Source organism: Rhinopithecus roxellana, chromosome 10 (genome assembly GCF_007565055.1).
Source record: "Rhinopithecus roxellana isolate Shanxi Qingling chromosome 10, ASM756505v1, whole genome shotgun sequence".
NCBI lineage: Eukaryota > Metazoa > Chordata > Mammalia > Primates > Cercopithecidae > Rhinopithecus > Rhinopithecus roxellana.
In genome coordinates, this window is record NC_044558.1 from 61830222 (window position 1) to 61900285 (window position 70064).

General features: G+C 48.5%; 2 protein-coding genes and 1 long non-coding RNA gene across 3 annotated transcripts; 1 reads left to right on the forward strand and 2 right to left on the reverse strand.

Moving 5' to 3' along the window:
• Nucleotides 1–166: 166 nt before the first annotated feature.
• On the reverse strand, nucleotides 167–5129 carry PRPH (peripherin). Its single transcript, XM_010385405.2, has 9 exons — nucleotides 3089–5129; nucleotides 2617–2677; nucleotides 2330–2425; nucleotides 1803–1970; nucleotides 1585–1710; nucleotides 1281–1501; nucleotides 1132–1181; nucleotides 820–899; nucleotides 167–569 (listed from the first exon to the last, which is right to left on the reverse strand). The coding sequence occupies exons 1-9, from the start codon at nucleotides 3631–3633 to the stop codon at nucleotides 504–506; spliced, it is 1413 nt and encodes a 470-aa protein (XP_010383707.1). The 5' UTR covers nucleotides 3634–5129; the 3' UTR covers nucleotides 167–503.
• A 19066-nt stretch (nucleotides 5130–24195) lies between these two features.
• On the reverse strand, nucleotides 24196–32828 carry TUBA1C (tubulin alpha 1c). Its single transcript, XM_010385407.2, has 4 exons — nucleotides 32654–32828; nucleotides 27491–27713; nucleotides 27212–27360; nucleotides 24196–25277 (listed from the first exon to the last, which is right to left on the reverse strand). The coding sequence occupies exons 1-4, from the start codon at nucleotides 32654–32656 to the stop codon at nucleotides 24303–24305; spliced, it is 1350 nt and encodes a 449-aa protein (XP_010383709.2). The 5' UTR covers nucleotides 32657–32828; the 3' UTR covers nucleotides 24196–24302.
• A 119-nt stretch (nucleotides 32829–32947) lies between these two features.
• Nucleotides 32948–49728, forward strand: LOC115899987. The gene is made up of 3 exons (XR_004059634.1): nucleotides 32948–33116; nucleotides 40845–40955; nucleotides 49497–49728. It is a non-coding gene; the product is annotated as an uncharacterized LOC115899987 (long non-coding RNA).
• Nucleotides 49729–70064: the final 20336 nt, after the last annotated feature.

The following is a 70064-nucleotide window of genomic DNA, read 5'->3' on the forward strand; positions in this document are numbered from 1 at the left end:
AAAGCTGAGAAGGAATGGACAGAGATAGAAAACCTAGAAGGGTATATTGATGCCAAGAGAGTGACAGCCAGCAAAGAAATGACTCGAGGAAAAGGGAGAACACCGCTGAGGCTCCGCCCCTCAGGCACCCCACACACACTTCCACAGACACAAATGCACTGGAGAGTTTTCTCTTGACAGCATTTTATTTGGTTCAAATGTGAAACTCAGACCCTGGCTCACCCACTTCTCATCGTGGCTGGAGTAGATTTGTCCTGGGGGTGGGGGGATCATTGGCTTCTTATCGGGACATGAAAAGGGGAGCACATAGGTCACATCAAGTGTCAGGGCAGGGAGAGGCTCAGCGACTGCTGGCCGGGTAGGGCTTGGCCATAAGCCAGGAAAGGGATGCCTGGTACCACCTTTTAGACACATGCAGTGGAAGAGGAGACAATTCAGGAGTTGTGTTAGGGTTTGGGCTTAGAGCAGGCCTAGGGCAGAGTCAAGGCTCTGGACCAAGGGGTTCAGTAACTGTGGGCAGAAGACTTGTCCAGCTCACTGCGCTGCTCCTTCTGGGACTCTGTCACCACCTGCTGGGGACAGGGCACATGATGGGCACAAGCCATTCAGCGCCACCCTCCATCCTACTCCTTTGGATCATAGAGCCCCACTCCTTGGGGTAACCAGCAGAGACTCCTGTTTATCTATCCATGTTCTCTGTCTCCTCCTCTGTCTCTCCCCAATAATTACCCACCCTAAGTAAGATTAGCGATAGCCAGGCTGGGACTCAGAAACAATATGGGAAATGGTGGGGTCCTGGGATTAGGGGACCTGCCTCACCTCCCCATTCCGGGTCTCAATGGTCTTGATTAGAACAGTCTTCCGGCTGTGGCTGTCCTGGGGAGGCTCCACCTCAGGCACTGGAGAAAGTAGGATGAAGGATTCAAGGGGTAAGGCTTGGGAATATCTCCTCTTAGGCTCCCACTGCTATCCCTGAGGGCAGGGGAGGGGCGGGGTGTGAGGAGTAGGGGTGGGTATAGGCCAAGACCCAGAAGTTCCATGGGGAGAACAGATCCCTGAGGTGAGTCAGAGCAGGAGCCCGAGGAGCGCAGAAGTGGACAAGGAGAGGTACAGGCTGCAAGGCAGACTCACCAGTCGTCTTTATACTTAAGGAGGCAAAAGAATGGACGGGCACGGAGATCCTGGAGGCGAAGCAAGCTGTTAGAGCCCCTGCCCAGGCCCCGCCCCTCCCCGCCCAGTCCCGACCCCTCCCTGCCTCGCCCCAGCAGCCCCACCCTCACCGGCTCTCCTCGCCCTCCAGCAGCTTGCGGTAGGTGGCGATCTCGATGTCCAGGGCCATCTTGACGTTGAGGAGCTCCTGGTACTCCCGCAGGTGCCGCGCCATCTCCTCCTTTAGCTGTCGCAGCTCCTCCTCGAGCCGCGCGGCGCCCGCCTGGTAGCCCCCAGCCTCCAGGGCGAACTGCTCCTCCAGCTCTCTCAACTGCCTAAGCAGCGCCTCGTTCTGGGGTAGAGGAGTGGAAGGGGCCAGTTGCGGAACATTTCATCGTCCGCTCCCCGGGCCCGGGCGCGCAGCTTCGTACTCACCGTGCCGCGCAGCCCGTCCACCTCGCATGTCAGACTCTGGATCTGGCGTCGGGACTCGTTCATCTCCTGCTTGGCCTGGCGCAGGGCCTCGTGGTTCCGGTTGGCAGCGTCGGACAGGTCCGCGTACTGCGAAGTGGGGGTAACCCAGGCTTGAGTCGGCTGGGACGCGCTACACCACCCTAGCGCCCCCGCCTCGCAGGCCCTCCCGGCTCTCGCACCTTGGACTTGTACCACTCCTCCGCCTCCTGCAGATTCTTCGCGGCAATGCTCTCGTACTGCGCGCGGATGTCCCTCAGCGCTGCCGTCAGCTCCGGCTTCACCGTGGCTTCCACCTCCACCTGCTGCACCTGCTGGCTCTCCACACTCACCTGCAGGTCTCGCAGCTCCTACGGCCGGGAGCAGGCAGAGGATGGACAGTGGCGCAGATCCCGCGCGGGCCACGCAGTTCGTGCACAGAAAAGAAGAAACGCTTGAACGAACAGAAGGGGGCGCCAGGGAGGGCGGGGCGTACAGCCCTGCGCCCCCGCGGGAGCGAGACCAGAGGCCAGGTTTCGGAGGTACAGCCCCGCTGCCCGCCGCCAGGTGGCGCAAGGGTGGTAGTCTAACCACCTGTAGACTGGGGTGGAGGGGCTGCGTCTAGCCAGCATCGTCCTGATCCCCAGGGCTATGCCTCCGCTCCGCCCGCCAGCTCCAGCAAGACCACCCCACAACCTCAGAAGCCGCCCCTGATACTGGGCCCACTTACCTCCTCGTGCAGCTTCTTGAGGAACTCAATCTCATCCATCAGAGACTCAATCTTGCGCTCTAGTTCCAGGCGGGACAGAGTGGCGTCGTCCACGTCCTTCGAGGGGTGGCAGTGGAGGTTCAAGAGAAGTTAGGGGCTGCGCAGGCCGAGGAAGGACCAGATCTCCCTGTCTGCCTCGGGAGGCGTCTGGTTGCCCCCTTCTCCCCGCGCCCACCGATGCCACCTCTGGATACTGAGGTCGGGGGTTGGGGTGGGGAGGCTGAACTCGGAGAGGGGCTCGGACTCACCTTGCGGAAGAGCACCAGGTTGTGCTCCGCGTCCTCCCGCTTGCGGGTTTCCTCCTCCAACCTGACGGGAAGAGCGTGCAGAGGCTGAACTGCGGGATCGCCGCCCAGCTGGCACCCCAGACCGCGCGCCCCTCGGGATCTGGTTAGAGGCTGTTGCTGCTGCCCAGGACTCTAAATGGAGGACTGAGGCTGTCTGATAGACTTGCCCCGCTTTCTGTCTAACGGACTGGGAGCTGAAAAGGGGGTTCCCTCATTACTCAGGAGAGGCACAGATACCCACTTCTCCCACCTCCCCTGACACTCAGAGCAAAGTGGGAGGCGGGGGGGACTTGGAGTCCGTAGGCAAGGATGCTGCCTGCACACACCTGGGTTGGTAAGGGGAGCCACACCCTTGGGCTGCTGATGGAGAGGGGAAGCGAGGGGAGGGAAGAGCAGCCGCCTCGACGGCCGCGGTCCCGCCCTGCCCCCTGACCTCTGCTTGAGCGCCGCCAGGTCCTCCGCCAGCCCGTCGCGCTCCACCTGCACCCGGTCACGCTCGCGGCCCAACAGCTCCAGCTCTCGCCGCAGCTCGCGCAACTCCTGCTGGCACAGCTGGTCGGCGCGCGCCGGCTCCTGGCCCCGGGCTTGGCTCAGCTCCCCTCGCAGGGCCGCGTTCTGCTGCTCCAGAAAGCGCACCTTTTCGATGAAGTTGGCGAAGCGGTCGTTGAGCTCCTGCAGCTCCTGCTTTTCGTTGCTGCGCGTGGCCAGGAACTCCTGGTTTAGGGCCTCGGCCATGGAGAAGTCGAGGCGCTCTGAGGGCAGGCGCAGGAGGGCGCCCGCTCCCGCCCGGGGGCTACGGAAGCTGCCCAGGCGCACCGAGGAGCTCGGGGACGCGGAGCCCAGCAGGCGGCTGCTGGAGAAGCGGGAGCTAGACGAGTAGGAGAAGGCCCCGGGGGATAGTGAGGGCGGTGGCCCGAAGGTGCGGCGGTATGAGGTGGAGCTGAAGCCGGCCCGAAGGCCCGACGGGTGGTGGCTCATTGCGGCCGAGGATGGGCAGTCACCGTTGGCAGAGCTAGGCCGGGGGCTGGGAAGGAGCCGCAGACCGCTGCGAGGCGGCTTTATAGCCTTGCGGTCTCAGGGGGGGCACGGGCAGCTCCTCCTACTGGCCTGATGGCCCGCTGGAGGGGGGTTGTGTGGGGAGGGGGATGCCCCACCCCTGCGGAACAGCAGGAGCGCCTTCCCCTCCCTTCCCTGGTTGCAGGCCTCTGCCCACTTGATTGCCCCCTATTGCGGCTGGAGTGGGGGTCACTACCTCCCAACAAGCACCCAAAGCTAGAACCTAGGGTAGGAAGGCCTGACTTAAACTAGGGTCCCTGAAAATTGGGAGGTAGAAGGACCTGAAGTTAAAGGGCAGGCTTCTGGCACAGGAGTAGGGAGGAGGCCAGCTGGAGGGAGAGTTGACCTGGCTTAGGCCCCATAGCTGGTGCCTTGACTTGCCCCCTGAGGGCCAGGCTCTACTTTCACCTGCTGTCAGCTACCCCTCCTTCACCACACTTAGAGAGGAATAGGAGACAGGGGCGCAGAGGCAGATCGGGCTGGGGAAGAGCTACTCTCCCTAATCCCCAGGGCCCTGTGAAGGGCTGGTGCCTGGCGCCAGCTCTGCTGCTAATGGGCTGACCAGCCCTGCTTCCCCTCCCCCTCCCCTGAACACTGCCCAGCAGAGGTTGTCTGCTGATGTTTCAGCCTTAAAGACACAGCCCCCAAACCTAGACCTACCCCACAAGAAGCCCCAATGAGGTGGGTACATCATAGGGGGCTGAGGGTGGCTGGACTCAGCTCTGGATCCCACTCAGGAGGGTCTGCCCCATGCTATGGGCTGGGCTGAGTGGGCCTTTTGTATTCTGTCTGGGTTTACTGGATTCTCCCTTCCCCCAGCCCCACACCAATTGCTGCTCAGTCATGGGCTTTACGGGAACCAGAGTGATTCCTGAGGTAGGAAGGGGAGGGGGCTGAGGGGCAACAGCTGCTGCCAAGGCTGAGAGATGGATGGACTGGCAGGAGCTGGTTTCCAGTATTGATGAGTTGCAGGTACCAGGGATGGGTGAGGCTGGATGCGGAAGAGATGGGGAAAGAGAAGGTGCCCATCCCCAGCAGTCTGAAAGAGAGAAGGCCCCAAAACAGGTCCACAAACCTGCACACGCAAACGGATGCATACACACAGCCTTGTATATGTGCACACACATTACATACACACAAATACACACTCACACACCCCACCACACCTCCCCTACCCCAGAGTTAGCGGGAAGGCTGATATCTGGCCTTTGTATGTCAAACAGCTTCCAGAATGCAAGCACAACCTGCCCAGGAGTGGACAGAGGCAGCTCGGATCATCTGCAGGAGCTGGGTTGCTGAGGTCTGCTGGGTTTGCCAGGAACCATAGGGCTGGGGATACTGCTGCTGCCGGGGACTCCAGCACTCTCCTGTGAGACAGGTCTGCCTCAGATGGGACCTGAGGACAAGAGAGTGCACCTGGGGAAGCAGATTTGAGGCTCTTGCCTGGATATCTGGCTGGGGGTGAGGAGGGCGGCTCCCTGGCTGGCCAGCTTCTCAGTATTACAGGGCAGCGTCCCCCTCCCCCCTCTGTGTGTCCTCTGAGATGGGCCAGGGCCAACGCCCTGCTCACATCCCTACCGCCTTCGTCTCCTCTCCAGGCCCCTCCTTCCTTCCGGGCCATTAGTCTCTCCCTGCACAGCTGCCAGTTCCTTCCCCTTGATGGGTCTGGTTTGGTTGCCAGGGGAGTGGGAAGCGGGAGGAAGGGAGAGATGGGACAGGACGGATAAATGGCAGCTTGGCCTCCCCCAATTCCTGGGAATGGGGAGGGGTAGGGTCCCACCTGGGATAGGGCCAGAAGGCTTGGTGGGTGTGAGGAGGGGGCTAGGGAAGCCTTGGTACTTCCTGCCGCAGTTCTGGGTACTGAGCCCCAGCTGCCATTGGCCTGGAGCCCCATCCATCCCAGATTTGTCCCCACCCTCCAGGAGCAGGGAGCCAGCGCTGTACCCGGAGAGGTGGGCAAGGCCTGGGGAGGACCAGCTCAGGCCCTGTCTACAGGGCGCTTGTGAGGAACTCAAGCCTACTGAAAGTAGAGGCTGCTGGGGCTGCGGCTGGGTCTGGGGCGTTCCAGATGGAGGTCCCATCCTCACCCTGCTTAAGCGCTCTGCTGACCACCTACATGCCTCGGAGGAGAAGGGACAGAGGGCTGCCACAGCAGGGCTCTGGAGCTGTGGATCAGGCCTGGGTGGGGAACTGCAAGACAGAAGAGGCTCCTCCCCTCAAGCAGAACGAGCAGGCCAGAGACACTAGGCGGAGCAAAGGTAGGCAAAGAGTCTGGGTTAAGAGCGGGGCTCTGGCATCCAGCCGCCACACTTCCCATCTGATCCATAACTCTGTGTTGTAGAATTTAGGCTCATCGCTATGTCCCTTCATGTCCCTCAAGAAAAGGGAGATAACTGTAGCTTCTACCTCATAGTGTTGTTGGGAGGACTAAAGGAATAAATAAATACATGTGAAGTGCTTAGGACACACATCTTAAATCCTGAAAATGGAAACTGATTTTATTATTACTATTATTATTATTAACCTCCAGAGTGATAACGTCAGCCCCAAGAGCAGTGAGGGTCTGGCCTTCTTCTGGACTGTGCCCCTGGTGGCTGAGAGCAGTGTAGGACACAAGGCAGAAGAAGCCAAGTCCTCCCTGGCCTCACCCTCCCCTGGTGGACGGGGACTCTGGGCAAACGGCACAGGTTCAATCATGGCTGCACACCTTAATTAGCTGTATGCTTTGGGTTTTCTGAGTGACTTAACCTCTGTTCACCCCATTTTTTTTTTTTTTCCGAGATGGAGTCTTGCTCTGTCTCCCAGGCTGGAGTGCAGTGGTGCGATCTCAGCTAACTGCAAGCTCCGCCTCCCAGGTTCATGCCATTCTCCTGCCTCAGCCTCCCGAGTAGCTGGGACTACAGGTGCCCACCACCACGCCCGGCTAATTTTTTTGTATTTTTAGTAGAGGCGGGGTTTCACCGTGTTAGCCAGGATGGTCTCGATCTCCTGACCTTGTGATCCGCCCATCATGGCCTCCCAAAGTGCTGGGATTACAGGCGTGAGCCACCACGCCGGGCCACCCCGTTTTCTTTATTCACAAATGGGAATGATAATAACAATACTTACCTCATGGTGTTGGGAGGATTAAGCAAGTTACCCTCTGTAAAGCACTTAGTGCTTGGCACCTAGTACGTGCTATAGAAGTATTTGCCAGGCCGGGCGCGGTGGCTCAAGCCTGTAATCCCGGCACTTTGGGAGGCCGAGGCGGGCGGATCACGAGGTCAGGAGATCGAGACCATCCTGGCTAACACGGTGAAACCCCGTCTCTACTAAAAATATAACAAAAGCTAGCCGGGCGAGATGGCGGGCGCCTGTAGTCCCAGCTACTCCGGAGGCTGAGGCAGGAGAAAGGCGTAAACCCGGGAGGCGGAGCTTGCAGTGAGCTGAGATCTGGCCACTGCACTCCAGCCTGGGTGACAGAGTGAGACTCCTTCTCAAAAAAAAAAAAAAAAAAAAAAAAAAAAGGAGTATTTGCCAGTATTCTCATTGCCCCTCCTCCTCCTGCCTCCCCCTTGGCTGCTCTGATGAAGGCTGGAAGAGAAACAACGATTGCATGTGTTCAGGGGTTTGTAGGGAAGGTGAGTAATGAAGTTTAGGTTACTGGCAAGAGTTCTATTTTTTTATTTTATTATTATTATTATTATTATTATTATTATTATTTTGAGAGAGAGTCTTGCTCTGTCGCCCAGGCTGGAGTGCAGTGGCTTCATCTTGGCCCACTGCAACTTCCGCCTCCTGGGTTCAAGCGATTCTCCTGCCTCAGTCTCCCGAGTAGTTGGGATTACAGGTGCCCGCCACCATGCCTGGCTAATTTTTGTACTTTAGTAGAGACGGAGTTGCACTATGTAGGTCAAGCTGGTCTCGAACTCCTGACCTCAAATGGTCCGCCTGCCTCGGCCTCCCAGAGTGCTGGGATTACAGGTGTGAGCCACCATGCCCGGCCAAGAGTGCTATTAAATGTCAGGCCACGGACTCAGAGCTGGATTAGGAGGGCATGTAGGCAAGAGAGGGTGGGAGATTGGGAGAGTAAAGAGATCCATGGCTGGCCAAAGAATAGTCATAGAACAAAGGCATGCTGGCGGAGTGCAGTGGTTCATGCCTGTAATCCCAGCACTTTGGAGGCCAAGGCAGGCAGATCACCTGAGGTCAGGAGTTCGAGATCAGCCTGGTCAACATGGCGAAACCCTGCCTCTACTAAAAATACAAAAAATTAGCTGGACATGGTAGCACACACCCATAATCCCAGCTACTTGGGAGGCTGAGGTAGGAGAATCTATGGAACCTGGGAGGCAGAGGTTGCAGTGAGCCGAGATCATGCCACTTCACTCCAGCCTGGGCGACAGAGTCACTCTGTCTCAAAAAAAAAAAAAAAAAAAAAGACATGCTAAGCTCCTCCCAGCCTTACCCTCTGCTTCAGCACATCCCTAATACTTGCATCTGTCAGCTGGGGTTTCCTTGCCTCTCCAGGTCTAGGATTGACACAAACCTCCACGCCAGGCCAGGCAAGGTGGCTCACACCTGTAATCCCAGCACTTTGGGGGCCAAGGTGGGCAGATTGCTTGATCCTAGAAGTTCAAGACCAGTCGTGGGCGACATGGAGAAACCCCATCTCTACATAACACACAAAAATTAGCCAGGCATGGTGCCATGCACCTGTAGTCCCAGCTACTTGAAAGGCTGAGGTGGGAGGATTACCTGAGCCCAGGAGGTCAAGTATGCTGTAAACTGTGACCGAACCACTGTACTCCAGCTCCAGTGACTGAGACCCTGTCTCAAAATAAATAAATAAATAACCAAAATAAAATTTAAAAACCTAAACCTCCACTCCACATCCTGGGTAAAGTCCAGGGTCCTCTCCAGGATTCCTTTGTCTTCCCAGCTTTATTTTGTGTTTTATTTATTTATTTTATTATTATTATTACTATTATTTTTTGAGACGGAGTCTCACTTCGTCACCAGGCTGGAGTACAGTGCGCGATCTCGCCTCACTGCAACCTGCGCCTCCTGGGTTCAAGCGATTCTCCTGCCTCAGCCTCCCAAGTAGCTGGGACTACATCCTGGGCGCGCCACCATGCCCAACTAATTTTTGTATTTTTAGTAGAGACTGGGTTTCACCATGTTGGCCAGGATGGTCTCGATCTCCTTGGCCTCGTGATCTGCCCATCTTGGCCTCCCAAAGTGCTGGGATTACAGGTGTGAACCACAGCGCCCGGCCTATTTTATTTTTATTTTTTGAGAAGGGTCTCACTCTGTCACCCAGGTTGGAATGCACTAGCACAATCTCAGCTCACTACAACTTCCACCCCCCAGGCTCAAACGATCCTCCTGCCTCAGTACGAGAGTAGCTGGGATTACAGGAGCGCACCACCACGCCTGGCGAATTTTTGTTGTATTTTTGGTAGAGATGGGGTTTCACCATGTTGCCCAGGCTGATCTCAAACTAGTGAGCTCAGGTAATCCACCTACCTCAGCCTCCCAAAGTGCTGGGATTACAAGCATGACCCACCATACCTGGCCCCCGAGCTTTATTTTTAAGTCCCTAGCTCCAAGTCCTTGTTGCCCCTGAATTGCCTGACTATATAGTTGCTCTTGCGATGCTCCAGATGTGGAACTCAGCACTGTTCCTTGGTTCCTGTGGTCCTATTTCCCCATCACTGAAGTAAGAACTGAGGCTCAGAGGGACCAAGCTGCATGTCTGAGCTTGTACCATGAGCTAGTGGTGGTTTCCTCTCTGGAAGGGCGCATCCTGGTTGATCAGGCCCTGAGGGACCCTGTTGGTGTTCTGTGCTCTGTGCCCGCAGGACCCAAGGTGAGCCTCAGCCAGAAGGGATCCAGCACCACACTTTTGAAGGTAGACTCTCCCAGCCCAGTTTGGCTGCAGGGTCCCCACTGACAGAGTGGCTTTACCAGAGTGGAACTCTTTCCCATTGTCTCCACTTGGGGCTCCACTGCTCCCAGTTAGGGAGCACCGTGGGCACCTCTGCCAGCGCATCCCTTCTCTCACTGTATCACATAGTAATGGCCACCCTTTGCTAGGTCTAACACATTTATTTAATCACTCCTAATCCTCACATTAACCCTATGACATAGGTACTGTTACTATTCCCACTTCATAGTTGAAGAAACTGAGGCACAGTGCGATTAAGCAACTTTCCTAAGGTCACACAGCTAGTAAATAGTAATCTGTTTATATGTCTGACTCTGACTTTCTGCTCCCTGACAATATGATCTTTGAGGGCAGCCATCAGATCTTACTCATTTTTTTGTCCGTGGTGTCTGGGGTGGGACCTAGGTCAGTCAAATGTGTGTGAGTCACCGGAAAAATCTCTTGGTTGGAGGCCCCTAAAATAAAGCAAGGTATGTTGCTGCCACCTCCTGGTCAGAAGTCAGAATGACGTGCTGACGTGTTCAGTCTGCATCTATGTTGAATTCAAGACTCAAGACTCGTGGAACACTGGAATTTGGGGAATACTTCAAAATTTATTGTGACTTCTTTTTTGTTTGTTTGTTTACAGATGATATTTATCCAAGGAGGTGTAAAATAGAGTCAGAGAAGCACTGGTATTAGGAGTTTGGAGACCTCATTCCATTCTTTCCCTGAGTTCTAGGAGCCTCTTCTATTCCTCCAGAAGCCAAAAGACAGGGCAGGAAGACAAAATCTTTCCTCAACTCCTCACCATTCTCTACGATGTCCACAATCTCCAGTTCCACCCTCACTGTAAAATCACGTCTTCATCCACCTGCCTGAGCTTTCAGTCAGCCACTCCTCAGCTGGAGAATGGGAAATAATGGGCTGTGCCAGCGAGCCACACTCCAAGGGCAGAGTGCTCAGTGAACCTGCTCAAAGTGTGGCCTGTGCAGCTGCCTGAGGGTTGCCTGGGCCGTGAAAAGGCAGAATCCTGGGTCCCACCCAGATCTTCTGAATCTTTAGAAGGGCATTGACAAATGCCTTAGTGATTTTTAAGTATTCCTGGATTAAAGTATTTTTCTTTAAATTGTCTACCTTTTACTCTGTTTTATTTTGAAAAAAATCAAACCCAGGATAAAGTTGAAAGAATGCTGCTATGAACACCAATATATCCTTGCCAGTTGTCAATGTTTTGCCACAATTCCTCCGGAAGTGTTAGACATCATTATATTTAATCTCTGAATACTTTAGCATGTGACTCCTAAGAACAAGGACATTTTCCTACATAACCACAGTAGGATTAGACCACTAAAGACATTTAACATTGATTTGCCTTTATCTGTGTAAAAAAATTGTGACTAACAAAAAAGACATTTAATACTGATATAACTATTACCTAATACACAGCCCATACTCAAATTCCCTCAATTGCCCCAATAACATTCTTTATATCTATTTCCAAGCAATCTAGGATTTGAAAATCATGAATTGTATTCAGTCATCACCTGAGCAGAAGGGTAAGGCTGGGATGAGGTTGGCATGTTTGAGGAATTGCAGAAAGGTCAATGAGGCTGGCACAAGGCAGATGAGGGAGGAGAGTGGGAAAGGTGAGGTTAGAGGCATGGCAAGGAGTCAAATATCATGAAGCTTTTAAAATCAGAGTAAAGAGTTTATTTTAAATGCAATGAAAAGCCATTGGAGGGTTTGAAACAGGGAATAACTTAATCTGATTTATGATTTTTGTTTTGTTTTGTTTTTGAGACGGAGTTTCGCTGTGTCACCAGGTTGGAGTGCAGTGGTGCGATCTTGGCTCACTGCAACCTCTACCTCCCAGGTTCAAGTGATTCTCCTGCCTCAGCCTCCCGAGTAGCTGGGACTACAGGTGCCTGCCACCACGCCTGGCTAATTTTTTGTATTTTTAGTAGAGATGGGGTTTCACCATGTTGGCCAGAATGGTCTCAATCTCCTGACCTCGTGATCTGTCCACCTCTGCCTCCCAAAGTGCTAGAATGACAGGCATGAGCCACCTTGCCCCACCCCGATTTAGGATTTTAAAAGGTCAGTCTGAAGACAATTTCAGAGTTGGGACATTCTATAAGACTTTTTAAGAGTCCTAGACTCTTTAAAAACTTAATGTCAAAGCCAGGCACGGTGTCTCACACCTATAATCCCAGCACTTTAGGAGGCCTAGGTGGGTGGATCACCTGAGGTCGGGAGTTGGAGACCAGCCTGGTCAACATGGGGAAACCCTGTCTCTACTAAAAATACAAGAAAAAAAAAAGTTAATGTCAAAATAATAATAATAAAAAGTTTATATCATTTTTTGTTGGTGTTTTTTTGAGCTTTCATAACAAATTACCACAAACTTGGTGGCTTAGAACAACAAAAATGTATTCTCTCACAGTTCTGAAGTCCAGAAGTCCAAAATCAAGGTGTTGTTTTTTCTATTTATTTATTTAAAATAGGTACTGGGTCTCACTGTGTTGCCCAGGCTGGTCTCAAACTCCTGGCTCAAACAGTCCTCCTGCCTCAGCCTCCCAAAGCGCTAGGATTACAGGTATTCACCACTAGGCCCAGCTGAAATATGGCAAATATCAGCTGGGCACAGTGGCTCACACCTGTAATCCCAGCACTTTGGGAGGCCAAGGTGGGCGGATCACCTGAGGTCGGGAGTTGGAGACCAGCCTGGCCAACATGGGGAAACCCCGTCTCTACTAAAAATGCAAAAATTAGCTGGGTGTGGTGGTGGGCACCTGTAGTCCCAGTTACTTGAGAGGCTAAGACGGGAGACTCGCTTGAACCCAGGAGGCGGAGGTTGCAGTGAGCTGAGATTATGCCACTGCAGTCCAGCCTGGGCAACAATGAGTGAAACTCCATTAAAAAATAAAATAAAATAGGCATTTATTAAAGACAGGGGTGGCTCTCAGACCACTGCCCCCAGTAGTTCTTTTTGTTTTTTGTTGTTATTGTTGTTTTCCTTTTTTAACAGCCCCCTATGGATATAGGCTACCCCATAGGCAGTGTGCCCAGAGTAGCCTTTGTTTGCATTTTGAATTTATGTTTTTATTTTTTAACTGCTCTTTGTGGAGTGGGGAAGGAGTCCTAAGCTCTTCCTTCTCAGGGGGATGCCCCAAGATCCTCTGGATGGGAATGAGCAGTCATCCCTTTACCCAGGAAGGAAAGGGCAGGGGGAAGTGGGGACAACCCACCTCAGGACCGTGCTGGAGGTGGAGCGTGCCTGCAATCTCCTCCCCAGGTAAAGGGAGGATTTTTAGAGTAGACCACAGTTGGGGTGTCCAAGGAGGGCAGCGATCCTCCTCACCCCTGCTAACTCTGAGTACTGGGACTGTCCAAGAGGAGGTGTAGCCCTGATGTGGGCCCATTTGTTATCCCCCTCCCTCCTCCACACAACCTCTGAGCTCCTCAGCCTGGATCCTTGGAAGATTAGAGAAGGAGGAAAACTGGGATCACCAGGCACAGCCCCTCATCCCCAACCCCCTATTTCCTGATGAAGATGCTGAGGGGGAGCAGTACTTGCAATTCTGTGAGCTGGGGAGAGATCTCACCCTGGTACACGGTTATGCCTTTTCCCAGGCAGTGACTGGAGCACATGCGTGTGCCTGACATGAGACAGGGCAGGGGCCCGTGCCCATCAGGCCAGTTGTCAGAGGCTCTTCTTCAGTCACGACACTCTGCCATCCGTCTCACCCTGCCTTTTGCAGGGAGAGGTTGGGTGACAGCTGAACAGACAAATTCACAGGGTCTGAAGCCCTACAAACTGCCCCACCTGCCCTCTGCTTGCAGGCTATGTAGGTGTTGGTTTGACAGCTGCCACCAGGACTGAGCTTCTGGAGTCAGTGGCTCTCACACCCAGAGTGACCTGATGGGCAATGTCTGTCAGAAATTCTCTTGGCCAGGCACAGCGACTCATGCCTGTAAACCCAACATTTTGGGAGGTCAAGGCAGGAGAATTGCTTGAGCCCAGGAGCTCAGGACAAGCTTGGGAAACATAGGGAGACCCTGTCTCTACAAAAATTTAAAAATTAGCTGGGCATGGTGGTGCACACCTGTAGTCCCAGCTACTTGGGAGGCTGAGGTGGAAGAATTGGTTGAGCCCAGGAGGTTGAGGCTGCAGTGAGCTATGATTGTGCCACTGCATGCCGGCCTGGGTGACCAAGGGAGCCCCTATCTCAGAAAACAAAAACAACAAAAGAAGAACATTCTCTCACTCTCTAGTTGGATTCTTTCTGTAGTACTCGGCTATCTGTGCTGGCCCCTGGCTGGAGGGGAGGGCACTGGCAGAGGAGATGGAGACAGGAAAAGGGAGAGTTGAATGGGAGAGAGAGGGAAGTGGGAAATGAAGGGGGAAGAGAGGAGGGGAGAGGAGAAGGTAAATGGAGGTGACGGGTAGTGGAAAGAGGGGAGGAGGAAGAATAGAGGAAACCAATGGGCCAGTAATGGAAACGGGCTTTTTCTTCTCGTAGGCCCCAGAGCCTCCACACGGGGAGCAACCAGTCAGCTAACCCCATTCACATCCCAGAGCCCTCAGATTCAGGTCTGGGTCTCATCCACGTCACCCTGCACTGCTCCGTGTCTACAAGATCCTTGGTCTGAAATAGCATGGGAGGCTCTGGAAGCTGTTGCATTGCCCTGGGGTCAGGCTCATTCTGATGGGTACCTAGGAGGGGGGCATTCCTTCAGGGTGGAGCCTCCTTGCTCTTCTCTACCCCCTCACATCAGGCCACAGGCCCCACTCATAGCTGTGGGGAAGAAGATGAGGCCAGGCATGGTGGCTCACGCCTGTAATCCCAGCACTTTGGGAGGCTGAGGCAGGTGGATCACCTGAGGTTGGGAGTTTGAGACCAGCCTCACCAACATGGAGAAACCCCGTCTCTACTAAAAATACAAAATTAACCAGGCAGGGTGGTAGGCACCTGTAATCCCAGCTACTTGGGAGGCTGAGGCAGAAGAATCGCTTGAACCTGGGATGCAGAGGTTGCGGTGAGCTGAGATCGCGTCATTGCACTCTAGCCTGGGCAACAAGAGCGAAACTCGGTCTCAAAAAAAAAAAAAAAAAAAAAAAAAAGGAGATGGCACACTGTTTGGACTTGCAGATGTTCTATCCTTTTTTTTTTTTCCTTGGGACAGGGTCTTGCTCTGTCACCCAGGCTGGAGCACAGTGGCATGAACACAGCTCACTGCAGCCTTGATCTCCCAGGCTCAGTCAATCCTCCTACCTCATCATCCTGAGTAGCTGGGACTATAGTGCGTGCCACAGCACCTGGGTAATTTTTAAATTTTGTGTAGAGACAGGGTCTCACTATGTTGCCAGGCTGGTCTCAAATTCCTAGCCTCAAACAATCCTTCCTTCTCAGCCTCACAAAGTGTTGGTTTTACAGCAGAAGCCACCATGCCTGGTGTCTGTGTTCTTTTTATTTATGGTTTGAGTTTGGCAAAGGCACCTGGGGAGACTGGAAGGAAAAAGCAGATCCATTTGGTGGACCAGGAACTACAGGTGGAAGAAGGCAACATATGAGGAAAGAAAGAGGGGACAGGATCTTCACTCGCCCAGGGCAAGGTTTGCACTGGCAAAGGGGTTCTGCAAATTCAAAAGGGACTTAGTACTTTTTGGCCTGAATGAAAACAGGGCCTTCATATTTTTATTATTAATTATTTTACTACAAATTTCTGGCCAGGCACAGTGGCTCATACCTGTAATCCCAGCACTTTGGGAGTCTGAGGAAGGTGAATTTCTTGAGTTCAGGAGTTTGAGACTGGTCTGGGCAACATGGTGAAACCCCGTTTTTTTTTTTTTTTCTTTTTTTTTTTTGAGACAGAGTCTTGCTCTGTCGCCCAGGCTGGAGTGCAATGGTGCGATCTCGACTCACTGCAACCTCCATCTCCTGGGTTCAAGTGATTCTCCTGCCTCAGCCTCCTGAGTAGCTGGGATTACAGGCTCATGCCACCACACCTGGTAGAGATGGGGTTTCACCATATTGGCCAGGCTGGTCTCAAACTCCTGACCTCAAGTGATCTGCCCACCTCGGCCTCCCAAATTCCTGGGATTACAAGCATGAGCCACCGTGCCCTGCCAAAACCCTGTTTCTACTACAAAAGAAGGAGGAGGAGGAGGAGGAGGGGAGGAGGAAGAAGAAAATACAGAAAAAAATTCTTTTCTTTTCTTTTTTTTTTTGGAGACAGGGTCTTGCTCCATCGCCCAGACTGGAGTGCAATGGCACAGTCACAGCTCTCTGTCTCCTGGGCTCAGTTCAAGCCCTTTCACCTCAGCCTCTGGAGTAGCTGGGACCACAGGCGCACACTACTATGCCTGGCTTCTTCTATTTTATTTTATTTTATTTTATTTATTTATTTATTTTTGTAGAGACAGGGTTTTGCTATGTTGCCCAGTCTGGCCTCAAACTCCTGACCTCAAGTGGTCTACCCATCTCAGCCTCCGAAAGTGCTGGGATCATAGACATGAACCACCGCGCCCAGCAGAAAATAAGGGAAAAAAAAATTTTATTAACAATTACATAAGACTTTAATGTTAGTTAGAATGCTTTTGGCAGGAAACAATAGAAGACCCAAATCAAAATGTCCTAAACAATAAAGGGACTTAAAATCTTGTAAAAACTTCGGCAGCAGAGCAAGGTTTGGTGTCAAGGTTGGTTAATTCAGGGGCTTAGCACTCTATCGGGACCCATGCTCTTTTCAGCTTTCTGTGTTGCCTTGCTCTGAGCGGTAGCTTTTGTCCTCGTGTTTGTCCCCTTCTGGTCACAAGACAGCTGCAGCAAACTCAAGCACCAGGCACAAGCACAAGCACAATGTGCTCACACAGTAATGCCCAGGGCTGCAAAAGGAAAATCCTTTCCCTGAGTTCTTTTATAAGAGCAAGGAAATTTTTGCAAGAATTTCTTCCTTCCAACCCCCAACCGGCAGACATTACCTCACCTCTCATTTCCATAATTACATCACATGCTGGTTCCTTAACCAGACCCTGGCAAAACAACTGGAATTACCTTGATTGGCTCAGGGGAAGGTTCACCCTGGTGGTGAAGCCCAGCCCCTCCGATGCACATGGGTGTCCCACACCGGGACAGAGCTGGGTTGTGTTGGCAAGTGGAACAAGCTGGGAATGGCTTTGAAGTAGCTATGCAACAATGGCTACTGCCTATGACAGCCTCTTCTGTGACATGTGGCATATACTGTCTTGAATTGGGATTATGCATGTGTGGTCTGTCTCTACAATCTGAGAAGCAAAAAGCTAAATATATTTCCTATAGTACCCAGCACAGTGACTTGCACCAAATAGGTGTTCGAAAAATAATGGACGAATAAAACTTGAAAGTTGAAAATGAAGCCCGGTGCGGTGTGCTGTTGTCACAGCTACACAGGAGGCTGAAGTGGGAGGAGTGCTTGAGCCCAGGAGTTCAAGGCCAGCCTGGGCAACGTAGCAAGACTCAGTTTCTAAAAAAATAAACTTAGCAAGTATCAGGCTCAATTTAAAAAAAAGAAAAACAGCGGGGCATGGTGGCTCATGCCTGTAATCCCAGCACTTTGGGAGGCCGAGTTGGGCGGATCACAAGGTCAAGAGTTCGAGACCAGCCTGGCCAACATGGTGAAACCCTGTCTCTACTAAGAATACGAAAATTAGCCAGGAGTGGTGGTGGGTACCTGTAATCCCAGCTACTCGGGAGGCTGGGGAAGGAGAATCGCTTGAACCCAAGAGGCAGAGGTTGCAGTGAGCTGAGATGGCGCCACTGCACTCCAGCCTGGGTGACAGAGCAAGACTCTGTATTGAAAAAAAAGTAAGAAAAACAAACAAAAAACTGGAGATGATTGCCAGAATAGTATAATTGAATTACCTTTGCCAAGGGCATTTCAGTATTAGTTTACTCTTGGACTAGACATCTCTTGGAAGCCAAAGGAGATATTTGATAAAAATAGAGCAGTGTGCAGAGAGGTTGAAGGGAGACAGAGTGAGGTTTCATTCATACCTGTCCTCCTCCAAGAGTTAAACTAATTTCTGTAGACAAGATCTTTGTGTAATTAGGAAACCTTTATATTCTGTAAAACCTTTATAGTCTGTTCCAATTTTTTTTTTTTTTTTGGATTTTTTTTTTTTTTTTTTTTTGAGACGGAGTCTCGCTCTGTCACGCAGGCTGGAGTGCAGTGGCCGGATCTCAGCTCACTGCAAGCTCTGCCCCCCGGGTTTACACCATTCTCCTGCCTCAGCCTCCCAAGTAGCTGGGACTACAGGCACCCACCACCTCGCCTGGCTAGTTTTTTTTGTTTGTTTGTTTTTCTTTTTGTATTTTTTAGTAGAGACGGGGTTTCACCGTATTAGCCAGGATGGTCTCGATCTCCTGACCTCGTGATCCGCCCGTCTCGGCCTCCCAAAGTGCTGGGATTACAGGCTTGAGCCACCGCGCCCGGCCGTCTGTTCCAATTTTTATAAGAGGAAAAGAGGCCAGGCGTGGTGGCTCACACCTGTAATCCCAACACTTTGGGAGGCCAAGGCGGGCGGATCACGAGGTCAGGAGAAGGAGACCATCCTGGCCAACATAATGAAACCTTGTCTCTACCAAAACTACAAAAATCAGCTGGGCGTGGTGGCACATGCCTGTAGTCCCAGCTACTTGGGAGCCTGAGGCAGGAGAATCACTTGAACCCAGGAGGCGGACGTTGCAGTGAGCCGAGATCACGCCACTGCACTCCTGCCTGGCGACAGAGTAAGACTGTCTCAAAAAAATAAATAAATAAATAAAAATAGAGAGAGAAAAACAATCCAGTGGTGAAACTAGTGTTTAAAAGCATTTTTTGTATTATGACTAAAGCAGACATGTCTCTAGCTCTGGAAGGTTCATTGATTCTGACTATTGCTCTCCTGCTGCAGACTCGGAGGGAGTGTAGAGAAGGAAAGAACTGTTTTCCCAAAACCTGCTCGGGGCTGACATTGACAAATTCAGGGGCACTAGATTCTTGGCTTGAAAGGGGCAGTGACAGGCTAATGAGATATCAGCAAAGGGGACCTATTTCACGGGGCCAGGGCCCGCTCCTGCTCCACAGCCCCCACACCCAAGGGTCTATTTTCTCTTCAGCTTCTGCTGCCTTGTGTCTCCTAGACAGCCACCCTGGCATTGGGCCCTAGGAGCCATCTGCCTGGGTCATCTCTGCCAGCCTCACCTTGTGGCCTCAGCTGACAGGCACTGACCACTCTGGCCCCAGGGCGTAGAGGAGTGAGGCTCCAGGTGTGCACTGTCCTGCCTATGCCTCAGCTGGTGTCCCTGTTGGCAGGAGACCAGGCAGGTGGCAGCAGCCATCCTGCAAGGACACTGTATCTCCCTGTGACCTGAGAATAGAGTTCAGGGGGAGGCCTGGACAAAAATGTCCCCTCACTAGAGAAGCTACAGCCTGGACAGTGGGGACCAGCTGGCTTTGCCATTTAAGGTCAGTGAGCTACCACCTGGGCCCAGGAACAGGGCTCCTGGGAGGTTTTCTGACAATCATTGGCATGATGAGATCTCTCTGCGACTACAGCTCCATCCAGTGCTCATGTGAGGGCTGGCCCCTGTTGGTCTCATGCCCAAAGGGGCCTGGGAGGTGGCACTATCCCCCCAGGACTGGAAAGGCTGCCAGGAGCAGAGCTGATTTCCCCTGGGGCTCCTCAATGGCTGGACAACAGAGTGGAGTGAGCCTAGGCTTTGGAGCCAGAGCTCTGCGGTCAAATTTCAGTTCTGCCACTCATTCTGTAGCCTTAGGTTAGATAATTCAGTCTCTCTGAGCTATGGAAGTGGGTATAATAACATCACCTCCCAGGGTGTTAGGGAAACTGTGAAGGCACCTTTTCCTCCCACCCTGAGAACGCCTCCCCTGACCTCCTTCAGCCTCACCCAGGACTGTCACACCACCTTCCAGCAGTCAGAGGCCTGAAGACAGATTTGTAATTGCGTAACCCACTTGGCCATCCTCTGGCCCGACAGATTCCTGCTGGAGAAGAGTCACTTGCCAGCTGCTTCCCAAACACTAAGTGACTGGTGGACGGCAGGCCCTCAGCCCCTCAAAGTCGTTATCCCCCTCCTCATCCCAGCCCAAAGCACCTCTGCCCAGACACACTCACCTCTTAGTGGTCAGCGGCCTCTGTGTGGGGGAAGCAGGTTGATCCTCTGGCCAGGTCAGGTGAGGGCAGTCTAAACCCTCTGTCCAGACAGCTGGAACCGGGGGCCGCCGCCAGCCTCAGGAGCCCACATCCTCTTAGGCTGTGTCCATTTATTCCCATCAAGCCTCAGCGGCCTCAGCATCAGTATCAGCTGCAGCTCTGGGTCCAGACTTTCCATTTGTGCTCAAGGGCAGATCAGATGATTGTCAGCCACAAAGCAGTGACCTAGACCTTGGGGTATATTTGTTCTTGCTGCAGGCTAACTTCTATTCACTTTCCCTCCAACACAGGAGGGGGAAATCATCTTTACAAGGACAAATGCCCCTCCCCCCCTCCCCCCCCAGCCACTGGCACTTTGCTCTTCCAATTCCCCAGGCTCTATTCTACTGGAATATTTCTTCTCAGCTAAACTCTTCTCTCACCTTCTTTCACCCCAGACCTCTGCGGCTGCTTAAAGCTTTCCAACCTTTTTCACATCTTGGCACGTGTAGAAAATAATTCATCTGTAAGGTGTACAGAGGTAAATGGAGGGGGCTGCTCCTGGCCAGGGGTGACTGGCCCCAGGGAGGATGGGTGAGTCAGGCTCTCCAGGTTCCACCATGTCATTCTAAAAGCCAAAGGGATCCTATATGGGCACCCTGAATCCCATTCTCATGGCACCCTGCTTGGGAAATGCTAGTATCATGGGGTGTCACACTCGCCTAAGCTTTATGATTTATCTGCTCCTTTTCATACATGGGTGTCCCATTTCCTCCAGTGCTTGCACTATGGCAGTCAGCAGATCTCCTCGGCTGGGAAGTTCTTGAAATCCCCTCTGGCAGGCTGGCCGGAGTCTTCAAGGTTCACCTTCTTTCCAGGTATCTCACCCCGTTCCCCTGCCCAGGCTGCAGGAAGAACCTGGTGTATCTGAGAAGTAGCAGTGGCTGAATTTGTGCTGGGGTCTTACCTTGCCCCGAAGAACAAAAAACCATAGTTGCTCTCGACGAATGCTCTCTTAAACCATCCTGAACACATAGTTGAGGCATCTCAGGCTGCAAAAGCATGCTGTGCTATGTATGCAAATACAAGATATACATTTAAAATTTTTTTTTGAGACATTAAATTTTTTTTTTTTTTTTTTTTTTTTTTTTTTTTTTTTTTTTTTTTTTGAGACGGAGTCTCGCTCTGTCGCCCAGGCTGGAGTGCAGTGGCCGTATCTCAGCTCACTGCAAGCTCCGCCTCCCGGGTTTACGCCATTCTCCTGCCTCAGCCTCCCGAGTAGCTGGGACTACAGGCGCCCGCCTCGTCGCCCGGCTAGTTTTTTGTATTTTTAAGTAGAGACAGGGTTTCACCGTATTAGCCAGGATGGTCTCGATCTCCTGACCTCGTGATCCGCCCGTCTCGGCCTCCCAAAGTGCTGGGATTACAGGCTTGAGCCACCGCGCCCAGCCAAGACATTAAAATTTTTTTAAGGGAAAAAAATTGTTGTCCCTTAGGCTGGAGTGCAGTGGCACGATCTCAACTCACTGCTACCTCCACCTCCCGGGCTCAAGCAATCCTCCCACCTCAGCCTCTCAAGCAGCTGGGACCACAGATGTGCACCACCACACCCAGCTAATTTTTTGTATTTTTAGTAGAGACAGGGTTTCGCCATATTGCCCAGGCTGGTCTTGAACTCCTGAGCTCAAGTGATCCACCCGCTTCAGTCTCCCAAAGTGCTGGGATTACAGGCGTGAGCCACTGTACCCAGCCAAAAAAAATGCTCAAAATAGAGACAAGGTCTCACACTGTTGCCCAGGCGCTGGTCTCGAACTCCTGGGTTTAAGCAACCCTCTCACCTTGGCCTCCCAGAGTGCTGGGATTGCAGCTGTGAATCCCAGCGCTGGCCTTAAACATACACATCTTTCAGATGCAATTCTCACAGTAAAGGGGCTAAAGTGAGCAATGGGTAAGGGATACAAAACACCTTTGGGAAAGGGATGGTAACTGGGTACCATCAGAATAAAGTAAGTCACGGAGGAGAGGTGAGTTATGTCTGCAACTGTGCCCCCAGGGCCCATCTGCTGCCACTCATTAGGCATTCCCACTCACGCAAGCACCCAGGCACCAAAACCGATTCCTCCCTTCTGCATGAAGCCTGACCTTTTAGTCATTGTCCTTTCCCATTGCTTAGAGTTCAACTGAGTACCAGGCACCAAGCTCTCCAGCTACGTGTAACATTCATGCCCCTTCACCCGTCTGCTCTCAAGAACCACGGTCCTCCAACAGGTGCTTGGAAAAGTCCAAATCAGAGAACTCACCCCTCTCCAATCTTTCGTACACATGCATATTACTCCTACTTTAAATAATCCCATGACATACAATTTGGGTCAAGCATGAAAAACTGGTGACTGGTATTTTGTCTGACAGCTTCACTTTCTCTAAGTAATAACCCCTTCAGTGCAAACCATCTTTGCCATTGTAGGTTTCAGCTAAGTATGGAATAAATCAGGATTCCAAGCCCTTCTCATGCGACTAATACTTTATTAAAGACTGACAGCAATAGTTCTGGCAGTGTAGCTGGGCACCTGAATTTTGGCTCCAACGTTTACTGTTATCTAACCCTTTGCTACTGTACATGTGGTCACATCAGACCAACAGCATCATTTGGGAGGTTATTATTATTATTTTTTTTTGAGACGGAGTCTGGCTCTGTCACCCAGGCTGGAGTGCAGTGGCCCGGTCTCAGCTCACTGCAAGCTCCGCCTCCCAGGTTCCCGCCATTCTCTTGCCTCAGCCTCCCAAGTAGCTGGGACTACAGGCGCCCGCCACCTTGCCCGGCTAGTTTTTTGTATTTTTTTTAGTAGAGACGGGGTTTCACCGTGTTAGCCAGGATGGTTTCGATCTCCTGACCTCGTGATCCACCCTTCTCAGCCTCCCAAAGTGCTGGGATTACAGGCTTGAGCCACCGCGCCCGGCCTGGGAGGTTATTTTTAAAAAGTATCTAGGGGCCAGGTGTGGTGGCTCACTTCTGTAATTCCAGCACTTTGGAAGGCAGAACTGCTTGAGCCCAGGAATTCAAGGCCAGCCTAAGCAACATGGCAAACTCCATCTCCACCAAAAAAAAAAAAATTACAAGAATCAGCCAGGCATGGTGCCGCACACCTTTAGTCCCAGCTACTTGGGAGGCTGAGGTGGGAGAATGGCTTAGCCCAGGTCAAGGGGGAGGGGGGTGAGCTATGATGGTGCATTGCACTGCAGTCTGGGCAACAGAGACTATCTCAAAGAAAAAACAATTAAGACATGCCTGGGCCGGGCGCGGTGGCTCAAGCCTGTAATCCCAGCACTTTGGGAGGCCGAGACGGGCGGATCCCGAGGTCAGGAGATCGAGACCATCCTGGCTAACATGGTGAAACCCCGTCTCTACTAAAATATACAAAAAAACTAGCCGGGCGAGGTGGTGGGCACCTGTAGTCCCAGCTACTCGGGAGGCTGAGGCAGGAGAATGGTGTAAACCCGGGAGGCGGAGCTTGCAGTGAGCTGAGATCCGGCCACTGCACTCCAGCCTGGGCGACAGAGCAAGACTCCCTCTCAAAAAAAAAAAAAAAAAAAAAAAAAAGACATGTCTGAAGCCTCACCTAAGGCCTATAGAATTAGAACCTGCATTTTGTTTTTAAATGCGAGTCAGGGGTCTCCCTGTTACCCAGGCTGGAATGCAGTGGTACAATCACTGCTCACTGCAGCCTCAACCTCCTTGGGCTCAGGTGGTCCTCCCACCTCAGCCTCCCAAGTAGCTAGGACTATAGGCACGTGCTATCACACCAAATTTTTTTTTGGTAGAGATGGGGTTTCATCATGTTGCCCAGGCTGGTCTCGAACTCCGGGGGCTCAAGTGATCACCCAACTTGGCCTCCCGAAGTGCATGAGCCACCAGGTTGACCCCAAACCTGCATTTTAGTATCTACTGGTGATTCACATCCATTTTTGTTCGAGAAGCACTGGCTCAATCTGAACTTGTTTCCTTGCTTACAAAATGATTCTATAACCACTCACTTCAGGCCCAAATTAAAAACAGATAAACCAACAAGCTGGGCATGCCTATAATCAAAACTCTGAGAGGTTGAGGAAGGAGGATCACTTGAAGCCAGTTCAATACCACCCTGGGCAGCATAGCAAGAACCCATCTCTACAAGAAATAAAAATAGCTGGGCATGGTGGTATGCACCTGTAGTCCCCAGCTACTCAGGAGGCTGAGGCAGGAGAATCACGAGCCCAGGAGCTCGAGGCTGCAATGAACTATGATCATGCCACTGCACTCCAGCCCAGGCAACAGAGCAAGACCCTCAAGTCAGGTGGTTCATCTACCAGCCTCATACATTCAACTTTAACTGGATCAAGTATTTAAGTCAGCTAGACGTTTAAAATGGAAACATCACTTTTATTAACAATTTAGGGCAATACACATTTACAGAACACAAATAAGACAGTTCCAAGACAATGGAGTGTAAAAGTACAGCACACAGGTTAATACTCTTCACCCTCATCCTCTCCATCAGCACTATCTGCTCCAACCTCCTCATAATCCTTCTCAAGGGCAGCCATGTCTTCACGGGCCTCTGAAAACTCGCCTTCCTCCATCCCCTCACCCACATACCAGTGAACAAAGGCACGCTTGGCATACATCAGGTCAAACTTGTGGTCCAGGCGAGCCCAGGCCTCGGCAACAGCTGTAGTGTTGCTCAGCATGCACACAGCTCTCTGAACCTTGGCCAGGTCTCCACCAGGCACCACAGTGGGAGGCTGGTAGTTGATGCCAACCTTGAAGCCAGTGGGGCACCAATCCACAAACTGGATGGTACGCTTGGTCTTGATGGTGGCAATGGCAGCATTGACATCTTTGGGAACCACATCACCACGGTACAACAGGCAGCAAGCCATGTATTTACCATGGCGAGGGTCACATTTCACCATCTGGTTGGCTGGCTCAAAGCAAGCATTGGTGATCTCTGCTACAGTAAGCTGTTCATGGTAGGCTTTCTCAGCAGAGATGACAGGGGCGTATGTGGCCAGAGGGAAGTGGATGCGGGGGTAGGGCACCAGGTTGGTCTGGAATTCTGTTAGGTCAACATTTAGGGCTCCATCAAATCTCAGGGAAGCAGTGATGGAGGACACAATCTGGCTAATAAGGCGGTTAAGATTAGTGTAGGTTGGACGCTCAATATCAAGGTTTCTACGACAGATGTCATAGATGGCCTCATTGTCTACCATGAAGGCACAATCAGAGTGCTCCAGGGTGGTGTGGGTGGTGAGGATGGAGTTGTAGGGCTCAACTACAGCTGTGGAAACCTGGGGCGCTGGGTAAATGGAGAACTCCAGCTTGGACTTCTTGCCATAATCAACTGAGAGACGTTCCATGAGCAGGGAGGTGAACCCAGAACCAGTTCCCCCACCAAAGCTGTGGAAAACCAAGAAGCCCTGAAGACCGGTGCACTGGTCAGCCTGCAAAATAAAAACGTTTCATTTTAGTGTTGCGAGACATTTGGTGAAACCTGCAGAGGACTTCTATAAATCTATGGCTACACCAATTCCAATTTTAAAACTCTTCTGGGCCAGGTGCAGTGGCTCACGCCTGTAATCAACACTTTGGGAGTCCAAGGTGGGAGGACCATTTGAGCCCATGGGTTCAAGACTGATGATCATGCCACTACACTCCAGCCTGGATGACAGAGTAGACTCTGTCTCACAACGAAACAAAACAAAACAAAACAAAACAAAAGCTTCTAAGTGCTAAGTGATTCAGAGCAACTTTTCACAATCAAGTCCTTGAGCAGAAAGCCTCTGCTAAGACTATTTTAAGATGAACTGTTTCCGCAGGCTGAGGAATCACAAGGTATGGGCTTGCATACAGGAATCAAGTTTTGGTAACTGGGAGGGCAGCCTCTGGTTCCCTTGCTGGGCAAGGGAACAGGGCAGTTTCTTAGTTGGAACGCTCCTAAGGGGCAGGCCCAGGACCACCAGCCCAGTACAGTGGATGTCTTATAAAGATTTGGCAGCTGCTTTCTGAGGTGGAAGAACAGAATAGCCAAAGTTCTAACACCCTGGTACTGGAGTCAGGCTGTGTCAGGATCTGGCTATACCAGTTCCTTACTGTATGTATGACCACATTTATTTCTCAGTTTTTTCCATTGATTAAATGAGAATAGTAATCTACCTTAGGTTGAGAATTAAATAAGTACTTAGCATAGTGCTTGGCACAGTAAGCACCCAATATATGATACCAGGTACCAAGAAGTCCATTCATTTCGGGTAAAGTGACACAACCACAATTCCATGAGACCCCAGATTGTTGGGGATTTCTTCCACCTAACTGGGCTATTTTGGTTAGTAAATTGCTACTTTATGAAGGAATGATTTTGACCTTCCAAATAAAGTATTCTGTTGTAAACTCTTGCTTCTCCAAGTGATGGGCCTCAGATTTGTGAACATCTCTACTCAGCTCCCTCATAGCCTGTGGGTTCATAAACTACATGAGATCAACGCACAGGACAGACTCTCACCTACCAATTACACCCGTTAAGCCTCCTGTGAACCCAGTAACGCTAAGGACAAATGCAATTATTTTGGCAGGCAATAAACCTCACTCTAGAACCCTAAATAGCTACTAGGTTTATTTGTCCCTAAAGGCAGGTCCTGATTTCCAAGTCAGTGCTTGTAACTAAAGCTTAGTTTTTAAGCATACGAAACATCAGTCCAGTTTTTCTGGGAAGACTACGTAAACATCTGAGGAAAGTATGAAGCCATGAATGATGAGGCCATTCTTTTTTTAGAATGGAGCAGTCATGGTTGGGCTTAATACAATGGGATTTTCTTGACAAGTTACTCTGCCCAGGCCATCATGCTTAACCTCTGGTTAATTACTTACAAGCTGCCCACATGCCTAAGGAGCAGAGAGTCATCTGATTGCCAGGCTCTTAAAGTGATCCAAACAGCACACTTCATAAGGAAGCTCCCGACTCCACTTTCAGCTGTACTGGAAGTTTCCACTGTTGGCTGTTTCTTGTCAGTGTGACACTGGCTTCTTGTTCTCTGAACTTTATTGACACGAAGGAACCAGTCCAGATTTTTAAAAAGTGACTTTAATCAATTAGTTGTATGTAGAAGTCAGCCACCTACTCACTCAGTGTGACTAAGATGACCTCAAAAGGGGTGTCTCAGCTTGAATCAAAATAGGCTAATGAGCACTTACTCCTACCCCATAGTTGTCCCATAAACCCAAGACCATCTGGTTCAGAGATCCAATTAATTTAGTGAGCAGTTGCATTTATTTGCAATGCCAATAGTCTCATTTCAGTTGCAAAGAATGATTTTTGTAGTTTGGTCTCAGAATTGCAAAAGAAACTGTCGCCCCACTTTATTTAAAGTACTATATTTACCAGCTTGCGAATTCGGTCCAACACGAGGTCAATGATCTCCTTGCCAATGGTGTAGTGCCCTCGGGCATAGTTATTGGCAGCATCTTCCTTGCCTGTGATGAGTTGCTCAGGGTGGAAGAGCTGACGGTAGGTGCCAGTGCGAACTTCATCTGGAGAAGATGATGGGGAGGAGCAGCGGGGAGGGAAAGAGTGGGTGAGTGGGTGACCAGCGGAGCCCCCAGGACAGACCTCCTGTCCCAGCACCCTGGGATCTCACTTGGATTAGTGAGGTCAACTCACCAATGACAGTAGGTTCCAAGTCTACAAACACGGCCCGGGGCACATGCTTGCCAGCGCCCGTCTCACTGAAGAAGGTGTTGAAGGAGTCATCTCCTCCCCCAATGGTCTTGTCACTCGGCATCTGACCATCGGGCTGGATGCCGTGTTCCAGGCAGTAGAGCTCCCAGCAGGCATTGCCAATCTGGACACCAGCCTGGCCAACATGGATGGAGATGCACTCACGCTGTGGGAGGAAGAAAGGAAAATGTCAGGATATGATACATCAGATGGGACATTTAGGAATGATTCACACCTAATGATGATTAACCTTCAAGACAGATAACTGGCTAGGCGCAGTGACTCACGCCTATAATCCCAGTACTTTGGGAGGCTGAGGCAGGTGATCACCTGAGGTCAGGAGTTTGAGACCTGCCTGGCCAACATGGCAAAACTGTGTCTCTACTAAAAATACAAAAAAAAAATTAGCCGGGTATGGTGGCACACACCTGTAAATCCCAGCCACTTGGGAGACTGAGGCAGGAGAATCACTTGAACCCAGGAGGTGGAGGCTGCAGTGAGCTGAGATCACACAACTGCCCTCCAGCCTGAGTGACAGAGATTCCATCTCAAACAAAAAAAGATAACCATCTTTCAGCAGGCCACTCCTGCTCAGGGACTATACTTTCAAAAGCAAAAATTTTTGAAGACCTAATTCAGCAAAAATGCCTTGGAAAACCAAAGATGTGTTCATGAACTACTCGGCAAGACCAGACCGTTGCTTTGTAGCCACAGTAGATATGATTCCTTAAACTAAGGCAAAATTCCCCTTTCCAGCTCTGATTCATTCTCTGAATGATTGTGTAACTACTGAGCTCATTCTGGTCCTGCTTTAATCCTATTCTTTGGGAGACAAAAGCTTCTCCCTCCCTCCTTTAAAACCAGCTTAAGCCAGCAAACTACAGCCATATGACTCATGAAGAAAATGCTGGATAAGCAGCAGTTAGCTCTATTTTAAATACTGTGGTCAGAGGCAGCTTTTTAACCATGTGGAAGAATCTGTTAGGAAGAACATTTTTCCTTCACCGTCAAAACATCTCCGGGAGAGGGAAGACTATAATAATAAAGGCTAGAAATGTTACCAAGACTTTACTGATAGGTTAAGAAATTAGTTTCTGGCCAGGTGCTGGCTTACACCAGTAATCCCAGCACTTTGGGAGGCCGAGACGGGCGGATCACAAGGTCAGGAGATTGAGACCATCCTGGCTAACACGGTGAAACCCCGTCTCTACTAAAAAAAAATACGAAAAACTAGCCAGGCGAGGTGGCGGGCGCCTGTAGTCCCAGCTACTCGGGAGGCTGAGGCAGGAGAATGGCGTAAACCCAGGAGGCGGAGCTTGCAGTGAGCTGAGATCCGGCCACTGCACTCCAGCCTGGGTGACAGAGCAAGACTCCGTCTCCAAAAAAAAAAAAAAAAAAAAAAAAAAACGAGAATTACCCAGGCACGGTGGTGTGTGCCTGTAGGTCCCAGCTACTTGGGGTAGGCTGAGGCATGAGAATCACCTGAACCCAAACCCAGGAGGCGGCGACTGCAGAGATCTCACCACTGCACTTCAGCCTGGGCAACAGAGTCAAGACTCTATTTTTGAGGTAGACCAATTTAGAAGGGCCAGAGGGGCCAAAGCAAAATATGGTTAGAAGTTACCAAACCCACACCTGCTTAGTAAAATAAGGCAATAAACATAGAATCTGTACACACAGACTTAACAGGAAAACAAAATGGGTGTTTAGTATTTCATCATAAGTCAGATTAGCCACTTTGGAGACTGGCAGAGCACTCCGTAAGTTCTCAAAGGGCCTGGTCTCATAACCCAAGAGATAATAAAACCCTGATTACTCACAACCTTTGACCTCCTTCCCACCTACACTCCCCATGAAATAATCAAGGTCTCCTGACCACATCAGCAAGCTCAGTATCACCTGTGTCTACTCGCCCAGCTCCAGGTCTGTGGGAGAACAGGAGTAGTTTGTTCTAATGAGCCCATGATTATTTACCATTGCATCATGTTTACCTTTTTCTTTCGAGAAAAAGTCTCACTCTGTTGCCCAGGCTGGAGTACAGTGGCACAATCTTGGCTCACTGCAAACTCCGACTTCCAGGTTCAAGTGATTCTCCTGCCTCAGCCTCCCAAGTAGCTGGGATTACAGGTGCCCACCACCATCCCCGGCTAATTTTTTTATTTTTAGTAGAGACGGGGTTTCACCATGTTGGCCAGGTTGGTGTTGAACTCCTGACCTCAGGTGATCTGCCCACCTCGGCCTCCCAAAGTGCTGGGACTACAGGCGTGAGCCACCACGCCTGGCATCATGTTTACCTTTAACTGGACTTTGGAAACGCCAAAGCCCCAAAAAGCTGGAGATAACCAGATACCTGACCATGATGGCCCCCAGGCCCAAGGAGATAAAATATCTAAGATCCACTCATTTTAACAAAATGCTTCTTCTGTTTAAATGCTTCTTCTGGCCGGGCGCAGTGGCTCAAGCCTGTAATCCCAGCACTTTGGGAGGCCGAGACGGGCGGATCACGAGGTCAGGAGATCGAGACCATCCTGGCTAACCCGGTGAAACCCCGTCTCTACTAAAAATACAAAAAAAAAAAAAAAAAAAAAAAAACTAGCCGGGGGAGGTGGCGGGCGCCTGTAGTCCCAGCTACTTGGGAGGCTGAGGCAGGAGAATGGCGTAAACCCAGGAGGCGGAGCTTGCAGTGAGCTGAGATCTGGCCACTGCACTCCAGCCTGGGCGACAGCGAGACTCCGTCTCAAAAAAATAAATAAATAAAATAAAATAAATGCTTCTTCTATTTTGGCACCCACAATATTCTTTCATTGCTCAGCCTAAACTGTCTTCTTGAAGCTTCTTGAAGTGTCCTCGGCCACTGCCTTACCCTCCACTCTCCCCTGGCCACGTGGGAGAAAGTGAGGCACCGGTGGAGTCAATTGGTCTAGTGTTCACTGGATAAGCAGCTCTTTCCTCTCGTTAAAAAAACAAGAAAATTTAACCAGTGTTCGCCCAAATCAGTCTGCTGCCGCTCTCCTGCTTTTTCTTTTTTAATTTTTAATTTTAAAAACAGAGTTTCACTCTTGTCACCCAGACTGGAGTGCAATGGCACCATCTCAGCTCACTGCAACCTCTGCCTCCCAGGTTCAAGTGATTCTCCTGCCTCAGCCTCCTGAAGCAGCTGGAATTACAGGCGCTCGCCACCAGGCCCAGTTAATTTTTATGTATTTTTAGTTGAGACGGGGTTTCACCATGTTGGCCAGGCTGGTCTTGAACTCCTGACCTCAGATGATCCACCCGCCTCGGCCTCCCAAAGTGCTGGGATTACAGGCGTGAGCCACCGCGCCCGGCCGCTCTCCTGCTTTTTAAAGGGTCTCACTACTTTGTGAATCACACTTTTACCAGTATTTTTGGTATTGCTTGAAAAGAAACAAGTTGTACAGTGCGACATATACATGTATTTACATATGAGTTTTATATTTAAATGCATATATGTATTTTTGAGATAAGGTCTCGTTGGAGTGCAGTGGTGGGATCTAGGCTCACTGCAGCTTCCACCTCCCAGGCTCAAAAGATCCTCCCACCCCTGCCTCCCGAGAAGCTACAGGCGCGCATCAAGATGCGCAGCTAATTTTCGTATAGACGGAGTTTCACCGTGTTTCCCAGGCTGGTCTCGACCTCCTGAGCTCAAGCGGTCCTCCCGCCTCGGACTCCCAAAGTGCTGGGATTACAAACATACGCCATCGCGCCCGGCCTAAGATAGTTGTTTTCAATACTTCTGGAAGCTTTATAGAGAACACTCAAGTTATGTATTTCACGTTTCTTGAAAACCGAACTAAGAACACGTGGTACTAGTTTACTCTGGGGTTTTCGTTTTTTTTTGAGACGGAGTTTCGCTCTGTCGCCCAGGCCAGAGTGCAGTGGCGCGATCTCGGCTCAGGGCAACCTACGCCTCCTGGGTTCAAGCGATTTTCCTGCCTCAGCCTCCCGAGTAGCTTATAGGCGCGCGCCACCACGCCTAGTTTTTTTTTTTTTTTTTTTTTTAAGTAGAGACGGGGTTTCACCACGTTGGCCAGGCTGGTCTCGAACAAGTGCTGGGATTACAGGCGTGAGCCACCGCACCGGGCCAACTCTGATTTTATAAGAAAATATCCTTTTGTGGACGTGTTTTTTTTTTTTTTTTTTTTTTTTTTGAGACGGAGTCTTGCTCTGTCGCCCGGGCTGGAGTGCAGTGGCCGGATCTCAGCTCACTGCAAGCTCCGCCTCCCGGGTTTACGCCATTCTCCTGCCTCAGCCTCCCGTGTAGCTGGGACTACAGGCGCCCGCCACCTCGCCCGGCTAGTTTTTTTGTATTTTTAGTAGAGACGGAGTTTCACCGTGTTAGCTAGGATGGTCTCGATCTCCTGACCTCGTGATCCGCCCGTCTCGGCCTCCCAAAGTGCTGGGATTACAGGCTTGAGCCACCGCGCCCGGCCTTGTGGACGTGTTTTTAAACCCGGCTTAAGTAGAAAGCTTCAGCTGTAAACCTACCACTAGATTAACACCAGAAATGCAGGTTTAGGCAACGTGAAAGTTAATTATTCCCTTCCAGGGAGGGGCCCGCCTCCATCCTCAGGTGGACTGGCGCAGTTGGAAGCTCTTCCCAGGGCCGGGCCACAGGTGACTCAGCAGCGAGTCACTGGGTGCTGGAAAGCGGGCGCCAGGAAGTGCTGCACCGTCGGTGCGGGAGCGCACGAGGGCCTCCGGGGCCCGGTGCGTAAGGCAGTGGGAAGGAAAAGTCGCTTGAACGTGGGGAGGGATTTTTAGTTTAAGTTCTTGGAGGCCAATGACTAGGCTCCTTGACCTTCCTCCCTAGTACAGTCGCGGGCCCTGCGGGGAAAGCCCTCACTAGGATCAAGTGGGCTTTCCATTTCCACTGAGGGCGGCACCCGGGCCAGGTCTTCGGGACCGAACTGGTGTCTGCCCAGTGAACTCGACCTTCCAGTCCGGCCACCACAAGCCAGGTTAACCGGAGGGGACCGGGGCCGTCTGGAACTGTCCTGGGCGTGGCCCGAGGTGCAGGCGGTAGTTCCCGGGCCCGCCGTCCCCTGGGACGCGCACTCTTCCCCAGCCCCGAGGGACCCCACTCACCATGACTACAACTTGAAGGGGTCTGCGGCGCTGAAGGAGGCGAAGGGCGACAAGTATCTCCCACTAACAGACTACCAAGGAGTCCGGGGGAGAAGTAGTGAAAGGGTGGGTGGCCCCGAGGGGCCTTATATACCCGGCTCCCGGCCACGTGCCGTGAGGGCGGACCCCGGCCCCGCCCCGGGCCGCCACCGCCCCACCTTCGAGCCCTGGTCTGCGCCAGGCCGCACCCGCGGAGTTGGGGCGCGCGGCGCTGATTGGCTGATTCAAACGTTCAAACCAAACTCGTCGGAAGGAGCCAGAAGCAGGAAGGGGAGGAAACAGAGGAAGGGTCCTGGGGCTGGAGAATGGGCCGGGACAGGGACTGAAGCGTCCACTGGGAGGAGGGAGCAGGCCAGCGTCTGCCCCGTCCCCAGTGGGTGCGGGGGCGTCAGGTGGGCAAAACCCCAGCGAGGGGAAACGCCAGGTAAGAGGGCGACCGCGCCCAGGAGGGAAGCCCTTCCTGCACCGCCCTGGCCTCGCCTCCGGTCCCCGCGGCTGCGCTCCCTACGCAGCCGGGGAGGCGCCGACGCCGGGGCCAGGCTGCGGGTTCCGCCTGGGAGTCCTGGCTGCCGGGCACCCCAGCTGGGCCCTTGGGCGCCCGCTCCCCTCGCCGCTGAGGGCTGTCCAGAGGGAGGGCTTGCTCCCCACTCTAGGTCTGAATCACCACGAACGCGCCTTAAACCCTATTCCCACATTTTTGGCTGCTTTTCCTTACCTCCTCTTTAAATGAATCTTTGGCTCCTAACAGTCTCCTCCCTATAGCTGCAAAAGCGGTTTTTTCAGTTCATTAGGATAATGAATAGCTTCCATTTTTTGATTGCTAACTATTCAGAGTAGTTAGCTTTTTTTGGGGGGGGGGGAGCGGGGGCGACGGAGTCTCGTTCTGTCACCCAGGCTGGAGTGCAGTGGCGGGATCTCAGCTCGTTGTAACCTCTGCCTCCCGGGTTCAAGCGATTCTCCTGCCTCAGCCTCCGGAGTAGCTGAGACTACAGGCGCGTGGCACCACACCCGGCTAATGTTTTGTATTTTTAGTAGAGACGGGGTTTCACAGTGTTAGCCAGATGGTCTCGATCTCTTGACCTCGTGATCTGCCCGCCTCGGCCTCCCAAAGTGCTGGGATTACAGGCGTGAGCCACCGCGCCCGGCCGAGTAGTTGGCTTTTCATATCACATGATCACATTTCATTCATATGACAAGCCCTATGAATTATTATCCCCAGTTTGCAGATGAGGCAAGTAGGGCTCCTAGGAATTAAACCCTTCAACACTAACTCGTACTGCTTCATACTAAATGTGCCTCTCTGACCATCTCTGCCAAGGTTTCTCAGAAGCGCCCTTTATTTCTGTTGTTTTTGTTTCTCGGCAACTCTGTCACGTCATCTTAGCTCATGAATTCCTTGACCATCTCTGGGAGACACAGTTTATAGAAATATTGAGAGAACAAAAGTGAATTTTCTGGCTGGGCACGGTGGCTCACGCCTGTAAGTGCAGCACTTTGGGAAGCTGAGGCAGGCAGGTCGCTTGAGGTGAGGAGTTCAAGATATATACTTCAACTCACACACACAAAATGGCCCTTGTGGAACATATGTGTAGAGATTTTAGTCTTAGTAGAGCTTTTCAACTTTTTCATTCATTCCCCAGATATATTTAGCACAGTATCCGAGGTGCTTAGGGAATATGTGTGAGCAAAACTGATGGCCCTGCCTCATGGAGAGTGTATTCTAGAGTGGGATAAGGAAGAAAACGAACAGGCCTGGCGCAGTGGCTCAAGTCTGTAATTCCAGCACTTTGGGAGGCTGACCTGGGCGGATCACTTGAGGTCAGGAGTTTGAGACCAGCCTGGCCAATATGGTGAAATCCCATTTCTACCAAAAAAAAAAAATGCAAAAATTAGTCAAGCATGGTGGTGCAAACCTGTAATCCCAGCTACTTGGGAGGCTGAGGCAGAATTGCTTGAACCTGGGAGGTGGAGGTTGCAGTGAGCAGAGATCGTGCCACTGCACTCCATCCAGCCTAAGTGACAGAGACTCTGTCTCAGGAAAAAAAAAAAAAAAAAAAAAGTAATTCTCTTTAAATAAATTTTAAGCATTGGGATCCATATTTAAATTTGCTGCCCTCTGCTGGAATTTTTTTGGGAAAAATTTCTTTCCTGGATAGACAGTTAAACATTTACCCTTTACGTTAATAGATCTTTATGAGTCTAAAAATTACAGTGTAAGGAGAGGCAGAAACTGATCTTACTTTTTAGTTGACAGTTTCCAGAATTCACCAAAAATAGGCTAAATTATTATTATTATTTTGAGATGAAGTCTCGCTCTGTTGCTCAGGACTGGAGTGCAATGGCACGCTATCAGCTCACTGCAACCTCCACCTCCCAGGTTCAAGCAATTCTCCTGTCTCAGCCACCCAAGTAGCTGGGATTATAGGCATGTGCCACCACGCCCAGCTAATTTTTGTATTTTTAGTAGAGATGGAGTTTCACCATGTTGGTCAGGCTGGTCTCAAACTCCTGACCTCAGGTGATCCACCGGGCTCAGCCTCCCAAAGTGCAGGGATTACAAGTGTGAGCCAATTCGCCCAGACTATGCTAAATTATTAATAGGGTGACAGAAGACATGCTTCAGTGATCAGCCTTTTTTTTTTTTTTTTGCTATAAAACTTTTTTTTTTTTTTTTTTTTTTTTTGAGACAGGGTCTCACTGGGTCACCCAGGGTGGAGTGCCGTGGTGCAGACTCAACTTCCTGGGCTCAAGCAATCCTCTTGCCTCAGCCTTCCAAGTATCTGGTACTACAGATGTGTGCCACCACGCCTGGCTAATTTTTTTTTTTTTTTTTTTTGTAGAGATAGAGTCCCACTATATTTCCCAGGCTGGTTTTGAACTCCTAGGCTCAAGCAATCCTCCTGCCTTGGCCTCCCAAAGTGCTGGAATCACAGGCATGAGCCACCATGCCCGGCTAATAAATAACTTCGGATGGACATTTCCCCTCCTCAGGGTCCAGGTTTTGAATGTGAAATATGAGGAGATTGGACAGGATCCTCTGCAAGGCCGTTCCAGCCCTAACACTCTGTGATGTGTGACTCAAAGTTTGTGGGGTTCATGTGAGCTCTACAAATATGACCAAAGGAGAAAACATGCTTCCTCAGTCAACATCTTGACTGAAGAATCACCAGAACGTTAGATAAATAGAGTTTATAGATAAATGGGGTTTTCCTTGTAATCTTACAATGCTTTAGGGAAATAAGCGTTGCATACCTACTGCAGCTTTGGGGAACTTGGGCTTTAAATTATCATATAGCATGTTCACAAAACAAAACAAAACATTAGTAAAGATAAAAGAATTCAGATAAAAGTGAACCTTATTTTTTTTCAGCCTAACTCTTGTTTTCTTTGCTGGAATACTAGTAATGCTGAAGTATTTATTTGTATTCAGCTACAAATTACATGTTACAATTAATGATGTAGGAATATTTTGTGCTTATGTAGCAATTTCTAACAAAATGTTTTCTATTGCAGTAGTGCCTTGGTAAAGTTTTTATAAATGAGTTTTTTTTTTTTTTTTTTTTGAGACGGAGTCTTGCTCTGTCACCCAGGTTGGAATACAGCGGTGCGATCTTGGCTCACTGCAAGCTCCGCCTCCCAGGTTCACGCCATTCTCTTGCCTCAGCTGGGACTACAGGCGCCCGCCACCACGCCCGGCTAATTTTTTGTATTTTTAGTAGAGATGAGGTTTCACCGTGTAAGCCAGGATGGTCTCGATCTCCTGACCTCGTGATCCGCCCGTCTCGGCCTCCCAAAGTGCTGGGATTACAGGCGTGAGCCACCGCACCCGGCCTTATAAATGAGTTTTTACAAAGGTATTTATTATGGAACTGTGGAAAATAAAGTCCTGAGACTTGAAATAATTTACCCCAAACCACAAGAGATAGGAGTCAGATTAAATACCTACAATGACAGTTGTCTCTTTTATTCTAGGTTCTTCCTCAGCCTGTTATTGGCTCTAGTTAACAGGGAAAGGGAAGTCCTAGAAAAGTCATTTATTGAATTTGTAGTCCTATGGCAAGGTTACTAATGTAACAAGAAAAAAACAAAAAAGAATTTACCCTACTTTTAACAACCCCAAAGGACAGCTAGGACTCGGCAGTTGAACAACCTTCTTTAAAATAAGCATTTTTTTTTTTTTTTTTGAGAGTCTCGCTGTGTCACCCAGGCTGGAGTGCAGTGGCGTGATCTTGGCTCACTGCAACCTCCACCTCCCGGGTTCAAGTGATTCTCCTGCCTCAGCCTCCGGAGGTGGGATTATAGGCACCCGCCACCATGCCCAGCTAATTTTTGTATTTTTAGTAGAGATAGGGTTTCACCATATTTGGCCAGGCTGGTCTCAAACTCCTGACCTCAGGTGATCTGCCTGCCTCGGCCTCCCAAACAGCTGGGATTACAGGTATGAGCCACCTGTGCCCAGCCTACAATAAGCATTTTTTAAGATTTATGCATTTCAGCCAGGTGAGGTGGCTCATTTCTGTAATCTCAACACTTTGGGAGGCCAGGGTGGGCAGATTGCTTAAGTCCAAGAGTTCGAGACCAGCCTGGGGCAACATGGCGAAACCCTGTCTCTGCGAAAATTTTAAAAAAATTAGCTGGACATGGTGGTGTGTGCCTGTCGTCTAGCTATTTGGAAGGCTTTAGTGGGAGGATCACTTGAGCCTGGGAGGCTGAGGCTGCAGTAAGCCAAGATCGTGCAACTGCACTCCAGCCTGGGGGAAAAACTGAGACCCTGTTCCACCCAAAATAAATAAAATTATGTATTTCAAGGCAGTTTGTTTTTTCTCCTTTTTTACGCCTTGTATGTACAGAATAGCAGGACACTATTTTCTAGGTAACATGTTATTTTCTTTTATGGGAAAAACAGTCCTTGGATCCTTTAACTTTTACTTATTTCTCTTTTATCCCACAAATGTTTACTGTCTTTACAACTTTCCTACAAATTCTTTAGAAGTTCTCTTCCTCCCTGATCTCAGCTGTGTTTTGGATGACTTCCCCTTTGGCAGGGATTAGTATGTGAAATGCTAGCTCCATTCTGAGAGGTTACCATAGAAGATTGACTTTCATCTCTGAAATTACACATTTTCTTTCCACTGAGATTTGACTTGTTCTGATCTGCTTTATATTTCCTAAAAATAAAGTGCTGTGGCATTGCTTCCTCGGTGACTAACTGAAACAACTGAACCGGTTCCTTTGCCCTGTATGCCCACCCTGTATCCCTACACCCACGACTTCTTACTCAAGCTCTTGCTAATCATTATTTCCTGGAACTAACCACCATTCCCTTACCCCCTTCCCCCATTCCCTTAGGATACACAGATAAAATTCTCTTGGAGGAAATTAAAAGGAACTACTCACATTCTTCAATTGTCTACAGTATTATTCTAATAAGTGGACTATATCATAGAGTCCGAAAAACTTTTCTATTTATAGTAACATTTATTTAATAAATGTATTCATGTACTGAAAAAGCACTCAGGCAGCCCAAAGTGGAAGGCCCCTGAAGGTTTTCTTTCCCTGTGACTGTAACTTCTTGCCACCAAGCAAGACAATGGGGAATTTGTTTAGGGACTGTGAATCTCAGGATAATATTTTCCCTTTTACTTTTCTGCATCTCCACCTGCCTCCTCCTGCTCCCAGGACACACAGCCAGCCATTATCAAGTACACTAAGTAATGTTTTTTTGTACATAATTAAGGCAATAAAATCTGAATACTAGAGAATATCAGTGCATAAATTACAGTTAGGAAACTTAGAGGTAAAACCGGTCTCTTTTTACTCATGTACAGCCATGTGTCACTTAACAACCAAGATCTGTTCTAAGAAATGCATCCTAGGCAATTTCTTCATTGTGGGAACATCACAGAGTATACATATGCAAACTTAGCTTATTGCTCCAAAGCTAGAAACTTGTGCAGCCTGTTACTGTAGTAAATACTTAGGCAACTGTAACTAGATGGTAAGTATTTGTATCTAGGTTGGGCATGGTGGCTCTCGCCTGTAATCCCAGCACTTTGGGAGGTTGAGGCAGGCAGATCACTTGAGGTCAGGCGTTTGAGACCAGCCTGGCCTACATGGTGAAACCCCAACCCTATTAAAAATACAAAAATTAGCCAGGCGTGGTGGTGTGTACCTATAATCCCAGCTACTCAAGTGGCTGAGGCACAAGAATCGCTTGAACCCAGGAGGCAGAGGTTGCAGTGAGCCGAGATTGCACCACAGCATTCCAGCCTAGGTGACACAGTGAGACTCCGTCTCAAACCTATAGTAAAAATATGGTATAAAAGATAGAAGATGGCACACCTATGTAGGGCACTTACCATGAATGGAACTTGCAGGACTGGAAGTTGCTTAGTCAGTGGTAAGTGAATGTGAAGGCCTAGGACATTTTTTTAAATGTTTCATTTTTGGCTGGGTGCAGTGGCTCACACCTGTAATCCCAGCACTTTGGGAGGCCAAGGCGGGCGGATCACCTGAGGTCGGGAGTTCGAGACCAGCTTGACCAACACGGAGAAACCCTGTCTCTACTAAAAATACAAAAAAGTTAGCCAGGCATGGTGGCACATGCCTGTAATCCCAGCTACTCGGGAGGCCGAGGCAGGAGAATTGTTTGAACCTGGGAGGTGGAGGTTGTGGTGAGCTGAGAGTATGCCATTGCACTCCAGACTGGGCAACAAAAGCAAAACTCGGTCTCAAAAAAAAAAAAGAAAAATTCATTTTTGAATTATTTATTTATAGCTGGGCACGATAGCTCATGCCTGTAATCCTAGCACTTTGGGAGGCCAAGGCGGGCTGATCACCTGAGGTCAGGAGTTCAAGACCAGCCTGACCAACATGGTGAAAACCCATCTCTACTAAAAACACAAAAATTAGCCAGGCATGGTGGTGCACACCTGTAATCCCAGCTACTTGGGAGGCTGAAGCAGGAGAATCGCTTGAACTAGGGAGGTGGAGGTTGCAGTGTGCCCGCATCACACCAGTTCACTCCAGCCTGGGCAACAGAGCGAGACTATCTCAAAAAGAAAAACAAAAAACAAAACATAAATAGAGAATTTTTATAAAAACAGGGTCTCACTCTGTTGCCCAGGCTGCTCACAAACTTCTGGGCTCAAGTGATGCTCCCTCCTGGGCCTCCCAAAGTGCTGGAATTACAGGTGGGAGCCACTGCACGCAGCTGACCTAGGGCATTATTGTATACTACTGTAGACTTTATAAACACTGACACTTAGGCTGCATTAAACTTGAAAACGTTTCCTTCTTCAATAATTAACTTTAGCTTACTGTAGCTTTAAAAATTTGTAATGCCAGGTTCTGTGGCTCATGCCTATAATCCTAGCACTGTGGGAGGCTGAGGCGGGCGGATCACTTGAGGTCAGGAGTTCACAATCAGCCTGGCCAACATGGTGAGACCCTGTGTCTACTAAACAGACAAAAAATTAGCTGGACGTGGTGGAACATGCCTGTAATCTCAGCTACTCGGGAGGCTGAGGCAGGAGAAAAGCTGGAACCCGGGAGGTGGAGACTGCAGTGAGCCAAGATTGCACCACTGCACTCCAACCTGGGCAACAGAGTGAGACTCCACTCAAGAAAAAAAAAAATTGTAAACTTTATTTTTTTAAACTTTTTGACCCTTGTAATAACACAGCTTAAAACACAAACACATTGTACAGCTGTACAACATTTTTTTTGAAACAGGGTGTCCCTCTGTCACCCAGGCTGGGGTGCACTGGCGTGATCACGACTCACTGCAGCCTCAATTTCACGGGCTCAAGCAATCCTCTCGCTTCAGCTTCCCGAATGTCTGAGGTTACCGTGTACGCCACCATGCTTGGCTAATTTTTTGTATTTTTTTGTAGAGAGATGGTCTTGCTGTGTTGTCCAGGCTGTCTTGAACTCCTGGCCTCGAGCAATCCTCCCACCTTGGCCTCCCAAAGTGCTGGAATTACAGGCTTAAGCCACCTCGCCTGGCCCCTTTCCTCAGCCCCTCCACTGCTAGTACCAGTATCTGCATGCTAGGTGTTTATCCCCGGACTGAGGAGTTTAAATGCTTTAACTTATTTATTCTTCATGATAACCCTATGAGGTAGACACTATTGTTACCTCCATTTTACAGGAGAGGAAATGGAGACTGCCTGGCTTTGGAAACTGCCCTGAGGTCACACAGCAGCCCATGGTGCCTTCAGTCCAGCCGTCTTCTCTGGAATCCCAACCCTTCCCTCAGGAGGTTGGCTTTAAGGCCTTCATTTCTAAACCACTGTCTTCTTTTTTTTTTTTTTTTTTGAGATGGAGTGGCTTGATCTGGACTCACTGCAACCTCTGCCCCCTGGGTTCAAGTGATTCTCTTGTCTCAGACTCCCGAGTAGCTGGGATTATAGGCGCCCACCACTATGCCCAGCTAATTTTTGTGTTTTTAGTAGAGACAGGGTTTCATCATATTGGCCAGGCTGGTCTCGAACTCCTGACTTCAGGTAATCCACCCACCTCGGCCTCCCAAAGTGCTAGGATTACAGGCGTGAGCCACCACTCCTGGCCTAAATTACTGTCTTCTCTCCACAAACATTAGTGTAGAACCACTGTTGTATCTGCAACTTTAATTACATGTTTATTTCCCCAAATCATCAAACTCTGCAGTGGTCTCCAAACCCCTCAGGAGATGCAGTGAAGGAAGGAGGCTGGAACAGGGTTCGAACAGATAAGGGTCTGCACTTGCAGGCCTCTGTTTTTACAGCACTTTGCTGTTTTGATCCTCTAGTCCATACACTTTTTTCCTTACCCTCCAGCATATTTTGTTCCAGTGTAGTCAGGAATATAAGCCATTTAGAACCCCTGAAAGGTCTTTGTGTGTTTCTGGTAGATAAAGTTTTCATCATTTTAAAGTACATAGTTCTCTGTTTTGGTCAGTTGCAGTCCCCACTGACCTTGTAAATGGGTGATATGGAACAGCCTGTAACTACAAAATCAGCTTCTTATCCGGTTCCCTCAGCTGCTGCATTTAATTTGTACAGAACCCAAGGGATAAAGCTGGGTTCACACACTGTGGAAAAGAAAAGAAAAGAAATAATTTTTGTTCAAAACAAAGAAACAAATTTTAAATTCACACTGTTCTTTCTCCTTACTCTGCATGAAATGACTGATAATAAACCAAAGTTGTTTCAGAGGAAAAAAAATTATCCTGGAACAGAGATCACCTGACAAGCTACACAGCCTGTTTCCCTGATGCTTGCTTGCTCAATTGCATTGGGGGGGTTTCATGGCCTTTGCTCAAGGCCAGGAGGACCTAACCCCAAGCACACTAGTTTCTTTTAGTGTTGTTCATTTGTTCGTTTTTGAGACAGGGTCTCACTCTGTCACCCAGGGTGGAGTGCAGTGGCACCATTGTAGCTCACTTCAGCCTCAACGTCCCAGGCTCAGGTGATCCTCCCACCTCGGCCTCCCAAGTAGCTGGGACTACAGGCACGTGCCACCACACCCACTGGCCTCAGCCTCCCCAAATGCTGGGAATACAGATGTCAGCCACCATGCCCTAGCGCCAAGTACATTGCTATGGAAGCCTAAGAAGATAAATCTGACTGGGCATGGTAGCTCACGCCTGTAATCCTAGCACTTTGGGAGACTGAGGCCGGTGGATCACGTGATGTCAGGAGTTCAAGACCAGCCTGGCCAACATGGTGAAACCCTGTCTCTAATAAAAATATAAAAATCAGCCAGGCGTGGTGGCAGGTGCCTGTAATCCCAGCTACTCCAGAGGCTGAGACACGAGAATCACTTGAACCTGGGAGGCTGAGATTGCACCACTGCACTCCAGCCTGGGTGATAAAGTGAGACTGTCTCGGAAAAAAAAAAAAAAAGATAAATCTACCGGGTAGAGTGGTTCATGCCTGTAATTCCAGCACTTTGGAAGACCAGGGTGGGTGGATCACTTCAGTCCAGAGGTTTGAGACCAGTCTGAGCAACATAGCAAGATCTCTATCAAAGAAATATATATATATTAAAAAAAAAAAAATTCAGCTGCTGGGGAAAGTGGTAGTTGGTTTCTCAGCAAGCAACAGAATCATTTTGACCTTTAAAGACAAGGACAAGATAAAACACAAAGGGAAAAGCACTGCAGGGTAAGGAAAGTAAAGATTAGAATAACAAAATACTGAATTAGAGACTCTTCACTGTAAACTCTCAGAGCCATTATAATTACTAGGAATCCTGGCTTATAGTGTGATTAAATAGAGTAAGCTTTGGCAAGGTCCCTAGTTGTATTTTGGGTGAGTTTCTCCACCTGCATTTGGTGTGAGGCTAAGGCTTGCTCTAAAACAGCCTGAGGCCAGGTACAGTGGCTCAAGCCTGTAATCCCAGCACTTTGGGAGGCTGAAGTGGTAGGATCACTTGCACTCAGGAGTTTGAGACCACCCTGGGCAACACAGAGGGACCCCGTTTCTACTTAAAAAATAAAAGAAAAAGAAATATATGTATTTTGCCTCTGCATCAAGTTCCTGACACAGAGCTCCTAAATCCCTTGGAACTTCCTGGATGATGGAAACATCTTTTGTACTAACGAGTGTCTCTCAGTGGCTTGCTGGATAGCTTCAGGATAGGGTCTGGTCACCAGAAAGAAAACGTCATGATTAGAAGCTTGAAAATTTAGCCACATCCCCCACCCTCCAGGGAGGGGAGAAGGACTAGGGATTGAGTTAAAAACTGATCATGCCTACGTGATGAAGCCTCCATAAAAATCCCTAAATTACCGGTTTCCCAGAGTTCCAAGGTGGTAAATAAGAACATATCCACTTGCCAGGAGGGTGGTGCACCCCAGCTCCACTATACTACACTCAAAGGACAGAAGCTGCTGCACTCAGGAGCCTTCCAGACCTCACCCTATCTATCTCCTCATTTGGCAATTCATTTGCTTTTTTTTTTTTTTTTTGAGATGGAGCTCACTGTCACCCAGACTGGAGTGCAGTGGCGTGATCTCGGTTCAATGCAGCTTCCACTTCCCAAGTTCAAGTGATTCTCTGCCTCAGTCTCCTGAGTAGCTGGGATTACAGGCGTGCACCATGACACTCGGCTACTTTTTTTTTTTTTTTCTTGAGACGGAGTTTCGCTTTTGTTGCCCAGGCTGGAGGGCAATGGCATGATCTTGGCTTACCGCAACCTCCGGCTCCCAGGTTCAAGCAATTCTCCTGCTTCAGCCTCCCGCGTAGCTGGGATTACAGGCATGCGCCACCACGCCTGGCTAATTTGGTATTTTTAGTAGAGACAGGGTTTCTCCATGTTGGTCAGGCTGGTCTCGAACTCCCGACCTCAGGTGATCTGCCTGCCTCAGCCTCCCAAAGTGCTGGGATTACTGGCGTGAGTCACCACACCCGGCTCCCCTTCCTGCTTTTATCCTCCCTTCTATCTCTGTAGGGCTCCCCGTCCCTGATTTTATTAATACTAGTCCTAGCCACCTGTGCCCCAGTTCTGTATTCCTGCTCAGTCTCTGGGCTCTTGCTTCATAATTTAACCCTTTTTCTTGACTTTTTTTTTTTGTATTTTTAGTAGAGACGGGGTTTCACCGTGTTAGCCAGGATGGTCTCGATCTCCTGACCTCATGATCTGCCCGCCTTGACCTCCCAAAGTGCTGGGATTACAGGCTTGAGCCACCGCGCCCGGCCCACTCTTTTGTTTAGACAAATTGGGACTGAACTCTAGTTTCAGTACCGGTTTGAGTTACTGTTCAAATAAAATTATAGGCCACTTTGGGAGGCAGAGGCAGGCAGATCGCTTGAGTCCAGGAATTCAAGACCAGCCTGGATGACATAGTGAGACCCTGTCTCTACAAAAAAATTTAAAATTAGCATGGTGTGGTGGTACATACCTGTAGTCCCAGCTACTGGGGAGGCTGAGGTGGGAGGATCACTTGAGCCCAAGAGTTCAAGTGAGCCGTGTTGGTGCCACTGCACTCCAGCCTGGGCAAGAGTGAAACCCTCTCTCAAAAATAAAATGAATATCCCCTCCCCATGCCCCCTCCTTTCATGATTTTAATTTTAAGCATCCCACAATCCAACCACAACCTCCCACTTTTTAGCTCTAGGAAACTGATACTCACAACCCTTCTACCTAACTGGGACTTACAAGACATTACACTCCCACGTGTGCACTGTCCTCTATTCTGCTACATCCTTAGGTCTCCTTCCATAGCTTCCATCGTAGCTTACGCCTACCAACTCTCATGCTTTGTTTTCTTGTTTGTGCTCACTTAGCAAAACCGAATAACCTGATTAAATCTAACTCTGCCTACTCCATGCCTGCAGGCATGGCTGTGGTATGCTGACAGTTCCATTTAAAATTCATGACTACTAACCTCCAGTGGGCTTATATTGCTCAGCAGTCATCTGGAATTTCCCTTAATTTTTCATTTTCCCACTCTCCTAAAAGTCTTTGTTTGTTTGTTTTGTTTTTAAGATAGGGTCTGGCTCTGCTGCCCAGGCTGGAGTGCAGCCGCAATCTCGGCTCACTGCAACCTCCACCTCCCAGGTTCAAGGAATTCTCCTGCCTCAGCCTCCCAAAGTGGCTGGGATTACAGAGGCCCACCACACTTGACTAATTTTTGTTTTTGTTTTTGTTTTGAGATGGAGTTTCAGTCTTGTTGCCCCAGGCTGGAGTGCAATGACATGATCTTGGCTCACTGCAACCTCCGCCTCCCAGGTTCAAGTGATTCTCCTACCTCAGCCTCCCAAGTAGCTGGGACTACAGGCGCCTGCCACCACGCCCGGCTAACTTTTTTTTTTTTTTTTTTTGAGACGGAGTCTCGCTCTGTCGCCCAGGCTGGAGTGCAGTGGCGCGATCTCGGCTCACTGCAAGCTCTGCCTCCCGGGTTTACGCCATTCTCCTGCCTCAGCCTCCCGTGTAGCTGGGACTACAGGCTCCCGCCAACTCGCCTGGCTAGTTTTTTGTATTTTTTAGTAGAGACGGGGTTTCACCGTGTAGGCCAGGATGGGCTCGATCTCCTGACCTCGTGATCCGACCGTCTCGGCCTCCCAAAGTGCTGGGATTACAGGCTTGAGCCACCGCGCCCAGCCCCGGCTAACTTTTTGTATTTTTTTAGTAGAGACAGGGTTTCATCGTGTTAGCAAGGATGGTCTCGATTTCCTGACCTAGTGATCCACCTGCCTCGGCCTCCCAAAGTGCTGAGATTGCAGGCATGAGCCACCGCGCCCGGCCAATTTTTGTATTTTTAGTAGAGATGCGGTTTCACCATGTTGGCCAGGCTCTAAAAGTCATTTTGTAATATCTTTTTCACTACCCTCAACTTCCCCCAAACCTCCTTATTCTCACTCTCAGTTCATGACTTTTCACCCTTATTCACTGAGAAAATAGAAGCAGTCAGAAAAGAATGTCCACAAGCCCCTACTGCTATGTCTTCCTTGTTAAAATATAATTTTGAAAAAGTTAAGATTATGACTGTCATACAAATATAGAATAAACACCAAGTTTTATTAACTAAAGGAAGCAGTAAAATGGTCAAGCTGGTGAAAAGAGCACTTGAAGAGCAGGAGTTTACATATTTTATTAGGAAAGACACTTAAAACTTTATTAGAATAAAATTTGTAGGTAGGTACAAAACTGGTTAATGCCTTACAGAGCAAAAACATCCTAACCTGTGCATCTAGTTTCTGCCACCTAGCATCATATTCTGGAGTTTAATCTATATGGTAGCATGCATCCATATTTCATTCCTTCTTACTGATGAACAGTATTGCATTGTATGGATATAGCACATTTTATTTACCCATTCACCAGCTGACAGGCTCAGAATGTTTGCTGTTGGTTTTTCTTGGAAGCACTTTTTCTGGTTAAGGATATTCCCTTCTATTCCTAGTTCATTGAGATTGTATCATGAATGGGTTGGATTTTGTCAAATATTTTTTCTGCATCGATTGAGATGATCATGTAGCTTTTGTCCTTTATTACTATTGTATATTACATTAATTGATTTTAGAATTTAAACCAACCATGCATCCTTGGAATAAATACAACTTGGTCGTGATTTACTTTTTTTTTTTTTTTTTTTAAATACCGAGTCTTGCTGTGTCGCCCAAGCTAAAGTGCAGTGGTGCCATCTCAGCTTACTACAACCTCCACCTCTTGGGCTCAAGCGATTCTCCTGCCCCAATCTCCAAAGTGGCTATGATTAAAGGCTCCTGCCACCACCCAGCTAATTTTTGTACTTTTAGCAGAGACAGGGGTTTCACAATGTTGGCCAGGCTAGTCTTGAACTGCTCACCTCAAGTGATCCATCCGTCTCGGCCTCCCAAAGTGCTGGGATTACAAGGTGAGCCACTAGGCCCGGCCTATAATCTCTTTTATATGTTGCTGGATTTGGTTTGCAGAGGACTTTTGCATCAATATATATATATATATTTTTTTTTTTTTTTTTTTTTTTTGAGACGGAGTCTCGCTGTGTCCCCCAGGCTGGAGTGCAGTGGCGCGATCTCGGCTCACTGCAAGCTCCGCCTCCCGGGTTCCCGCCATTCTCCCGCCTCAGCCTCCGAGTAGCTGGGACTACAGGCACCCGCCACCGCGCCCGGCTAGTTTTTTGTATTTTTAGTAGAGACGGGGTTTCACCGTGTTAGCCAGGATGGTCTCGATCTCCTGACCTCGTGATCCACCCGCCTCGGCCTCCCAAAGTGCTGGGATTACAGGCTTGAGCCACCGCGCCCAGCCTGCATCAATATTTATAAGGATATTGATATATGCTTTTCTTTACAGTGTCTTTATGTGGTTTTAGTATCAGAGTAATATTGAATTTATAGAATAAATTGGGAAGTGTTCCTCTATTTTCTGAAATAATTTGTTGAATATTTGTATTATTGGTTCTTTTTTTTTTTTTTTTTTTTTTGAGACGGAATCTCGCTCTGTCACCCAGGCTGGAGTGCTGTGGCCAGATCTCAGCTCACTGCAAGCTCCGCCTCCCAGGTTCATGCCATTCTCCTGCCTCAGCCTCCCGGGTAGCTGGGACTACAGGCTCCCGCCACCTCGCCCGGCTAGTTTTTTGTAGTTTTTTTTTTTAGTAGAGACGGGGTTTCACCGTGTTAGCCAGGATGGTCTCGATCTCCTGATCTCGTGATCCGCCCGTCTCGGCCTCCCAAAGTGCTGGGATTACAGGCTTGAACCACCGCGCCCGGCCTATTGGTTCTTTAAATATTTAATGGAATTTACCAATGAAGCCATCTGGGCTGGGCTCTTGTGGGAAGATTGTTAGATTGTTTTGGTTTGCTTATTTATTTGTTTTTGAGACAGGGTCTCACTCTGTTGCCTCAGGCTGGAGTGCAGTAGTACAATCTCAGCTCACTGCAACCTCCACCTCCCTGGTTCAAGTAATTGTCCTACCTCAGCCTCCCAAGTAGCTGGGACTACAGGTGCGTGCCACCCCACCTGGGTAATTTTTGTACATTTTGGTAGAGATGGGGGTTTCGCCATAATGCCCAGGCTGGTCTTGAACTCCCGACCTCAAGTGATCTACCTGCCTTGGCCTCCCAAAGTGCTGGTATTACAGGTGTGAGCCACCATGCCCAGCTGGAAGATTGTTTTTTAAGTTCATTTTTTTTTAACCACTTGATAAAGGTATGTTTGGATATCCTATTTCTTCTTGAGTTGGTCTTGATAATTTGTGCCTTTCTAGGGATTTTTCATTTCATTAAATTGCCTAATTTACTGGTATAAAGTTGTTCATATTATACTTTTTGTGTGTGTATGGTAGAGATGGGGTTTCACTGTTACCCAGGCTGTTCTGGAACTCCTGGGCTCAAGCAGTCTGCCCACCTCAGCCTCCCAAAGTGTTGGGATTATAGTCATGAGCCACCACGCCTGGCCCCATAATATACTTTTATACTTTTAACTTTTGTAGGGCAGAGTCTACAAAAGTTTTGATATCTTCTCTTTCATTCTAGATATTGGTAATTTGTGTCTTCTTTTTTTAAAAAAAAATTTACTACTATTATTTTTTGAGATGGAGTTTCACTCTGTCACCCAGGTTGCGGTGCAGTGGCACGATCTTGGCTCACTGCAACCTTCCACCTCCTGGGTTCAAGCGATTCTCCCGCCTCAGCCTCCTGAGTAACTGGGATTACAGGCATACACCACCACACCCAGCTAATTTTTGTATTTTTAGTAGAGATGGGGTTTCACCACGTTGGGCCAGGCTGGTCTTAAACTCCTGACCTCAAGTGATCCACCTGCCTCGGCCTCCCAAAGTGTTGGAATTACAGGCATGAGCCACCATGCCCGGCCTTTTTTTAAAAAAATTTTTCCCTTGGTTAATCTTTTTTTTTTTTTTTTTTTTTTTTTTTTTTTTTTTGGAGACAATGTCTTGCTCTGTTGCCCACCAGAGTGCAGTGGCGTGACCTCAGCTCACTGCAGCCTCAACCTCTCAGGCTCAAGCAATTCTCCTATCTCATGAGCATCCCCACCCAAGTAGCTGGGGCTACAGGCATGTGCCACCTTGACTAGCTAATTTTTGTATTTTTTTGGTAGAGACGGTGTTCACCATGTTCCCCAGGCTGGTCTCCAACTCCTGGGCTCAAGTGATCCACCTGCCTCTGCTTCCCAAAGTGCTAGGATTGTAGGTGTGAGCCACCACGCCCAGCCATTGTTATTTTTTCAAAGAAACAACTTTTTGTTCCTTGATTTTCTCTATTGCTGTTTTCTGTTTCATTGATTTCTGCTCTAATCTTTATTTCCTCTTTTTTGCTTACCTTGGGTTTAGTTTGATCTTATTTATTTATTTATTTAGAGACGGAGTTTCTCTCTTGTTGACCAGGCTGGAGTGCAGTGGCGTGATCTCAGCTCACCACTGTCAGGCCTCTGAGCCTAAGCTCAGCCTTCATATCCCCAGCGACCTGCACGAATACATCCAGATGGCCTGAAGCAACTGAAGATCCATAGAAGTGAAAATAGCTTAACTGACATTCCACCATTGTGATTTGTTTCTGCCCCACCTTAACTGATCAATGTTCTTTATAATCTCCCCCACCCTTAAGAAGTTTCTTTGTAATTCTCCCCACCCTTGAGAATGTACTTTGTGAGATCCACTGCCTATCCCAAAACCTATAAGAACTAATGATAATCCCACCACCCTTTGCTGACTCTCTTTTCAGACTCAGCCCGCCTGCACCCAGGTGAAATAAACAGCCACGTTCCTCACACAGAGCCTGTTTGGTGATATCTTCACATGGACACGTGAAACAACCACAACCTCCCCCTCCCGGGTTCAAGCGATTCTGCCTCCACCTCCCGAGTACCTGGGATTACAGGCATGCGCCACCACACCCGGCTAATTTTGTATTTTTAGTAGAGACGGGGTTTGTCTATGTTGGTCAGGCTGGTCTCAAACTCCCGACCTCAGGTGATCGGCCGGCCTCGGCCTCCCAAAGTGCTGGGATTACAGGTATAAGCCACCGAGCCTGGCCTTCTTTATATTTTCTCAAGGTAGAAGCTTAATTTGATTTGAGACCTTTCTTTTCTTATATACCTGTGTTCCTCTGAGCACTTCTAGCTGCTTCCCATAAATTCTGATATGTTGTATTTTCATTTTTACTCAGTTCAGAATATTTTAAGATTTCCCTAGTGATATGGTTTTTGACCTGTGGGCTATTTAGAAGTCTGTTTTATTTCCAAATACATAGGGATTTCCCAGATTTCTTTCTGTTGTTGATTTCTAACCTTTTTTTTTTTTTTTTTTTTTTTGAGACAGAGTTTCCCTGTTGTTTGCCCAGGCTGAAGTGCAATGACCCGGTCTCAGCTCACTGTAAACTCTGCCTCCCAGGTTCGAGTGATTCTCCTGCCTCAGCCTCCTAAGTAGCTGGGATTACAGGTGCCTGCCACCATGCCCAGCTAATTTTTGTATTTTTAATAGAGACGGGTTTCACCTTGTTGGCCAGGCTGGTTTTGAACTCATGACCTCAGGTGATCTGCTGGCCTCAGTCTCCTAAAGTGCTGGGAGTATAGGCGTGAGCCACTTTCTTTTTCTTTCTTTCTTTTTTTTTATTTTGAGACGGAGTCTTACTATGTCACCAGGCTGGAGTGTAGTGGCTCTATCTTGGCTCACTGCAACCTATGCCTCCCAGGTTCAAGCAGTTCTCCTGCCTCAGCCTCCCGGATAGTTGGGACTACAGGTGTGTGCCACCAGGCCTGGCCAATTTTTTGTATTTTAGTAGAGATGGAGTTTCACCATGTTGGCTAGGATGGTCTCGATCTCCTGACCTTGTGATCTGCCTGCCTCAGCCTCCCAAACTGCTGGGATTACAGGTGTAAGCCACCACACCTGGCTCTGATTTTACTTTCTTTTCTTTCTTTCTTTCCTTCCTTCCTTCCTTCCTCCCTCCCTCCCTCCTTCCCTCTTTCTTTCTGTCTCTCTCTCTCTCTCTCTCTCTCTCTCTCTCTCTCTCTCTCTCTCTCTCTCTCTCTCTCTCTTTCTTTCTTGTTCTGTCACCCAGGCTGGAGTACAGTGTCAGGATCTTGGCTCACTGCAACCTCCACCTCCTGGGGTCAAGCAATTCTCCTACCTCAGCCTCCTGAGTAGCTGGGATTACAGGTGCACACCACAGTGCCTGGCTAATTTTTTTGTATTTTTAGTAGAGATGAGGTTTCACCATGCTGGCCAGGCTGGTCTTGAACTCCTGACCTCGTGATCCGCCTGCCTTGGCCTCCCAGAGTGCTGGGATTACAGGCGTGAGCCACCAAGTCCAGCGGGTTTGTCTTTGTTTAGAGACTTGCCTGGGTTAAATCTATGAGCTCTGTCTCCCCCTCTGAGGTGTGTAGCTGCTGATCTCTCTGCTCAGTTTCTTTTTCTCTTACTTTTTTTTTTTTTTTTGAGATGGAGTCTCACTCTGTCGCCCAGGCTGGAGTGCAGTGGCACGATGTCAGTTCACTGTAATCTCCGTCTCCTGGGTTCATGCAGTTCTCCTGTGTCAGCCTCCCAAATAGCTGAGATTACAGGTGCCCACCACCAAGCCCAGCTAATTTTTATATTTTTAGTAGAGACGAGGTTTCACCATATTGGTCAGGCTGATCTCAAGCTCCTGACCTCAGGCGATCCACCCACCTCGGCCTCCCAAAGTGCTGGGCCACTGTGAGCCACTGTGCCTGGCCTTGTTTTATTTTTTAAGTCTGGCTTTCTAGGAGTTGCCCCCTGTGTCTGAGTAGCCTTTCCTGGTTGACCAATGATGGGGCAGAAATTGTCCTGAAACACCATAAGCCAGTTGGCCTTCCGTCTTCTGATAATGCATTTCTGCATATTTTAGGAAGCACCCAATTCAAAGTTCAGGCCATTTTCTTTTTTTTTTTTGAAACGGTGTCTCGCTCTGTCGCCCAGGCTGGAGTACAGTGGCGCAATCTCGGCTCACTGCAAGCTCCGCCACCCAGCTTCACGCCATTCTCCTACCTCGGCCTCCTGAGTAGCTGGGACTACAGGCACCCACCACTACACCTGGCTAATTTTTTGTATACTTAGTAGAGACGGGGTTTCACCGTGTTAGCCAGGATGGTCTCGATCTGCTGACCTCATGATCTGCCCATCTCGGCCTCCCAAAGTGCTGGGATTACAGGCGTAAGCCACCGCGCCCGGCCAAGTTCAGGCCATTTTCAATTCTGTCTGGGCTTTTACTTTTATTCGCTGTTGGGTTTTTCCATCACATTTTCTCTAGGTAGGCTGCCCAGGGTCAGGCAGAAGCATGTGGCAATTAGGCCAGGTGCAGTGGCTCATGCCTGTAATCCTATCACTTTGGGAGGCTGAGGTGGGCAGATATTTGAGATTAGGAATTTGAGACCAGCCTGGACAACATGGTGAAATCCCATCTCTACTAAAAAATACAAAAATTAGGTGGGCGTGGTGGTGCGTGCTTGTAGTCCCAGCTACTTTGGAGGCTGAGGTTGCAGGTAGCTGAGGTTGCAGGTAGCTGAGATTGCGCCACTGCACTCCAGCCTGGGTGCCAGAGTGAGATTCCATCTCAGAAAGAAAAAAAAAAAGAAGTATGTGGCAATCTTAGGCCCTCTGTCTTCTGCTGTAAATGTGTAGAAGTTTAGCCAGGAAGATGCTTGCCCCAGCCAGAACCGTAACCTCAGGTTAGTAGAACCTTTGGTCTTGCCCTGCTCCACACCAAGTAGGCCCACTTTGAGTGTAGCTGCAAGGCTGGTTGTTATAGCAGTCCCCACTCTGGCAAAATCCCCTTGCTGATGGAGCTGAGGGGACAGCTGAGAATGGCAGCGTCCCCAGGCAAGATGCCACAGATTCCCACTGTTATTACAAAACTTCAACAGTTACTCAAACATAAACGCTTCTCAGATTTTTTTCATCCAGGTTGGGGTGCAGTGATCAGAGCTCAATGCAGCTTCAAATTCCTAGCCTCAAATAATCCTTCTATCTTAGCCTCTTGAGTAGCTGTGACTACAGGCATGTGCCACCACTGCCTGGCCAATATTTTAATTTTAATTTTTTGTAAAGATGGGAGTCTCACTATGTTGCCCAGGCTGGTCTCAGACTCCTGGCCTCAAATGATCCTCCCACCTTGACCTCCCAAAGTGCTGGGATTACAGGTGTCAGCCACCACGCCTGGCTGTTTCTCAAATTATTACATGCCTCTGGTCAATTTTCAGAGTGCCGGAAATGGTCATTTTTGTCAATTTTTTCCACCTTTGTAATTTTTTTTTAGGGAAAGAATTTGCCCATGTCTTCACATTGCCATAGCTGGACGTTTCACCCTCCTCAATAAACATGTGATGAATAAGTGAATAAACCCCTTGTAATTTGTGTTCTGTCTTGACCACTGTACTGAAACTGTCTTATCAAAAATTATCAGTTACTTCCCAGGCACTAAAACAGGCTCTGAGTAAGACAGGCCTGGGTTGAATTATAGCTCTGCAACTTAGTCATTGTGTACTTGACAAGTATATTTATCTTCTCCAAGTCTTGTTTTTTTCTGTTAAATAGCTAAAGTAATAGCTATGGTGTTATTATAAAGTTATTATAAGGAAGGTGTGGTCTGAGCAAGCGTCTGGGAGGATGCTTCAGAGTCCTTTCCCAACATAGTATTTGTCAGGAGGTCTGAGCTCCTGTTCAGACTGTGAGTCTGGGATGGCCCTCGACCTCGTTTTCCATCCTTACACACAGTGGAGACATGACTGGTGGGAATGCAGGGATAAGATAATGAAAACTCTTTGATATTACATCCATTAGACACAAGTATAAGGTATTATTATGCCTTATGATGATGTTCTTTGTGAACTTTAAAGAATCCCTTCTCTGGGATCGCGCCATTGAACTCCAGCCTAGGCAACAAGAACGAAACTGCCAGGGGAGTGGGCAGCCTTTTTATATTGGCTTCACCAAAAATAGTGCTCAGAGAATGCTCTTGGGATGTCTGAGGAAAAAGGCAGGTAGTGTGTGTGTGTGTGTGTGTGTGTGTGTGTGTGTGTGTGTGTGTGTGGCTGTGCTCTGAGGGTGGAGGCATCCTTCTAGCAAACAAGTAACTGAAATAAGCAGAACAACAAGAGAAAACAGCTTCAAGGAACTGCCTTGTGCCACACAAGTGGAAGATCCCACTGCTCCACTTCCCATCCTGGTCCTGTCTCAAGCCAGAGGCCCTGAAAAAACCTTTGCTGAGAGATGCTCAAGTCTCTACTTAATGCCAATATTCAGTGCTGATTTCTTATCAAGCTATTTATTTATTTATTTAGAGATACCATCTCCCTATGTTGCCAGGGCTGGACTCCTAGCTCCTGGGCTCGCACGATCCTCCTGACTCAGCCTCCCGAGTAGCTGGGACTACAGGAGTACGCAGCTGCATCCAGCTTCAGGCGATTTCTTTCTTTTTTTTTTTTCTTTTTGAGACAGAGTCTCTGTCACCCGGGATGGAGTGCAGTGGTGCAATCTCAGTTCACAGCAATCTCCACCTCACAGGTTCAAGTGATTCTCCTGCCTCAGCCTCCTGAGTAGCTGGGATTACAGGCATATGCCACCACACCTGGCTAATTTTTGTATTTTTAGTAGAAATGGGGTTTCACCATGTTGGCCAGGCTGGTCTCAAACTCCTGACCTCAGGTGATCCGCCCACTTCGGCCTCCCAAAGTGCTGGGATTACAGGTATGAGCCACCGCATGTGGCCGACTCTACAAATATTAATACATTATGTGACATTATGATGTATATATTTTGGTTTTCCTCCACTATTCCTGGCTTTCAGCTCCTGTAAGCCCTGTCATTTCCTAAGTGACTAGAGCAATATATTTTATTAAAGGCCTTTTGTCCTGAGTCTTGAAGCAGTTCAGGAAAAGCTTGAGTAATAAAGGTGGAAGACAGACAATCTTTCATTATTTTTACCAAACTCTTCAAGACACCTGAGTTTACGTTAATGAGGTGAAAATCAGGATGGCTACAGGATGGGGATCTGGCTGGCAGGGGAACCAGCCACATTCCCAGAGGGTTGAAACTTCCAGGGAGGGGAGAGGGGCTGAAGGTTAAGCTGATCATCAAATGGACAACGGTTTAATCAATCATTCCTATGTAATGAAGCCTCAGTAAAAAAAAACAAAGGGGCAGGGTTCAGAGAGCTTCTGGATGGCTGAACACGTAGAGGTTCCTGGAGAGTGGTGTGCCCAGGAATGGCATGGACGCTTGGTGCCCCTTCCTCCGTACCTTGCCCTATGCCTCTATCTGGTTGTTTATTTGCATCCTTGAAAATATCCTTTGTAGCCAGGTGTGGTGGCTCATGCTTGAGCCCAGGAGTTCAATACCAGCCTGGGTAACACAGTGAGACCTTGTCTGTAAACACATTTTTTTAAATATAAAAATAAGAAAAAAAATTAAAAATGAATATCCTTTGTAATAAACTGGTAAACATAAATAAGTGCTTCCTTGAGTTGTGTGAGCCATTCTAGCAAATTAATTGATCCCAAGGAGGAGGTCGTAGGAACCCTCATTTATAGCCGGTAAAAACCACCTGGGGCTTGCAATCAGCATCCTAAGCGGAGCTGAGTCTTGTGGGACTGGGATCGGAGGCTCTCCAGGTAGTGTGAGAATTGAATTAGAGAACACCCAGCTACTATCCATTGCAGAAAAGAACTGATTGATTGATTGTTGGTGGGGAAAAATTCCCACACACATTTTGGTGACCAGAGGTCACGGAAGTATTCTGTGTTGATTGTTGAGTGACAGTACAGGAGAAACTAAATTAGTTTTTTCTTATATATTCTCACATTAGCAGAATTGTGGGATATAGTAGATGTTGCACTAGCCATCAGTATTTCCTATAGTAGTCACAATTCGGTACCCAATAACTTCATCTTACTAGTTTTCTGATACAGTCCACTCATGAATAGCCAGAGTGAATTTTTTTTTTTTGAGACAGAATCTCGCTCTGTCACCCAGGCTGGAGTGCAGTGGCATAATCTTGGCTTACTGCAACCCCTGCCTCCCAGGCTCAAGCTATTCTCCCGCCTCAGCCTCCTGAGTAGCTGGGGCCCACCACTATTACAGGCACCCACCACTATGCCCAGCTAATTTTTGGATTTTTAGTAGAGACGAGTTTTCACAAAGTTGGCCAGGCTGGTCTCAAACTCCTGACCTCAAGTAATCCACATGCTTCAGCCTCCCAAAGTGCTGGGATTATAGGTGTGAGCCACCGCATCTGGTTTCTTCCCTTCCCTGCCACTCCCTTTCCTTTTTCCTTTCCTTCCTCCCTCCCTCCCCACCCCTCTTTCTCTTTCTTTTTTTTTTTTTTTGACAGGGTCTCTGTCACCCAGGCTGGAGTGCAGTGGCGCGATCATACTCACTGCACCCTCAAACTCCTAGGCTCAAGGGATACTCTCACCTCGGCCTCCCAAGTAGCTGAGACTGCCAGCACGTACCACTACATGTGGCTAATTTTAAAAACTTTTAATAGAGACGGAGGGGGGGGGGTCTCACTGTGTTGCCCAGGGTGGTCTTGAACTCCTGCCTCAGCATCCCAAAGTGTTGGGATTAACAGGTGTGAGCCACCACACCCAGCACAGGTTGGATTTTTATCTTATTTTTCTTTTTTATTTCTTTCTTTCTTTCTTTTTTTTTTTTTTGAGACGGAGTTTCGCTTGTTCCCCAGGCTGGAGGGCAATGGCGCGATCTTGACTCACTGCAACCTCCGCTCCCAGGTTCAAGCAATTCTCCCACCGCAGCCTCCCGAGTAGCTGGGATAACAGGCACTCGCCACCACTCCTGGCTAATTTTGTATTTTCTGTAGAGATGGAGTTTCTCCATGTTGGTTAGGCTGATATTAAACTCCTGGCCTCAAGTAATCCACCCACCTTGGCCTCCCAAAGTGCTGGGATTACTGGTGTGAGCCACGACGCCTGGCCTGGAGTTTTGTCTTATTTTTCATCTTGTTTTGTTAGTTGTCTATCTTCTTCAAGCACCCATATAGAAAGTTAACATTTTCTCTATGATCAGCATCATGGTAGAATCAGCAGGTCTCATTCACGAGGGCTTAGTTATTGAAGTAGCAAAGGATGTCCTTATAAAATATTGACTATACAGTCACGCTTTGCATAATGATGTTTCAGTCAATCATGGACCTCATTAATGATGGTGGTTCCGTAAGATTTTAATATCATAATCTGTACTGTATCAAATACTGTACCTTTTCTGTTTAGCTATGTTTAGATACACGAATACTTACCATGGTGTTACAATTGCCTACAGTATTCAGTACAGTCACATGTTATATAGTTTTGAAGCCTAGGAGCAATAGGCTATGTTATAGCCTAGGAGTGTAGAAGACACTACCGTCTAGGTTTGTGTATGTGCACTCTATGATGTTTGCACAGTGATGAAACTGCCTAAGGATGCATTTCTCAGGAAGTATCAGTCATTAAATGACACATGACTTACATGGAAGTCACAGGACATGGACCCCAAGGACTACATAATCAGTGAGGCTCCAGTAGGCTACACTGCTGATAAAGCTACTTCATCTCTTTCAGGAAAACCATCATAAGCTCATCTCTGAATACAACATTCAGTTTTGTTGGAAAGTAACTATCAAGCTTTGCCGGGTCAGAACTATGCTTGATAACGTTTCCATTAAAAATGCTTTCTATCCCTCATACCATATTTTTCCAGGCGGGTGGGCCAACTGCAATCTGCTCTAAAATTCTGCTTTCTATCAGTTCTCCAAACATTTTCTGATTATGGGCTTTAACAAAGTGCAGTACTGGGGAATGCAGGCTCGTGCTGAAGTATGTGTATAAATGTGTTTGCTAATGGATTTAGACCCTCATGTGGAAAGGGCCCAAAGTGTTCTAAATAGAAAAATATTCAACTGAATCAGAACTGACTGAGGAGTTTGGAAAATGTTGGCAGGGCTTCGTGATCTTATATCAAACCATGGCAAGGCCACATTTTAACATCTCCCTACTCCCAGACTAATTTCATTTCTGTCACCCTCTTCACCTTGGAAACTCCTCCCATTCAGCAAAATCAGAAGCATTCAGAATAAGTACACTGTGATTTCTGTCCCTGAAACCCGCTGTGTGCACTGATGGAAAGCATAGTTTTAGTTTGTAGTCCTGTGCCCCTGGGCTGGTGGAGGAAAGGAAATGAATGAAATGAAACAGGCCACTTTCTTGCAGAGAGGCTGGTCTCTTTTTATTATTATTATTATTATTTTTTTTTTTTTTTTTTTTTTTTTTTTTTTTTTTTTTTTTTTTTTTTTTTTTTTTTGGAGACGGAGTCTTGCTCTGCCGCCCAGGCTGGAGTGCAGTGGCCGGCTCTCAGCTCACTGCAAGCTCCGATTTTATTTTTTTTTTTGAGACAGAGTCTCGCTCTGTCGCTCAGGCTGGAGTGCAACTTTCACCTCCCAGGTTCAAGCAACTCTCTTGCCTCAGCCTCCTGAGTAGCTGAGACTACAGGTGCACACCACCACGCCCAGCTAATTTTTGTATTTTTAGTAGAGACGGGGTTTCACCATGTTGGCCAGGCTGGTCTCAAACTCCTGACCTCCAGTGATCCACCTGCCTCGGCCTCCCAAAGTGCTGGGATTACAGGCGTGAGCCACTGCGCCCAGCTTGGTCCAGCCAAGGTAGCATATGAATGCTACCTTGGGGCCAAAGAGTCTCTCCTGGACAAAAAATGGGGCCGTCACCTGCAACCCTGACACCTTCCCGGAAAGGGTCTTGCAGCGGCGCGGCGCGTCCAGCAGATGGCGCCCCAGCTGAATTTTCGCGAGCTGTACTCCAAGCCTGTAGAAAAATCTGGAATAAACAGGAAGGGGAATTTTTTTTTTTTGTTTCCCAGCATCCTAATTTTCAACCTATACTGCCTTTTTGTCTTGTCAGGGGCCCTTTTTATTCGAATAAGTTGAAATGCATTTCAGATGTCTAAAAACTTTTTGATTACGCAATCCCAAATTAATTTTTTTTTTTTTGGCCGGGCGCGGTGGCTCATGCCTGTAATCCCAGCACTTTGGGACGCCGAGGCGGGCGGATTACGAGGACAGGAATTCGAGACCAGCCTGGCCAAGATGGTGAAACCCCGTCTCTCCTAAAAATACAAAAATTAGCTGGGCGTGGTTGCGGGCGCCTGTAATCCCAAGGCAGGTGAATCGCTTGAACCTGGGAGGCGGAGGTTACAGTGAGCCGAGATCGCGCCACTACATTCCAGCCTGGACAACAAAAGCAAAACTCCGTCTCCAAAAAAAAATTTTTTTTTTGGATGTCCACCCAGGAGGGAGGTTTTCAAACAGCATTAATTGTCACAAGGGCACAAGAGTTCAGAAACTTTCGCGGGCAGCGCCGTGTGATGAAACGTCGCTTCTAAACAGCAGGGCGTGGCGGGGACGCGCTCGCGGGGCCGCGGCGGAAGTGGCCTTCGTGGCGGGCTGGGCGGCGGGCTGGGCGGCGGCCGCGGCCCGAAGACAACGCCGCCTGCTGGTCACCGGGGACAGAGCGCTTGGGGCTCGTCAGGGCTGCGGCGCCACGCGGGTGGGAGCCCAGGCCCAGGACCTGGCGCTGCACGTCACCGCCCTAACCAAGGAAGCAAAGTCATAGACACAACCACAGCCTCCTTTCTGCTCTGCAGAGATACCTGGAGGCCTACTCTGGTTTGGAGAGCAGTGTTTCAACGAGCTTAACGGTTTTTAACGCTTGCCACAGCTAAACAGGGTGGACTTGATTTTTAGGGTGTCCTTGTTATTTAAAACAATCCTAAAGGAGAATGAAAATTAGAACCTGGTAGGAGACTGCTTTCATTTATTCTATCCTGCTTTAATGGTATTTACAACGTATTAAAAGCAGTTATCAGAGGCGAGTTGGATAAATGGGCTAGGGGTTGTGTTTCAAGGTGGAGGCGTTTGTCATTTCTGACTGTGGCCCCTCGTTTTTATTCCAGGATCGTTGCAGTGCCATTTCTAAGTCCCTCCTCCTCTCCCTACTTCCCTTTTCTCTGCACCCATTTGACAGGAGCCTCTGCAATCGTCTGCTTATTGCGCGTCACCGTCATCCACTGGGAAAGCCTTGTGGTACCACCTTTCTCCACCTATGGCTGCGGCCCGCAAGAAGATGACGGGTTGCGCTTCCGCTCTGGAGCCAGCCCTGTTACCGGGAACTGCAACCCGAAAGATGATGTCAGAGCGCAGCTTCGCTCTTTTTATGTTGCAGAGTTTATGCTGCCCTGCACTGAACAGACCCTTTCTCTTACGCAGCCCTGCCGTTCACCTTGCCCAGTGACTCAGGATAACCTTCCGGACCCTCCCATTTGCAGAGGTTCCCTGCTTCAAGCGTCATAATCATTCATCTCCGTTTTTCCTCTAGTGATGAAGGCTCGTGGACGGACCACGGTTCACTCGGTCCAGGAGTCACGCTGTTGATCAGGTCCCTGTTGTTAGACATCAAAATTCCCATCTCCCATCAGGGCACAGCTATGGGGCTCTGGGTCAAAACAGGGCCTTCTCTTTTGTCTGGTAGCACCAGAAACACGGTAATTGGGAATCAATCAGGAATGGAAGGCTCCTTGAGGCCCTGGAGCTGGAAGGTTGGGCCCCCAAGTCCTGAAAGGGACCAGTGGGGCTGTAACCTTCACAATCTGGATCCAGCCAGAAGAGCACTGAGAGCTCAGTGTTTGGAGGACAGAAAAGGGCAATGGATGTACAGTAACTTAGTGAATCAGGGACCGGATCCAGGAAGATGCCTGACATTTGTTTATCAGCAGAAGTAAAGGAGGGGAACGTCCTCCTAACTGTTACTGTGTCATGAAAGTGTCCTTCAGGGAGAGGCGACATGAACAGGGCAGCTGATAACATTGATACTGTGCAGGCACACATCTCCCCACATTCCCCGGGCTGCTGAACCAAGTGTACCAAATTAATCGCAAGGACACAGCTTTGAGCCTCCCCTGCGGCAGTCCCTGGAGGGAGTCCGCTCAGACAAAGCAAAGCGCGCTCCCGGGGGGAGGGGTGGCCACTTTCTCTTTGTTCTCCCTTGGAAAATGGGCTGTCTCTCAAGTCTCGAAACCAGCTGCTTTCACTTCTTGTAGGGGGTCAAAATAAATTAATCACCAATCCTGTTTGGACAGCATAGTTTTGAAGCCCTGAACTCTGTGAAATGCAGGGTCAAACTATTTTTAGATTAAGTTCGTATTCTGAGTTTCCCAGCAAAAATTTCAGAAATGTGCCCCACTTTGAAAAAATAAAATAAAAAGAACACCTCCAGAATAAACGGTGGTGGAGACAGAGTGTTTGAAATTATACTTAACCCAAAAACGGCAAGTCATACACATTACACTTAGGAATCGCTTCTTCACAGAGGTATAATTACTGAGCAGATATCTTTGCCTGCTAAGAAGCCCGCTCAGCAGTAAAAGGGAGAGCTGAGAAATCTCAACTTTCCACATTATAAGTGATATTTTTTTCTCATAAGAAGGATTTAACATAGCTCCTTTTTAAAAATTCAGAATTGCCTATCCCTGATTTAAGTGAGGGATCAAGACAAAGGGTGCCTGACTTCTGTATCAGGAATAGGCATGCCACTCCCCAAGCACTCGGAGCATCTGCTGCCTGGGCTGATTCTTAAACCGAAATCCACACTTGACAGCTGAAGTGGCCTTTTATGTCCAGTTGGAATTTCATGTTGGGCAGGCTGCAATGAGTTCACGTCCAAACAGAAAATGGGTTCTATGGGTCAGAGAAAGTTTACTGTGCTGAGAAGGACTAGGTGGACATTTTGTAAATACTATAGGTGTATTTCCTGGGAATTTATCCACAAAAATAAGGTTGTTTCATTCCCTTCACACAGCTTCCTCAGGCCCTTTCAGACAGTTTCTACTCTTTGGATTTAATCTGCCTTCTAAATATCCGCTCCTGTTGTGTCCAGAACAAGGGACTATCTGCACGTTACTGTGGAAGCAAGCGTTGGGTAGCCCGGAGGGCAGCTCCTCCCAATCAGTTCTTGTCCTCCTTCTCTCAGGCTCTCAGGAGGAAGTGAGAGCCCCAGCCAGGAAACCAGCCTAGCATTAGCGTTTAGGGACAGATGATCTAATGGCTCAGGTTCTATAGGTGACCTTCAGGCAAGCTTCTACAATAATTCTGAAGCTAGACACAGAACATATGAGCAGGTGTTCAAGAATTATAGATGCCTCTGAAAGTAACAGAAGGCCAGGCGCAGTGGTGCACGCCTGTAATCGTAGCCCTTCAGGAGGCTGAGATGGGAGGATCATTTGAGGCCAGGAGTTTGAGACCAGCCTAGTCAACATAGCGAGACTCCATCTATATATCTATATCTACATCTATATCTATCTATCTGTCTATCTATCTATCGATCGATCTATATTTAATGTAGCAAATTTAAAGAAAAATAGCCATGGCACGTATGTTCACAGTACTACACTGTGTTCTCTTCAGTGTTAAGGAGATTACATTTAAAATTTGTAAGCACTTTGAGGGCAAGAGCCCTGTTTCGCACTTCCTTTATATTTCTCACAGTGCCCAGCAAGGTATTACACATGCAGTGGTCACTCAGGGAATATTTACTTAAAAAAAATTAGTGCTGGCTCACACCTGTAATCCCAGCACTTTGGGAGGCTGAGGCGCAAGGATTGCTTGAGCTCAGGAGTTGGAGACCAGTTTGGAAAACACAAGATCCTACGTCTACAAAAAATTATTATTATTATTATTATTATTATTATTTTGAGACGGAGTCTCGCTCTGTCGCCCAGGCTAGAGTGCAGTGGCCAGATCTCAGCTCACTGCAAGCTCCACCTCCCGGGTTTATGCCATTCTCCTGCCTCAGCCTCCCGAGTAGCTGGGACTACAGGCGCCTGCCACCTCGCCCGGCTAGTTTTTTTGTAATTTTGGTAGAGACGGGGTTTCACCGTGTTAGCCAGGATGGTCTCGATCTCCTGACCTCGTGATCCGCCAGTCTCGGCCTCCCAAAGTGCTGGGATTACAGGCTTGAGCCACCGCGCCCGGCCACAAAAAATTATTAAAAATTAGCTGGGAGTGGTGGTGCATGCCTGTAGTTAGTCCCAGCTCCTTGGGAGGGTGAGACAGGAGGACCATTTGCACCCAGGAGTTTGAGGCTGCAGTGAGCTGTAATTGCACCACTGCACTCCAGCCTGGGCAACAGAGTGAGACCCTGCCTATAAAAAATAACAATTAAAAAATAATTACGGACTAAGGGAACAACAAACAGCTGTGCTCTGAGATTAAGCCTGTTTTTATTGTCACTTCTGAGGAAACTAGACAGTGATACTTTATAGCCAGAAAACTAAAGTGGGGATGGTGCAACTTTTCTAAATAATAATGACAGCAGCTGACCTTCCTTTATACCAGAAACTATACTAAGTTCTTTTCATACATTATCTTATTTACACCTGACCACACCCCACAGACTTAAGTATTACTATTAGGATTACCCTTATTTTCCAGATGACGAAACATTACCCAAGTCACACCACTAGTTAAGTATCCACATCAGGACTTGAGTCCAGCTCTCAGTCAGTTTCCAATGCTTTCAGGCACAATCCTGCACCAGAACATCTCAAGATGACTTCCATAGCTCCATTTATTAACCACCCTGCTTTGAGCCTTGCAACCTAATATCTGAAGTGAGAGGGATAGTCCTTCAGAGCAAATGAGCTCAAATAAAATTTAAAAAGCAATACATGATTTAAGAGGGAGAGGGAAAAGGGTCAGCACAGGCACAATTCATAACGGAACATGTCGCAATATGCCTGGGCTTGATGTCTTCTCCTGCACATTTTCTAGTTTAATCCCCATGGCACCCTGTGGAGTATGTTATTGTTATCTCATGTATAAGGAATAAATGTCTGGAGAACAGCTGGGTTCAAGAAAAAGGTAAACGCTCAAATATTCAGAGGCAGAGAGAGAAGGAATCTACTGATAACACTGTATCTGCCCCAGGCCTCTCACTTAGGCTCACAGTGCTGGTGTGGGCGTGTCTCACCTTTCCTTCTTCTCCTATGTTGTTAGTAACACTCCAGCCAGCCAGAAAGCTTGCGCCTGTCTCTACCTGCCCCGTAAGTACAAATGGGGTTAAATGTCGACTTGTATGCCATTAAAACATTTCAAAAGCACAGATGAGGTAGAGAGAAAATAGTACAAGTCATGATTCATGAAATGCTATGTAAGAGTTAAATAAAATGAATTAGATTTTAGCATACTGCCAGGTAAAGATTTCCACAAGGCATAGACTGTTCTAAAAAATAAATAAAATAAAATAAAATAAAATAAAATAAAATAAAATAAAAGGCCAGGCATGGTGGCTCACGCCTGTAATCCCAACACTTTGGGAGGCCAAGGCAGGCAGATCATGAGGTCAGGAGTTTGAGACCAGCCTGACCAACATGGTGAAACCCTGTCTGCACTAAAAATACAAAAGTTAGCAGGGTGGTGGCGCGCACCTATAGTCCCCGCTACTAGGGAGGCTGAGGCAGGAGAATCGTTTGAACCCAGGCGGCAGAGGTTGCAGTGAGCCTATACTGTGCCATTACAGTCTGGGCGACAGAGCAAGACTGCATCTCAAAAAATAAAATAAAAAAATAAATAAATAAAAAAAGCAAGTTAAGAATAAAAAACACAACATGGCACAATTTATTTTAAAAAGTCACACAAAACAATGTAATGTGCACACACACACACCTCTATGCAAACAGGTAGGAAATAGTTGGTTACACCCCAAATTGTTTTTTTTTTTTTTTCTGAGACAGAGTCTCGCTCTGTCTGTCACCCGCACTGGAGTGCAGTGGCCGGATCTCAGCTCACTGCAAGCTCCGCCTCCCGGATTCACGCCATGCTCCTGCCTCAGCCTCCCGAGTAGCTGGGACTACAGGCGCCCGCCACCTCGCCCGGCTAGTTTCCAAATTGTTAACAGGTGTTTTTCTGGGGAGAAGACTGGGTTTGGGGTGAAGTAAGCAGTACTGGCAGACTTTTCCTTTGTCTTTTTTTTTGAGACGGAGTCTCGCTCTGTCACCCAGGCTGGAGTGCGGTGGCGCGATCTCCACTCACTGCAAGCTCCGCCTTCCGGGTTCACGCCATTCTCCTGCCTCAGCCTCCCGCGTAGCTGGGACTACAGGCACCCGCCACCGCGCCCGGCTAATTTTTTTGTATTTTTAGTAGAGACAGGGTTTCACCGTGTTAGCCAGGATAGTCTCAATCTCCTGACCTCGTGATCCTCCTGTCTCGGCCTCCCAAAGTGCTGGGATTACAGGCGTGAGCCACCGTGCCCGGCCTTCCTTTGTCTTTTTACAAGATAATTTATTTATATAATGGGTATGTAAAGAAAGAAAGGACAGAAAAGAAACAAGTGATGCTGTTAGAAAATATACCGGGTCCAGTGGCTCACACCTGTAATCCCAGCAGTTCGGGAGCCCGAGGCAGGCGGATCACCTGAGGTCAGAGTTCAAGATCAGCCTGGCCGAGATGGTGAAACCCTGTCTCTACTAAAAATACAAAAATAAGCCGGGCATGGTGGCGCACAGCTGTAATCCCAGCTACTCGGGAGGCTGAGGCAGAGAATTGCTTGAACCCGTGAGGCAGAGGTTGCAGTGAGCTGAGATTATGCCACTGTACTCCAGTCTGGGCAACAGGGCAAGACTCTGTGTCAAAAAAAAAAAAAAAAAAAAAAAAAAAAGATAAAGGTTCGCAACATGTAGTAAAGTGGGGAAAGTGATACAAATACACCAAGCTGAAATCCACCGCCTCCTTCATGTCCAGGGAAGGCCAATAGATTAGAGGAGTGTCCTCGTGTTGACATTATTAATACTTTAATGATTTTTAAAAATTTAATGTCTCCTGTGTCTACCAGAAATATATTTCTGAGAAGTTCAATAGACTTGGAAGCAGACCACCTGAGTTCAAGGCCTGACTGCCTTTCTCTGTAACCTTGGGCTAGTTTCTCAGGGCCTTAGTTTCCTTATCTGCAGAGTGGAGAGGAGAGTAACACACTTCACAGGGTGCCCTGAGGATTAAATGAGATAATGCATAGGAAAGACCATCCAAACCTGGAGGACAGAGACTTGTAAACTGCAGATTGTGTTAGTGCCCACTCTCTTCCCATTCTCTCCATCCCACTTCACAGAATTGTTTTTCCTCACACCTTTAAGATGTCTGAGTATCCCACACTGAAGTAGAGTAAAATTAGTAAACCATTAGTCTTTAGCATAATATTTGCTGATAATAGGCCTCTGTAATTTGAGACTTCAGATTCTGCAGATGCATGGTTTTTAAGCTTCAATAGCCTGTATTCATGCATTTATTTTAAGGGATATGCTCATTTGATTCCATTTATAAAATATGCCTCTTCCCTGTGCAACCCACTTTTGATTCAAAAACTAAAATATCCAAATCAGAGAGGCCATTTAAAGTATAAGACAAAAATATAATTAACATGTATTGCATCTTAAAATATGTTTATTTGTGGTCCTAATAAAACTTCAGGCTGCTCTGAAATTTCAAGATTCCAGTAATAAGCCTTATAATGAAAAGAATTGCAGAAATAATAAGATAAACACTAATGCCACCAATATAATTAAACATGAAACAAGAAATAGGAACAAATTCATAAATATCAGTTGCATGCACACAGTACCATGTCCAAGCCGTGCATGATGAAACTATTTACATTACATTACTATTCCAGCCTTACCTTTGAATCACAGCCAGGTTCTCCTCTGCTTTTGCTGGATGTGCATGTGTTAAAAGGCGTAGGGAGCTGAAGAGTCCTGGTGAAGTAAATAAGAATCCAGTTAGAGATGTGCAGTTGGAGTTAAGAAAGGATCCATTTGAAGGATCTAATTCCAAGCACACAAAGCACTCATCCCTCCCGAGCTCCTCCACCCCATTGAACAGGCTGTCATTTTAGAGCTGGGCGCCCATTGTTCACTTTCTTCTACTCTAATTAGATTTGACAGATTGCTCTTTCTGGCTAGACTGGCTGTTGCCAAGAACAGAGAGAAGAGATGAGGCTGACCTTGTCATTGTGCCCTTGGGATCAGGTCCCTGCCCCCTCCTCCATCCTAGTCCACAGATCACTGAAATTGCTCCTTAACAGCTTCACATCTATTCCTCTTCTCCTCCAGCCTAAGACTGGCAGTCTTAGCACCTCTGAGTTTTCTTACTCTCAATACTATGAGCTTCAAAGCCTAGGTAGGCTGTGGGAGTAGAATAAGTGGTGCTGTTGTATTTTTCATAACAATACTCTGACCCTGGTTTTTTTCTTTTTGAGACAGAGTCTTGCTCTGTTGCCCAGGCTGGAGCACCATGGCAAGATCTCGGCTCATTGCAACCTCCGCATCCCGGGTTCAAGCGATTCTCCTGCCTGAGCCCCCTGAGTAGCTGGGATTACAGGCATGTGCCACCACACCCAGCTAATTTTTGTATTTTTAGTAGAGATGGGGTTTCACCATGTTGACAACTGGTCTGGAACTCCTGACCTCAGGTCATCCGCCTGCCTTGGCCTTCCAAAGTGCTAGATTACAGGCATGAGCCACCGCACCCGGCCAGCCTTGGTTTTTTTCTGCAGGCCTATTGGGAAAAACAGACCAGCTTTTCCAAAGGGAAATGTAACTGCAGTTCCACCCAGGAGCCAGGAAATATTGATCACTTAATGAAGTAGAGCTCAGCAAGGATCCACGGATCTGAAGCAAACCCCGTGCGCCGCTGCCCTGTTTCCTGTCTGTGAAATGTCGCCAAGAACTCCTGAACCTTCACCATCTCAAACACACATTATATTGGTATTAGGTAAGAACCAGACAATGAAATGATAGAATGGGAAGTGATCTTAGAGATCATCTAGTCTAATAACTTTTCCTGGAAGATTAAAAAACACAGATGAAAAGTGAGAAGTGACATGACAGTGTCGTGAAATTAGCTAACAGATGTTTAACACCTGGCACTATGCAAACGGCTTCTGATCAGTTTTGTCACAAACCTGCCTTTCTCTAATTTATCCTATGCTTGATAATAAACTATATTGGCCAGGAAAGTACTCTCTTTCTCTGAGGAAAGAATTCTCCTCACCCAAGGACTGTATTTTTATTTTTCTTATTTTTTTGAGGTAGAGTCTCACTCTGTTGCCCAGGCTGGAGTAAAGTGGCTCCATCTTGGCTCACTGCAACCTCCACCTCCCAGGTTCAAGCGATTCTCTTGCCTCAGCCTCCTGGGTAGCTGGGACTTCAGGTGCCCACCACCACACCCGGCGAATTTTTGTATTTTTAGTAGAGACAGGGTTTCATCATGTTGACCAGGCTGGTCTTGAACTCCTAACTTAAGGTGATCTGCTCACCTCAGCCTCCCAAAGTGCTGGGATTACAGGTGTGAGCCCCCATGCCCAGCCAAAGGACCATATGTTTAGAAATGCTTCCCTGAATTTACTGAGTTTACTGAGAACTCAGTGGCCTGGTACTAGAACCTGAGTCACCAAATGCCACACAACTGTCATAGAAGTACAGGATGGACCTCAACAGGCTGCACACCTGGGCCCTGCTCTTACACAGGAGTGGCCCTGTCCTTGACCCAGTCCTGGCCACGCCCATGGCCTCAAGAGCTGTGAGCAGGAGCAACCGGTAGGAAGTTCTCCTTGGAACAAATTTAGTGTTTACCTGGGTTGTAATATAAACCCATTCATGTACAGTTCGTTCAACTGCTCAAAAGCATTTATTAAAAGCTCATTATTTACTAAACCCCTGTGGGCTGATAAGCCTACTCCAATGAGTAAGACACAGCCTCAAGGAGCCAGCAGTGTCAACACTTAACATGCAGGGGAGCACTGTGGGGCCACAGTGGGAGGAGGAAATACTGTTTTCCTTGGTTGAGATTCAAGGAATCAGAAAAATGTCAAAGGAAGTGATTCTTGGCTGGGCACAGTGGCTCATGCTTGTAATCCCAGCACTTTGGGAGGCCAAGGTGGGTGGATCACAAGGTTAGGAGTTTGAGACCAGCCTGGGTAAAACCCTGTCTCTACTAAAAATACAAAATATTAGCCGGGTGTGGTGGTGGGCGCCTGTAATCCCAGCTGCTCGGGAGGCTGAAGCAGGAGAATCGCTTGAACCAGGTAGGCGGAGCTTGAAGTGAGGCAAGATCATGCTATTGCACTCCAGCCTGGGCGACAGTACAAAACGGTGTCTAAAAAAAAAAGGAAGGAAGGAAGTGATTCCTGAGGTGAGCTTTGAGAAATAAGGGATATTTTCCAGGGATGGGAGGAGAGATGCAAGTACATGGCATTGAGATAGATAGTGAGCCTGGTGTTTGCTGGAAAAAAAGGAAGTTTGGGGCTTGCATAGCACCAAAGATGAGATTGGGAATTTAGGTAGAGATCAATGGAAAAACTGTGTGACAAGGGGAGAAAGCTGGATTTTCTCTTGGTAGCTCATGGGAACCACCAAAAAGTTCCAAGCAGGGAAGTAAAATGATCCAAACTGCATTTTAGAAAGATGGCCTGGCCGGGCGCGGTGGCTCAAGCCTGTAATCCCAGCACTTTGGGAGGCCGAGACGGGCGGATCATGAGGTCAGCAGATCGAGACCATCCTGGCTAACACAGTGAAACCCCGTCTCTACTAAAAAATACAAAAAACTAGCCGGGCGAGGTGGCGGGCGCCTGTAGTCCCAGCTACTAGGGAGGCTGAGGCAGGAGAATGGCGTAAACCCAGGAGGCGGAGCTTGCAGTGAGCTGAGATCCAGCCACTGCACTCCAGCCTGGGCGACAGAGCGACTCCGTCTCAAAAAAAAAAGAAAGATGGCCTGTAAGCTGGGCGCGGTGGCTTACGCCTGTAATCCCAGCACTTTGGGAGGCTGAGGTGGGATGATTCCTTCCATCCAGGAGTTTA

Bases quoted from the DNA above. Each gene is read 5' to 3' on its own strand.
- PRPH (XM_010385405.2), bottom strand. From the start codon at position 3,633: ATGAGCCACCACCCGTCGGGCCTTCGGGCCGGCTTCAGCTCCACCTCA. The intron at 2,426-2,616 runs GTGAGTCCGAGC...CACCCCTCGAAG, and splicing joins ACCTGGTGCTCTTCCGCAAG to GACGTGGACGACGCCACTCT. The intron at 1,711-1,802 runs GTGCGAGAGCCG...CCCACTTCGCAG, and splicing joins AGGAGTGGTACAAGTCCAAG to TACGCGGACCTGTCCGACGC.
- TUBA1C (XM_010385407.2), bottom strand. The intron at 27,361-27,490 runs GTGAGTTGACCT...CATCTTCTCCAG, and splicing joins CTTGGAACCTACTGTCATTG to ATGAAGTTCGCACTGGCACC. The intron at 25,278-27,211 runs GTAAATATAGTA...TTTATTTTGCAG, and splicing joins TGGACCGAATTCGCAAGCTG to GCTGACCAGTGCACCGGTCT.